General features: G+C 35.0%; 7 protein-coding genes, 1 non-coding gene and 1 pseudogene across 14 annotated transcripts; 5 read left to right on the top strand and 4 right to left on the bottom strand.

Annotated features, from left to right (window-relative positions):
* Positions 1-349: 349 nt before the first annotated feature.
* On the bottom strand, positions 350-15,444 carry LOC114419924 (probable inactive DNA (cytosine-5)-methyltransferase DRM3). 2 transcript variants are annotated; one of them, XM_028385742.1, is made up of 11 exons: positions 15,280-15,444; positions 13,620-13,732; positions 12,465-12,561; positions 12,289-12,335; positions 8,107-8,211; positions 7,284-7,382; positions 6,503-6,602; positions 4,665-4,780; positions 2,914-3,013; positions 2,605-2,684; positions 350-1,899 (listed from the first exon to the last, which is right to left on the bottom strand). In XM_028385742.1, exons 2-11 carry the CDS (start codon positions 13,725-13,727, stop codon positions 562-564), a joined length of 2,190 nt encoding a protein of 729 aa, XP_028241543.1. In that variant the 5' UTR covers positions 13,728-13,732; positions 15,280-15,444; the 3' UTR covers positions 350-561. The 2 variants fall into 2 exon arrangements, with proteins under 2 accessions (XP_028241543.1, XP_028241544.1); XM_028385743.1 differs by lacking the exon at positions 8,107-8,211.
* Positions 15,445-17,673: 2,229 nt separating this feature from the next.
* LOC114419923 (YTH domain-containing protein ECT4-like) lies at positions 17,674-22,755 on the bottom strand. 3 transcript variants are annotated; one of them, XM_028385741.1, is made up of 9 exons: positions 22,468-22,755; positions 21,858-22,347; positions 21,381-21,444; positions 21,123-21,267; positions 20,966-21,039; positions 20,427-20,885; positions 19,340-19,888; positions 18,991-19,203; positions 17,674-18,555 (listed from the first exon to the last, which is right to left on the bottom strand). In XM_028385741.1, the coding sequence occupies exons 3-9, from the start codon at positions 21,426-21,428 to the stop codon at positions 17,956-17,958; spliced, it is 2,088 nt and encodes a 695-aa protein (XP_028241542.1). In that variant the 5' UTR covers positions 21,429-21,444; positions 21,858-22,347; positions 22,468-22,755; the 3' UTR covers positions 17,674-17,955. The 3 variants fall into 3 exon arrangements, with proteins under 3 accessions (XP_028241542.1, XP_028241541.1, XP_028241540.1); XM_028385740.1 differs by lacking the exon at positions 21,858-22,347; XM_028385739.1 differs by lacking the exons at positions 21,858-22,347; positions 22,468-22,755 and adding an exon at positions 22,401-22,452.
* A 2,049-nt stretch (positions 22,756-24,804) lies between these two features.
* LOC114419922 (importin beta-like SAD2) lies at positions 24,805-35,218 on the bottom strand. Of its 2 annotated transcripts, XM_028385738.1 has the most exons (21): positions 34,975-35,215; positions 34,714-34,889; positions 34,400-34,567; positions 33,912-34,022; positions 33,754-33,831; positions 32,750-32,946; positions 32,598-32,658; positions 32,216-32,290; positions 32,052-32,129; positions 31,866-31,928; positions 31,707-31,790; positions 31,455-31,630; positions 30,753-30,792; positions 30,519-30,662; positions 30,258-30,377; positions 29,942-30,163; positions 28,127-28,303; positions 26,910-27,594; positions 26,274-26,482; positions 25,810-25,945; positions 24,805-25,330 (listed from the first exon to the last, which is right to left on the bottom strand). In XM_028385738.1, the coding sequence occupies exons 1-21, from the start codon at positions 35,117-35,119 to the stop codon at positions 25,173-25,175; spliced, it is 3,303 nt and encodes a 1,100-aa protein (XP_028241539.1). In that variant the 5' UTR covers positions 35,120-35,215; the 3' UTR covers positions 24,805-25,172. The 2 variants fall into 2 exon arrangements, 1 of the variants encoding a protein (XP_028241539.1); XR_003668323.1 differs by lacking the exon at positions 24,805-25,330 and having other exon boundaries at positions 25,912-25,945; positions 26,918-27,594; positions 34,975-35,218.
* Positions 35,219-35,289: 71 nt separating this feature from the next.
* TRNAA-UGC lies at positions 35,290-35,362 on the bottom strand. Its single transcript has one exon. It is a non-coding gene; the product is annotated as a tRNA-Ala (tRNA).
* Positions 35,363-36,293: 931 nt separating this feature from the next.
* Positions 36,294-37,723, top strand: LOC114419921 (annotated as a pseudogene).
* A 1,641-nt stretch (positions 37,724-39,364) lies between these two features.
* Positions 39,365-40,515, top strand: LOC114417702. The gene is made up of 2 exons (XM_028382792.1): positions 39,365-40,141; positions 40,249-40,515. Exons 1-2 carry the CDS (start codon positions 39,370-39,372, stop codon positions 40,281-40,283), a joined length of 807 nt encoding a protein of 268 aa, XP_028238593.1. The 5' UTR covers positions 39,365-39,369; the 3' UTR covers positions 40,284-40,515.
* Positions 40,516-48,033: 7,518 nt separating this feature from the next.
* LOC114419920 lies at positions 48,034-51,383 on the top strand. Of its 2 annotated transcripts, none has more exons than XM_028385735.1 (6): positions 48,034-48,099; positions 48,929-49,058; positions 49,195-49,364; positions 49,785-50,076; positions 50,474-50,640; positions 51,026-51,383. In XM_028385735.1, the coding sequence occupies exons 1-6, from the start codon at positions 48,084-48,086 to the stop codon at positions 51,181-51,183; spliced, it is 933 nt and encodes a 310-aa protein (XP_028241536.1). In that variant the 5' UTR covers positions 48,034-48,083; the 3' UTR covers positions 51,184-51,383. The 2 variants fall into 2 exon arrangements, with proteins under 2 accessions (XP_028241536.1, XP_028241537.1); XM_028385736.1 differs by having other exon boundaries at positions 48,045-48,099; positions 48,950-49,058.
* Positions 51,384-53,620: 2,237 nt separating this feature from the next.
* On the top strand, positions 53,621-60,342 carry LOC114419918 (S-adenosylmethionine synthase-like). Of its 2 annotated transcripts, XM_028385734.1 has the most exons (3): positions 53,621-53,768; positions 54,359-55,554; positions 60,299-60,342. In XM_028385734.1, exon 2 carries the CDS (start codon positions 54,375-54,377, stop codon positions 55,551-55,553), a length of 1,179 nt encoding a protein of 392 aa, XP_028241535.1. In that variant the 5' UTR covers positions 53,621-53,768; positions 54,359-54,374; the 3' UTR covers position 55,554; positions 60,299-60,342. The 2 variants fall into 2 exon arrangements, with proteins under 2 accessions (XP_028241535.1, XP_028241534.1); XM_028385733.1 differs by lacking the exon at positions 60,299-60,342 and having other exon boundaries at positions 54,359-55,743.
* LOC114419917 (S-adenosylmethionine synthase) lies at positions 58,406-60,546 on the top strand. The gene is made up of 2 exons (XM_028385732.1): positions 58,406-58,519; positions 59,103-60,546. The coding sequence occupies exon 2, from the start codon at positions 59,119-59,121 to the stop codon at positions 60,295-60,297; it is 1,179 nt and encodes a 392-aa protein (XP_028241533.1). The 5' UTR covers positions 58,406-58,519; positions 59,103-59,118; the 3' UTR covers positions 60,298-60,546.
* Positions 60,547-60,948: the final 402 nt, after the last annotated feature.

Here is a 60,948-nt window from a genome sequence, read left to right as displayed (position 1 = left end):
TATTCATTTGATCGCTATGGTATCACATAATCATAATAATTAATTGTGCAAACGTCAAAAACAAAATATCTAGTCTTGTTTAGGGATACAATGCAATGAAAGAGCCATAAAACGGAACGCAATGGATTCCAAACTCGTATTTTTATGGCAATGATTCTGAATCCACTCCTAGTTCGATCACCTACTTACTTGAGAGACATTAGTTTCATAAAATGACAAGAGAAAAGTACCAAAATCACCGATGTTTACTGATTTCATAGACTAACATAACATTCTTATAATTTTATAAATATGCACAATTTCATGGACTCTCATTTGGTGTATTATTCCAGAAATAATTCAGAATGTCTACCAATGCATAAACTTGCATATATGAACAATTCTTATTGACGATTAAGAAAGAAAGACAACTCTACATACAAATTCCCTGCACAGAAAAATTTATATATAGAAGTCACATATACAGCAGGAAAACGAAATGTTCAAGTAAGAACTGGAAATGTCACCATAAAGGCATCGAATGACATTATTTTGTACAACAAAAGATACGAGTCACTTCACTCACTTCCTTTGATACATACCTCTTACTCGTTGCAAGACTCGAACACATTCACAAAACACTGAAAAATCAAGAGCGGAGAGACCTACACCGGCTTGAAGCCTGGAACTTGAGTAAGAGCATGGATTCTGATAAATGACAAGGTCAAAACCACCAAATTTACTGATTAGACCCTCAAGTTTTTTACTAGTCAGCTTTTGAATGTCTTCAATCTGAACCAGAGTCCCTGTTTGTCCAGATTGACGCCACCATTTCTCAAGAATCTTTCTTTTTGTTTCAGAAGTCTCAACTGAGACAACAGCTTTTATTTTAATAGCAAGGCGGTGCAGGGCAATTTCTGCCCCACCAAGACCACTAAATAGTGATAACATTGTCAGTCCATGAGGGAAGATGGGCCTTAACACAGAAAGATGATACCCCAATGTGTCTGTCTGGAAGCAGTATTTTAGTGATTTAAGTCTTTCGGCAACATTGCCCTCGGCAGCACGAGTGTGATTCAAAGGGTAGCCTAAAATGAGCTCCAACTGTTCAGGCTCCACAGGACCAAGTTTGAATTTGCCAATCCACACAAGATTCAATCTGCGACAATAACGAAGAATGTCTTTCTGCTGTTCAGATGTGAGCACTCCACCAGAATCAGCTAGAAAATTTCCCAGTCGATCACAAGTTTGAGCAATTCCATTAGTTTCACAATAGATGCTGCTCAATAGCTTCCTTGAATCCCAAGGTGGCCACCATTTCTTTGTCTGCAGCATTGCATCTTCAATAGTCATAGGTGGCTTTGGGAGGATGTGGAATCTGTTTTCAACTGGAAGATTGTGTATGTAACCTTCTATTCTATCCATAGCCGAAAAGGACTGAGCATTCGCAAATTCAGGTTCAATACCATATAAAAACTGAGACATCTTTGTCCATGAGTCATAGGATATGTTTGAAACATTCCCAAATAAGAAAAATGGTGGCTTTGCTGCCACACTACTGAGACACCTGGATGGATTTGGTTTGGGATGTCTCGACATTTCGGCAACAACAGCATCAACCCTTTCTTCCACCCAAGAAGGTTCAAGACAATTGACTGGATCATCATCATGTTCATACTTGGGCCTTTTACCTCTACCATTCTCCACAGCATCCAAATATTGGTCAGAAACATTGCTGGGAAATGCATCAATACCCTCTTCTTCCTTCACCATATCATCATTATAAGTTTCCTCTAAGTTGACCTGGCTAGATTGTGGAGGTTCATGGCTAAAACCCTCAACTTTCACTTCTGCTGTACCATATAAATCCATTTCTGGTTCTTCTTTGATCCCCACAGAATAAGTAGAAGTGGTGGGAAACTAGACAAACAAGAAATTTCATCACTCGGTAAACACCTGACTGATTATTAGTACTAAAAAATGACTTGGCACAATAAAATTTTATCCAGATCAAGCCAAACACGACCTTAACTTTATTTAATAGGTTTCTTAGCACTTTTGTTGATTCCATGCATGTCATACAAGATTTAAATAATATAATATACAAAGAAAAGCAAATTCATTTATGAGAAGTTTTGACATTATATAGTTAAATTATAAATATTCTTTTCAGTATTTTTGTTTTTCTGGTACACTTCTTATTCTGTTCCACGCAGTAGACTAGTTGTAAAAGAACAGGAGTATGGAAAATGTTTAATTTTGGCCATGCATTATAGAAAATGTAAGCAAAGCTTCTCCATAGTTATCCTCTTTCAGTTTTTTTCCTTCAAGTTTCACTGCATCTTTTGCGTTACCAGTTAGTTAACTTTACACTATTTTGCTTCAGTTTTACAAGTTCCTAAACTCCCATAGCGGCCCATTTCAACATACAGACAGTGCATATACTTGTCACTTGCCACAACTTCATTTACATGCATAAAGTTTAAAATAAAAAAATGTAAGATGCTATGAAGCAATGCTCATTATTGTGAAAATCAAGTATATTATTATATATAAACACAAGAAGCTGAATTACAAAAAATGATAAAACATAAAATTTGAAATATAACAAGTAAAAAGTCTAACCTTATATTCCATCACATAATCGATCCCATTTTGTTCTGCAAAAATAAAGTTTGCAAGCTCTGAAATTGGAGCCTCTGAACCTGAAAAGCAGACGATTGGTAAGCTAAAACTCAAGTCCTGATAATTGTAAAGGATGTGAATGGAAAAGAATAGATATCATTTTCCAGATTTATAGAAGGCAATAGTATGATTTCTATTCCATTGATATCATCTCCTAATTCTAAAGATTAATACTTTTTAAATGCAAGACTGTAAACCTAATCTCACAGCTGCATAGTTCAAAAAAGATCAGCTTTTACAAAGACTTACCTAATTTATCAATTGCTGATGATACTTCATTCTCAGAGAAACCCATTTCAAACAACTGAAGAGTTTTTGCCATAATTCCAAAGAGTTTTTCATTGGTGACCTGTGATCCCACAAATAACAAAAATTAGATGCATAATATAGACATAATAAGATACATAAATTAACATAATAGGAGCGAAGATTTCTTGACAGGAAATAGAATACGAAGAAAGAGGATAAAACTAAGCTCAAGTAAATAAAACGTAAGAAAAAAGGAGGGGAAAGTCAATAATACAAATGCATAATAAATCTATCTGACTTATCCACGTATCTGCTAAGGAAACACCTGATAAAAATCACAAGTAGAATCCTCTAAAAATGTCATACATAAAATGTATAATAAAGCAATCTGAATCTTGTTCTCATTTGTTCTTGCATTGCCCATATGTTTCTTATCTCTGGAGTAACTAATTTCATGTTTTTGGTGAACACTGGATTTGTCCCTAGGACCTTCAGAAGTACTTAGGTGTTAATTAAGAGGAGTTAGTAGTAGCAAAGGTAACCAAAAGCTTTGGTGGTTTTCTCAATCTGCAGTTCTTCGGTGTAATTGGTTGGAAAGAAGTGTTAGAATCTTCTAGGGACAGCAGTTTTCTGTTGAGTTCACTCAAGATTGAGTAGTTTTTCTATCTTCTTTGTGATGTTCTGCTCATAGTCTTTTCAGGGGGTGCCTTTGTTAGATCTTCAGAGATTGGCATGCCATTTTGTATGCTTCTTGATTTTTTTCATTTATTTTGGTTGTATCGTCTTTAGTTCTTGAGAATTTTTATCCTCTTTTTGTGGCTTTCTTTTGTATCCTAATATCTTTTTTTACTTATTCAAAAAAGTCAATAGCTGAACATAAGAGAATCCCTAAAAACAACCTGCCCCACAATAAATGTGTGTAAAATCTTTTCCTTTATTTCACAAGCATTCTGCGTTGAGAAAATATACCAAACTACAACATACAGAGATACTACAAAACTTGGTACTCCACCCAAAATTCTCTGAAAATCCCAAATAATCTACTCCAAAAGGATAAAGCAATCAAGCTTCTACTCATTTCAAACTATTGCAATGCATAGTTCACATGACAGGAAAAGTATTCGCGAAAGAATATGTATTTTCCACTCAAGGTAAAACTATACAACATTAGAATCACATTGAAGCCTTAAGAAAAGCAAGTAAAGGCTATAGTTGTGTTCCCTTCATAATGTCTTGCTCATTTATTTGCATTGTCTTTTTTTCTCTCATGAATTAAGTATACAACATCGAGGAATGACATTATACGAGAGAGGATTGTTGTAGAACCCATTGAAAAAGAGATGAAAAAAAATCGGTTAAGGTGGTTTGGGCATGTACAAAGAAGGCCACAAGAGGCACCAGTTAGAAGAGTGGATTGCCTGATTTTTTGTCCAGTAAAAAGAGAAGAGGGAGACCGAAAAGGACATTGGAGGAAATGATCAAGAGAGATCTTAGACTTAATATTTCTGAAACTTTGATTTTTAACCGTGTCGAATGGTGTCATGTGATCTATGTAGCCGACCTTACTTAGTGGGATAAGGCTTTGTTGTTGTTGTTATTGAATAAAGTATACAACATGTAGCAGCATGGACCATATTATTTTGCCTAATGCATAATAAAGTTGAGGGTTAACTTAAAAACCTGACTAACAGAAACACAGTATTTATCTCCTTAAATAATATCATTATTGGGTCTAAATTCAATATCAAAACCTCATTTCCTCTGCCATAATAGGTGAAGGTGATATCATCTGGCTCCTTTTTCAGTTTTTTAGCAATCTGCAAAGCAAAGATGAAGTCCACCAGCTCAGGAATTGATGCTTCATCACCTATAATGAAACAAAAAAAAAATCCTTATTCTTGCCAGTAATCCATAAACATAGGCACGAACTTCTATCTGCATAAGTTTACATACTATGCCAATAAGTTAATTAGATTAGACCTCAGACAATCACTGAAAACACACACATACAAAATAAGTCTACAACCAGACAAATTCAAAAACTTGCTCAAATTATTCATAGTAACTTAGTATTGTTTTCATTTCTGACAAGAGACCAACATTGATCAGGCCACCTAAAAGTTAATCATCAAAGCACAAAAATTATATAGAATATTCCCCACACAAATCTAAACACTTCAATTCAGCACATGCTTAACGTCAGCTTTTTGTTCATGTACTTTGTCCTGGTATTACTAGCAAGTCCAAGCATGCAGCCACAAATTAATAATTCAAAAGGCTTTCAGCAGCTCACATCAAGGACAGCTTATTCAAAAGGGAATGAAGTGGAAGGTGGGTAGCGGAGATCAAATCAAATTTTGGGAGGACAAGTGGACCGGGGAGGAGGAATCATTGGCTGAGAAGTATCCTAGACTATACTTAATATCATCACAGCAGAATCAAACCATAAGATCGATGGGAATGCATAAAGACATAGGGTGGGAGTGGATTCTTACGTGGAGAAGGACATTGTTTGAGAATGAAATCGATTCAGCGGTTAATTTCCTAACAGATATTGCAGATAAGTCAATTCAGCAACAAGGCACAGATGCTTGGGTATGGATGGGCGATCCGGAGGGCCAATATTCAACACGAAGCGCATACAATATGCTAAGGGAAGAGGCAGCAGCTGGTAGACAGGAAGACTGTTATGTGAAACTATGGAGAATAAGGATTCCAGCTAGGTTCGCGGTATTTGCGTGGAGATTGTTGAGAGACAGATTGCCGACAAAGCAAAATTTGAGGAGGCGCCAAGTACAGATCACAGATATGCTGTGTTCGTTCTGCAAGTCTCAAGAGGAAGATGCATCCCATTTATTCCTACATTGCAGCAAGATACAACCCATTTGGTGGGACACTATGACATGGCTGCACATTAAAGGTGCTTTCCCATTAAGCCCAAAGCAGCATTTCCTACAACATATGGGTGTCCAACTCAATGGAGTAAGGATGAACAGATGGCAATACTGGTGGTTAGCCTTAACGTGGTCCATTTGGAAGCTTAAAAACAGCATAGTGTTCTCTAATGCCACTTTCAATGCTAATGCACTGTTTGAAGATGCGACTTTCCTACTGTGGTCTCGGCTAAGGGGTTTTGAGAAAGGTTTCACAGTCCATTTCAATCAATGGGCAAGCAGCTTTACACAAAGCTTTTTGTATCAGTAGTAGACTACATTGTTACGAGCCTATTTAATGTAAATTTCATAGTAAATCTATATCCATACACTGGCTCCCTTTCAGAATATGAATGTCTGATTGTGGAACCATTTGTATGATCCTTTATGTACTATTCAGTACCTCTGGTACTCCAATTAATATATAGCTTACCTTTGCTGATAAAAAAAAAAAAATTAATAATTCAAGCAAACATATATCTATTGATGTCCTGCACTACTTTCTTGGCAACTCAAAAAGACCTATACAACATATGTTTCTAGGTCAATTACAAAAAGAACTGAATGAAAATAATTATGGCAAATATGGCTTAAATAGAGTAATAAAGTATACACCAATTGCACAAAGCAACAGTTCAGGTAAAATATTCTCATACCAAGCTTGTGGATTGCAAATTCAACTTCCTCCACAGAGAAATTCATCATCAGTAAGGAACCTCTTGTATCATCAACGACTCCACTAAGTTCATCAGGCTCCTGCAAGAGAGATTTTGTCAAACAAGAATGAAATTGAATTAAGCAAAACATATGCTATATTAAGGGACATGTTGAAACTAGAAAGAAAATCTTACTACAAAGTACAATAAAGAGAATCAATTGTCAAGGTTAACAAGGGCAAGCAGAAATACATCACGATGCATATTTAATTGTCACCCTAGACAGAAAAAGCAAATGCATCACCTGCCAGTAGTGCATGTGACATACCAGTGACCACAAGTTTAGATTATGCACATGGTATATGCAACAAACTGGTGCCACGCCTTTTTAAAAATTATGCAAATGGTTTTAAAGGTTGACCATGAGATGCAAGAAAATCTGAAAAGCAATTATTTGAAAGATAATATCTATTTGGAATTAGGGATGACATGAGAGTACACCTGAACAAAAAGAGTAAACCAACACACAGTCGCAGAGTACATCTAGCACAAATATGTGACATTAATAAATCAAAAGAACTAGCTGGTAGCATATGATTATAGTGTACAATAAAGCAACAATAGCAACAAAAGCGTTAGCCCATTAGGTGAGGTCGGCTACATGAATCATATGATACCATTTGGGTCGATTCAAATACTCAACTCTTTCCTACCATGACGTGCTCTGACTAAATTGTGTAATAAATCAATTGATGTCTTCAGAGGAATAAGAAGCAAGTACCTCCTTGGCTTGATTGACATTGGAAATCTCTGGAGGATCCTTATCATCAAATAAGCTATCCAGAGAAACAGAAGACTGTGAATTTGATTTTTGAAGAGCCTAAATGATTACAAAGCAAATTGAAAAGGCAGTTAAAAGTTTTACATAAACCATTTACAGAATTAATTCTTTAAAAAGTGAACACATTTTGAAAGTTAATCCCACACATGCAAACATTTGCAGAAGTAAAATATGGCTTGGCAGCAGCACAATATAAAGAACGAAATTGCACAATTAGGAATTATCACGCACAATTCTTTGAGGATCCTTTGCTTAGAACATCAGGTTAAATTCATGTATTAGCAATCAGTGCTATTAACAAAATAATTTAAAGAGATGGTGAATAAATCTTGGAAAAGCATGGAAAAAAAGCCAGATATAAACTAAAACTACAAATAAATAAAGAATCAAGGGCATTGTAATCTCATCAGTCAATCGCTTGAAATATCTAATAGTTCTCTCTAACAAAATAATTCACATAATGCAAACAGGAATACGTTGCACTGAACACCTTCTCATCCCAAATTCTAACTCCAGGAGCGAAAAAAGACCACTAGCATTACTTAAAATAAGTCATATAGCAAGCTAAATCCTTAATTTTCCAGCAGTAGGAAAGGAAAGGATAGTCAACACTCAACACTTGAATAAATTAATCAACTAAAAAAAGGTCAAATTCTCATTATGCCTTTAAAATTTAACCCATACAGTCAGTAAATAGAGCTAAAATTTCTGGCCTAAAAGGTTTAAAATTGGGAAGGAGGGGTGATGGAAGGCACCAAGTTACCTCTTTTGAGTGACCATCAGGATAGAAATTTGGGGCACTTCTACCCCTGCTTGTATTGTGAGAACCACCCAAAGAATCAGATGAATCACAATTGGATTTATGACCCTAATCAATTGGAAATAATAGTCATCAATCAGAATAATAAGTCCAAAGTTTAGAAAGCATATTCGCAGCAGTATTAACATATGAAGGGAGCAAAGAGAGCTGCTGAGTATCATTACAAGTTTCTAATCATTCAAAAAAGTCATAGAATGAAGCAATATTTTATCCCTGTTCAAACTCCACGTAAAATATATATAGCTTATGAAGTATTTTACTATCTAGTTCTGCAAATTGACAAAAAAAAAAAAAAGAAGCTAATTTGTCCTCTATTCTTCAATATAAAATATAGTGAAGGGTGAGTCAAGAACACATCATATTAGAGTAAATGTTTATTTTGGTTCTCTAAAGATATACTCACTATTTACAATTTACAAATATCTACATTTATCCTATCCAAACTCCTAATCCTATTATGTAGAACTTCAATTTAAAACCCCTTTTGACTCTTTTAACACTCCCACTCAAGCTAGCTTGAAAATTCTTTCAGACAGTTTGCCGACTGATTCATTAATGTTCTTATTGGGCAGCCCATTGATGAGATCGTCTTCATAGTTTGTGCAGGTCTATCCAATTTCTATCTTTCTTTTTAACGAAGTGTTATTTACTTCCATGGGCCTGGTTTTGTCATAAAAACCAGGACATTTAGCTAGAGATTGCAGACTTGTCACAGTAAGCCTTCATAGGTGCAGAGTTGTCAACCTTTTTTTTTATCAGCAAAAATAATAGTATATTATATTAGAAAAGCAGTACAAGGGGTACTGTTCTATATACAAGTCAGCACTCTAGTATGCAGAACTATGGTTCCTTAATACAAGCTTTAAGAAACCATAAAATTGACTGTAGAGTTATCACAGATTAGCCCATCAACTATGAACTAATCCCCCCTTGTTTACAAAATCCCTCCCTGATATTACTTGACCAGTAGTGGAAAGGTATGTCAAATCCATTTTCAAGGTTTGTTAGCCAAGTCCAGCAGAAAAATAGAGCATCCTCCATCAATTTATTAATGTTGAAGCTGGTGTTTGAGAAAATGATCCTATTTCTATAGTTATTTAGTAGTATTTAAGTCCAAATAATCTCACAAATTCCATGACCATTGATATAAATTCCACATACACCTAGCCACCATATTTTGCTTCTTACTTTGCCACGCAGTAATGTTCGCTACAGGTTGTATCTCCGTATTAGATTCAATATCAATCAGAATTTCACATTCAACATAAGCACTTGGAACGTGAGCCAGAAAGAGAAAATTTCACATTCATCAGTTCAGCTGAATATACCAATGGATGAAACGACATGGTTTAGTGATGCATGGGTGGGTCGACTGAAGAACTTGGTGCTGTTTGATAGAGTTGAAGAAGAACTCTCGTGGGACGAAGGGGTAGTATCTCGCCAAAGTACCTAGGGGACGACATGGTACTGTTACTAGGACTCACCGACGCCAGAGCTGAACAGATGCGCAGGGAAGAAATCACAAATGGAACATCCTTGTTTAATTCGTTGGAGAAGTGGAACCCGAGGATGCGAACTGGATATAGGCAGATCTTATTCTACAATATGTTGATGATACAATATTTTTCGGCAAGGCATCTATGGAAAACGTCAAAGCAATCAAAGTCATTTTGAGGAGCTTCAAACTCATATTAGGGCTTAAAATTAATTTCGCAAAGAGTAGTTTTGGGGCAATTGGGAAGTCGGACCAATGGAAGAAGATTGCAGCAAATTACCTGAACTGCAGATTGTTGTCTATACCGTTCCTATACTTGGGTATCCCGATTGGGGCAAACCCTTGCATAGTGAGTTGTGGGATCCTATCATCAAGAAATGTGAGAGAAATTTAGCAAGATGAAAACAAAAACACATTTCGTTTGGGGGTAGAGTGACTCTTATAAAGTCAATCTTAACCTCTATTCCTATTTATTTCTTCTCTTTTTTCAAGGTTCCCAACACAATTATCGATAAGTTGGTGAGTTTACAACGCCTGTTTCTGTGGGGAGGAGGATTGGAGCAGAAGAAGATTGCATGGGTCAAATGGGATACAATGTGCCTACCAAAGGAAAAAAGGGGCTTAGGAATCAGGGACATCAAGAGTTTCAATTTAGCTCTGCTTGGAAAATGGAGATGGAATTTATTTCATCACCAAAGGGAACTTTGGGCTCAAGTGTTGGATTCAAAATACAGCGGATGTAGGAATTTGGATGGGAAAAGGAAAGGCAGCAATGAATCACTTTGGTGGCAGGACCTAAAGTCAATGTTTCGGCCCTCGCAGGAGGGTAACTGGTTTCAAAATGGGATATCTTGGAGGGTGGGCTGCGGAGATAGGGTGAGTTTTTGGGAGGATCGCTGGAAAGATGATGGCATATCGCTAATGCTAAAATATCCTAGGCTTTACCCCATTTCCTGTCAGCAACAACAGCTCATACAGCAAATGGGCAGGTTCACAGTTGCAGGCTGGGAGTGGAATTTTAAATGGAGGCGACCTCTATTTGACAATGAAATTGACATGGCTGCTAGATTTTTGGGGGATATAGAACGTAGCTCAATTCACTCTGATCGACAAGACTAGTGGGAGTGGAAGGGAGATCCAAGTGGCGAGTATTCAGTGGGGAGCGCATATAATCTGTTGTTGGGAGAATCCATAGATGAGAATCAAGATGGAGTTTTTAAGGAGCTATGGAATCTAAAGATCCCAAGCAAAGCATCTCTTCCTGTGCTGGTCATGGCTTAAGAATTTGGAAAAGGGTTTTGAAATGCACTTTAATCAATGGCCGAGTAATCTGAGAGAGGGATTTTGTAATCAGGGGAGGGAAGCATACATAGGACTTGGGTAGATTATAGCTTTTTTTTTTTGGAAGGCAAAAATATATATATTATTATAGACAGAAAACAGTACAAGGGGTACTGGATAAAGGAAATACAAGGCACCGCTGGTGCTGCCCTCCAAAAAAACCCAAGCTAACCCAACTAATAAGGTTATCCCATACAGATTAACCAAAGGATTACAATATGAGCAGTTTATGGTCATCTAATTCTACTTCTAAAGCATGTATTAGGAAACCATATGTCTGCTAAACTCAAAAATCAATTGTATTTTTCAGTACCCCTGGTACTGTTATATATATATATATATATATATATATATATACTATTTTATCTTTGCTGATAAAAAAAAATATCAATCAGAATTTGAAACTTCATGACCAAAATGGGCATTTACTTACTAACAAAACATTTAGCATCAGGACCATGGCATCATAACAAAAATTAAGAAAAGAAAAACTATCATTAGTGAATGTTTGGATTAGTTTATGCTGTGTTCAAAAGAACTTTTAACCAAGAGCTTCCTAAGAGATCTTTTGAGAAAATAACATATTTCCCCATAAATAATTGTTACCAAACAAGCATAAGATAAGAATTTTGATGGAGATTTTATCACTGTACTGCACTAACATTTGAGGGTCATCTTCCTCCAACAGCAGAACAGGCAGCCAGCAACCTAAAGTAGCTTTACTATATGCCAAAAGAAATAAATACCATAAATTAAAGTGTTCGTACCCAGTCAAGATCACACATGTAGTCCAATTAAAACTTATATGGGAAAGCAAATGGACATCTATTATATACTTAAATTTCTAGTATACTATTGCACTAGACACCTCATACTTGACAAAATGACATAATTAAAGAATAATGCTTTTAACTTTAAAAAAGATGTCTCAGTGCACAAGGTTTTTGAGTCTTTTGTTAGTTTGTAAGGAAATTTATACAGAGCAAAAGAACCTTTCAAATAAAAAACTAACCAGGTTTTTTTGTTTTAGCATTATTCTACTTTTTACAAGGAATAAGTAACTCAAGGACTATGCTTATAAAATGATAATTTGAATCCTTCATGTATATGCATATCTTCTCTCTGTACAAATTAACATTTCTCATCTCAATGAACATGCAGAACATTGTTCAGCTTTTAACATTATTTACAAAAGTTAAAATGTACATAAATAAAAACTTCCCAAAATCCCAATCCCAAGAGTACCGACAATAAAAAAAACACTATAACATATATTTTGGTCTACTTACTGAATATCTCAAGAGAGCCTCTAGTAAAATATCAGAATTCTCTTCACCTGTAAATTTCAATGAAAACCAATCAGAACCATAACACTTCAAATGGAAAAGTGAAATATCTCAGAAATTCGTCAAATGTTTCATGCATTTAGTGCATAACATAAGTATCCAGCTCCCACGTAATGTACCATTCTCCTCTATCACTTTATCAACAAGGCATGGTAGGAATCCCATTCCGATAAAGAACGCTCGTAGTTTGCCTCCAGATGAACTTGCAACGTTGTCCTGGTAATCATGAAGGAAGAAGTTAAACATAAGAAAACAAATAAAAATGAAAAATTAATGAAGACAATTATTTTTATATAATGTTATATGTATTATAATTTATACATAGTGAACAAGTAGAAATAATGTCTCGCCATGTTACAATGTATTGACAGATGTAAATGGAGAGAACTTATAACACCGGCACGATAGGGTTAAAGCAAGCAAACACAATCTGTAAAAGACTTTTGAATCATTGATAATCTCATACAAAAATTAGATTATTCCTTTCACACACAGGGCTAAGATGTATATACATTGATCATTGAATGGGTCTTTCTTATACATTTTATTTCAATCGGTATTTGGTTACCATAGTTTTGGTTCCCTCATCAGATTACCTAAGAATAAGATCTCCTGTAAGAAAATAGAAACTCATAACGTGCTCATTAACAGAGATTGGAAATCACAGCACAAACTGATACAGCATTAGCTTTATTCAATTCATAATTAATTTACATTTTGCACGGAAGTAATTAACACTGGAATCTCTCAGAGATATGAATCAAAATTATACATAGACCAACCGCCAACCCGCTACAGCATAAGCTTTTTGATTGACTAGCTCCTTGATATGGATTCTGTGCTTCTATAATCAGTGTTTCACTGTTTTGAACTTCCCCCAATCTTACAAATAAACTAAACTTTAGCACAAGGAAGTAATGCACCCACAAGTCAAACCAGAAGGACTATTCCATGAGAAAACTTGTTAAGAAATATTATTCAAAATTCATCTTAGGCTTGTACCAAATAGTTTAAGCATTTGCAGTGAATAGTTTCTTGAAAGAAAGAAAAAAACAGTTGAAGAAGGCATTGTATGATATTGCCCAAAGTTCATACAATTGTTCAAATGTATCATGCTTAAAACCATGAAGCTATAAGGTTCAGTGTAGCAGCTATTAGCAGAGAATGGTAAAGAACTATGGGCATAATGAGAGAACATGCATCCCAAGATATGATTGACTGCATCTAAAACTCAGTACTTGTATTGTGTATATATTGAGAGATGAGCAGCATACCCCAACATCCCCTGAAAATGAAGTATAAGGTGGTAACTCATAATCCAAATTCTCAGTTTTTGGAACCATAACAGTTTTTCCTTCTCTTCTATTTGGATTCCCAGCCATTTTACCTGTATTTTTTTTTATCAGCAAAAATACTAATATATTAGATATAAACAGCAGTACAAGAGGTACTGTACAAAATACACATCAGTACCAAGATATGCAGAAGTATGGTAACCTAATACAAGTTAATTAACAAGAATTAGGCTACCAAACATCGGACTGTAAACTTGGTATACAATTACCCAATACCTATAACATAATCCCCCCCCTCATTACAAAAACCATCCCTGATATTGCTGAACAAGTAATGGAAAAGGTAGGTCAAATCCTTTTTCCAGGTTTCTAAACCATGTATATTTAAAAAACAGTTTGTGATTGCATTAATACAATGGCTATTTCAACTTTCTAGTGGAATGACTTGCATAATTATACTGAAGTAGGAACATTAATAGGAAATCTAGAAGACCAGTCCCGCAAAACCTTGCATACGTTTAAACCTGAAGATAAATATAATATAAAATCAAACATCGAACGAAATAAAACATTTTCAACATGCACTAACAGCATAGCCCCAGCATACTGATTCTATAAACTATGGTTTCAAATGCATCATACTGAAATTGCATTATTTTTGTAAATCACGGGAAAACACAAAGCAACAACTGCTGCAACACAACAGGCGAAATGGCCACATTGGACTGCATCAGGCTGCAACGTGCTTTATAGTCCTCACACGATTAGTTTTTCATTCTTTCTCTTTCTTAGATAATATAGTAAAATGATAATGAGTAAGCAATGAGGAAGATGTGGAACTGGGAGCGAGAAACGAGTCATGATGAATTATATTTGGTGCAAACATAAAACAAATTCACACCGCAACAGCAGCATAAGCATCACAACAGCCGCAATGCCTGCCCACAATCACAGAGGCCACAACAGTGACTTCATTTGCCACGGCAATTTGAAACCATGCTATAAACTGTTCTTGTTTTTCAAGCTGAAATTTATTACATGTAAAGGCATGGTAATTACAGCAGTCGAAGTATAAAGAGGGAGCAACTATAATTAATGAAACCATGCTATAAACTAAGTATTTACTGTTATGTAATATCAGTGAGACATGGCGATTTTTTTAATAAATTTTAATTAATTATTCTGAGGTAACAAACGTAACATTAGAGTACTACCAAGGTACTACTGTATGGATTACAAAAGCTCCAAGGATTATCCAGGCAAATCAAGGTTCTAACAAGTAAATCCTAGTTAACCTGCTAAAACATACTAAGACCTATTTTTGTTCTTATTTTCAAAAACTCTTCTCTCTCTCTCTCTCTCTATTTTTTCTCAATCAAATAACAGTAAAAGGAAAACATGTCGAGAAAAAAACGGTTCTGTAAATTCACCAATTTCTTATACGCAGGTAGAATTGATTTCAGAATGCAATCACATGTCAAGGCCAAACCCAAGGGCAAGCGTGGTTGCTGAACCGGACCGGACCGAATAGAACCGGTTCAGGTTCATGCAGGAACTAAAAATTCAGCGAAAGCGTTAAACAGAAGAGGTTGTGAGTGTGAGAAACGGAAATGCAATAGAAGAGGCGAATGGAGAATACCCGATCGGAAGGGGTGGCGGAGCGTGGTGTACACTCGCTCCACACCCGAGTGAGAATCTAGACTGAGATTCCTCCTCACCAGACAGGAAGAGAAGAAACACAGCACACACAGAAAAGTAGTAATTCAGATTCCACGGTGACAGTAAAAGTAGATTGAACTGAACAGAACTTAAATACACAACACAACATATTCTAATTCTTAGGAGATTCGTGGGTCCCACGCCGTGCCATCTCAACTGACTCTGTCACACGTAGTATTTTGCTTTTGTGTCTTTGTGTCCGTCGCACCTATTTATTTTATTCTTCTACGTTTTTTAGGTCAAAACATATTTTGGAACACTCGCAAATTTTTAGAACAATTACTACATCTTACAGAATAGAACTATAGTAAATAGGAGTTACCCTCTCCATTACTTTTCTGCTATGATTATATGGTGATTTAGCATTATCTAATTTTATGTATTTTAAAATAATAACATTAAAATTTATGTTAAACTACAATAATGAGAATAGAATGAGTATTATGCTAGGATTAATGGATATCTCATTCTCCTTCATTCAAATATCTGCATGTTTAGAAAAGTCATCTGATATTAACTATCTGATTTCTTTTAGAGATAAGTAAGAGAAAAACCGTGGATTTAATTTTTTTAACTAAAAAAAATTAATAAATTAATAATTAATATTTACCGCTAAAAAAAGTGATAAAGTAAAAATTTGTTTTTCTCGTTATGTCTTAAAGTTGATCTGATAATCCAAAAACTTATTCATGTTAAGTACGAGAGGTAACCATGTCTTGTCTAAATTGAGGATAGAGTCTTCATTGCTCTAATAATTATGTGCTCCTTGGTAGTATGCTCTTATTGTTAAATTATTGGGGAAGTCAATATATTGGATTTAGATCATAAAAGATGTCTCTCCAAGCTTTATAAGATGCAGGCAAATTTTGAGATCATGAATGTTTATCGTGGTTATTTTATGATCAAATTTGATACCGAAGTAAATAGAGAAAAACTCATAATAGAAGACTCTTGGATGTTTTTTAACCATTATATTGCATAAAGACAATAACAATTATTGATTTCATTCGATGAAACTCAATCTCAAAATATTCTTCCCGTTGATCTCCCCTCATCCTCGATCTTCTTTCTTTTTATAGTATGCTTTTTACACTTTATTTTTTTTTCTTAACTAGTGCAAAAATGGGCACTCCAAGTTAATTGTATATGTTATTGAATATGACTTGTCTTAAAAAATTTAACTACACTTAAAAGTTAAAATGAAAGAATTTGCTAATGCACTCACACCCTTTTCTCAATATGAGTACTCAACATAAAAAATTATGACTAAATTATTCAGTCATCTATTCTTTTTTAGTTAATTCAGGATAGGGATCTAATAGCAATTTATTACTTATTAAAAAAATAAAAATAAAAGCATTTTCTCTCTCCTCCCCCATCTTCACTCCACGTAGCACCCACCCTCTCTCTCCGTGCGTTCAACTTTTATGGATGTTGAACAAGAACCCCAATTCATTTCTTTAACCTGGATTGAAACTTAATAACTCTAATCAAAAGTAATAAAAAGATGGGAGAATTCTACTTGGAAATTTTTTTAAAAAAAAAAAAGCAATCATTTTTTGAGCGGAATCAAATTTTCAAATGCGGATTGAACAAAAAAAATTACGAGCACCAGAACGGAGTTGAATAGACCAAGATCGAGTGACGATTAGATTCTTTAGAACTTCCATGGCTGGGTGGGTTGAGAGAGTGTAACGGGAAGTGAGGACTAGGAAGAGAGAGAAAATGTTTTTATTTTTATTTTTTTAATAAGTAATAAATTATTATAATATCCCTACTCTACATTAATTAAAATAGAAAAAATGGATAGATACCTTTGTCATAATTTTTTTGTGTTGGCTATTAATGCACTCAGTACCCAAAAAAGGACATGAGTGCAGTAGTAAATCGCTGAAATAAAATATATAATCTCTATAATAGTTGAGAATAAAAATATCTATAAAAAAATAAATACTAAATAAAATTATTCTTTTTATAATAATTATTATAAATATTCTCTTCCAATTAAGCAATATTCTATCTTCTTGAATAATATTATTGTATACTTGCAATTTTTGCATATCCTCCTCTTTATTTTAAATTCTCTTATGTTTAATAAAAAAAAAGTTTAACTCGATTAATCAAGACGTTAGCACTTGTCTTTTGAATCAAAAGAAATTTCCATCTTTTTTTAAAAGCCCAAAATATCTCAAGAAAACTTGACATAGCTTAAATCTATCCCAATGAAAATGGTTGAAGCTCAGGGACATTATGGAAGTGTTTGGGCATTGAAGTTTCAAGTCAAAACAGTTTATGGACATTAAAAGGAATGAAATTATTGTTTCACGAATTAAATTATATTTCTAAAAATACTGTTCCTGAAAATGCTATTCACACTAGAGAGGTTACACTTTCATTAAAAGCATTTTGAATCAACACCGCTCGAAAGATCCATGACATCAGTATGACCCTTTATATCAATCAGTAGCAAACAAAAAAGCAGTAAAAAAAAAAGATTGAATAGAAACCCAACTTCCCAACAGTGGCACAATCAGGCATGCATTGATCCATCTTTTCATAAAGATCCAAAACGTGCCTCGACATTTATAAGAAAACTTTAAGATCCATTTTTAACACGAGTACCTCCGTCCAGCTGTAGTGTTCTTGGATCAAGTGGGATACTCCCAATCTTCAAAAGACCCGAAGACTCGGCAAATCCATTAACTTTGACTTGCATTGAGCCTACTGTGATAACATCAAGCGGTTCCTTATTAGCAACACTAATGCCAGATGGTTTAGTCTCCACCTGTTTTGGGGTAATAGTAACTGAACCAATCTTAAGGACAGAAGCAATATCTTCTTTCTCAACTGAACCTTTCTCAGCCTTTTCATCCACAGATGCGGTGCTTGTGACCTCAGAACTACTAACAATATGTCCAGCACTTGAAGTCTGTTTTAGGCTATCAAACTCATCATCCATCTTTGCCTTCTTCTCAACACTGACTGGAGGGATGTCAACGACAAAATTCAACTTCCGAGGTGGTTCTAATGTGGGTAACATTAATGGATTTTCAAAACTTCTGATTAGCAACTTGGTCTTTTCTTCCAGCATGATCTTCTGACGATTTTCATAATATATAAAGTCATCAAGCAAAGATGTCTTCAAATGATGGTTTTTGAATATTTTAAGCATTTCCAAACCTTTACTATACATTATCTGCACAAGAGGAATGGGGTTTGATAGTCAAGATTACTTCAAATAATAGTAACAGATAAAAAATGCACACCCCCTTGAAAATCTACAAAAGGTAACAAAACCAAAATAACACAAATCAAACATAACAGCTCCTCAAAAAAAAAACACTTGGTAATACTTCAATCAAGACAATCAAGTTATAGAAGTGTCACAAAATGACAATCTGAAAGCCTCTACACATTCAAGCCCGCGAGGGCAGGGATACTTACTCAATAATCCCCTTTAATAACACATCATGTTTTCATAAATTTAAAGTTTTACATAGAGCACACAGGTTCAATGTACTTGATCAGGTAAAACTTACTCAAAAATTAATGTTAAGTGTTTATAGGTTGGGCAGACTTGTCAAATCTACATTGGTAAAGGAACTGCGGAACCGAAAAACAATATACATACCTCTTGTGTGTCTCTGCTATTAGTAACAGGTTTGTTCTCATTGTTCTCTAGTATAATGTGCCTAAAATTTGCATTTGGCACATCTTTTATGATGTACCATTTTACAGGGAAGCTCCCACTCCATTTATCTTGCTGCCAAAAGTCCATGTCCTTATTGAAGTCAACAGGTCCAATCATCTCAGCAACCCCACAAAATTGACCACTTGCATTAACCTACATTGAAAAAAAAGGGAAAAAATGTCAGCATGATCATAGAAGGGAAATTTCCAGATGCACATAATTTAGGTATGCAGATCAGCAAAATACAGAATCAAAACTCATTGAATGAATCATCATAATGTAAACTCACAGAAAAGAAAAGAAAGATTGGGCAGCTTCCAAATTTTCCAGAAGCTATTCTCTTAGCATCTTCATGAGCACTCTGCAGCTTCTTGTTTCCATGAGGTGTTGATGACCACACATTATATTTAATACTTTTGTGCACATCATCTTCACTGTATGATTTTATAACAAAAAACTTTGCATTTTCATAGTTGACAGGGAAATCCTCCCTGTTATATTGATCAGTAGAAATGATGATATTCTCTTGTGTATTGCCATCTCCTATGTTTGTATAGGCTTTGACAGCCAGCGGAAATTTTGACTTACAATTACTAATTCTCGGGCCCCGATTTTGCTCACCTAAAACATCAGAACTTCCATTTACATCACTCAGTCCTTTACCAATGTGAACCTTTGGTCGAAGTTTAGCAACCACAGACTGTCCATTAGCATTAGATCCATAATCAGAAAATCCACTACTCAGAGAGGAAGCTATTTTTAATTGATTATGATGGGACAAAACATTTCCATTGGAAATAGTATCTACAGGATGGGTTGAGGCATCAATGCTTCTGGCCTACAAAACCAACCAAAAATATTCAAGAAATTTTAAATTTTTTTAACAAACAATCCACTTTCAAGATGAAATAAGTCACCAAAAACGATAAGAATTTATAGAAGAAAATAAAATGAATTAAGGAGGTAAAATGAAACAAACTAATACCATGAGTTAAACTCGACTTACGTAAAAGTTAGAGGGAGGCAACTACTGAAAAAGTTGTGGTGCATAAATTGATTTTAACTTGGGATGAAAATTTGATTCATTTTACCTCTTTGATTCATTTTATTTTCTACTATAGCTACTTGTTTAAAAATTTATCCAAACTCGATATCACATTGAGTCTAGGAATTCTCTCCAAGTGTGTCCATTTCAGAGACATAGTAATGTCCAGGGAATGCAAATTATTAACTTGTTATAGTATTTTCAAGTATCAATATTTTTCTCGGTACATAGCTAACTTTATAGATATGATGATTCAAGTCAACAGCAGAAGTGGGAAGTGGGCTCAGCATACTCAAATTCAAATACAGCTTTAAAAGAGTAGGATTCGTACCTGATGGACAGGTGACGAAGCCATATTAAGAAAACCCCTGCCACTTGTCATATCTTTCTTCACCCCAGTATTATCTCTCGGACCTTCTGATATCCTGGGTAAGGAACTTGTGGGATTTGATAATGATTTTGAAGAGTTCCTAGTAAAGGAAACAGAAGCTGAATTGAACTTAGGTTTTAAACCTTTTCCATCAGGTCTGCTGACAGAAGCTCTGGTATCAAACAATGAGTCAACAGAACTATTAGGGAAATTGTCTGGTTGAACAAGAGGAATATAAGCATGTGAAGAAATAGGGTTTTGATAATTGGGGAGGGAGTAATATTGCTCTGCCCCTCCAAATGAACCATCAACTCCTATCATTGCACCAGGAATATAAGGATTGTATGGATTGTATGGAGACTGTGCAAATCCATAGCTAGGTGTATAATATATATATGGAAAACTTTCGTTTTGTGCACCCTGGCAAAGAACAAGCATTCAAATCAGCTTTCAACCCAGCATATGACACATATACACAAGTAGAGGAGAACTAGACTCACTGTGTACTGAATATCAGGACCATCTACACCAAAAATCCTATGGTGGTCCTCCCATTCTCCGGGTGATTCAAATCCTAACCATAATAAATAACTAGTCAATATGATTCATACCCAATATACCACGAACTCAAGCCAAGACATATAATTCTGATTTTACCTGTACAGTAATACCCATAATTGGTGGCAGCAGGATAATACAAGTTCTGATCAACAACAAATTCAGGGGCTCCATCATTAAACATGGCTTGAAATTGTTGAATATTTGGGCTTGTTAGATGTGAGTTTAAATCAGTGCCTTCAATCTGAAAATCCAATAGATAGTAATAAAACCTATTGTCATACTAACTCAAAAAGAAGACAATGCACAGAATATATTTAAAAACCAGAGGTTACAAAAATTCAATAAAATTATTACCAAATAAGCATCTGCATTTCTAGTTTGAGAAACATCATACATTTCCATACCAGAACTGCTACCACTGCAAACAGTCATAATATGAAGTATAAGCAAATAAAACAATCCAATAAATATTAAAGTGAGAAAATGGCATTCAAAAGAAACCAAACTAATTGACAATGAGCAGCAGATTCAATCATCTAAACTCTAAAGCAAGCAAAAATAATTGCAATGCACTTTTAAATCCAGGATTAATACCATTAACCACAGCAAACATGAAACACAGAACAAATGAACTACAAAGAAGTCATGACTAAAAAACTAAAACATAATCCACCACGTCATGAAAACACTAAGTAATAGATACAGACATCCTTGTGAAAAACAATTTCATTAATCCCCAACTTCTTGTTAGTGTTACTGTTCGGGCACTTCTTTTACACAAACATCATTGTAAAGAATCACATTGGGTTGAGTTATGAAAAGAAATCATACCACCAACTATATATATGGTATGCAAAGCTTCAAAGAGCCAATAGTTGAACCTTCCTTAACCCCAAATACACACTACAATATCGGCAAAGTGAGCTAAAATGCTATCAAATTTCCATTTCTCACAACACTCCCATAGTTGCTTACAAGGGTTAACTCACCAACACAAAGAGATTGGGAAGACCTAAATCTCACAGCTCAGCACGCTACAAAAGCTAAAACTCACGAATATCGCTCATCAATTATCTACCAACCTTTCAAATCCCTTTGAAAGGAAAGTATCAACGCGGTTTGACCTCGAAATAGTGAACCAGCTCAGTAACTTACCAATTAAGCAACCAATTTAACCCCAAAAGAAACCCCTTTTCTAATCCTAGAAAACAAAACAAAAAAAAAAAGAAAAAAAAAACTCCAGAATCGAGCACTCGCAAAACGAAAACCACAAAAAAACCTCGTCCCCACAACTTCACAAGAACACTATTCTCCACTCAACCTGGCACGAATTCGAGAAACACAACTTCAATCACCGAATATGAGAGAACTTACGAATCAATCGACACACACGAGTAAAAAGACAGAGAAAAATAACGCATGAAAAAAGAGTATGATTCACCTGAAGGAAAAAGAAGAAAAAGAAAACAATTCAATGCATGGTTGGCACGAAACGCCGTCGTATGACGGAATTGGAGAGGGCAAAGAGTGAAGGAAGGGTCTTCTGGAACATTCCGATAACACCCCTACGAAACCCTAACCATTAACTGAGAGGAAAGAAAGAGTGAGAGAAGAGAGAGCCCTTGGCCTTTGAAAAGGGGCGGTTTCGGTGCGTGCAAGAAAAATAAATAAAAAAATTAAACAGAGGAAAGAAAGGAAGAAAGTGTGTGAAATGAAAATGAAATAGACGTGGAAATAGAGGTTCCCACCTATTTAAGATACGAAAGTGTTTCACAATTTCAATTTCATTTTTTTATTATTATACCCCTCTTTAATGGGGGGGCTTCTTCATTTTACTTCAATGCCCCTTCTTTGATTCGGATACAACCAAAATGCCACTACTTTTATTCAATTTAACCAAAATGGGAAACGTTGCCCTTTGGGATGTTTGCTTGCTCGCTCTATATACGCGCGCTTAAGGTAGCAGTCCGTGACCTCACTGACATGTAGAAACTGCCCAACGCATGAACACTGAGTTTAGCTCACTCCTTTTCTTTTTTTTTTGGAAAGGCAAAGGTATAATATTACATATAAAGAGAAGGCAGATTAGTAAGAGCAATACATCTGCATAGTTACATCAAAAAAATGCCTAACTCATAGTAAGTGAGATGTTAGGTATTATGTACCAAAAGTGAGCCCTATACTTCTATTATGAATTGAGATAAAACAAAGGGTCGTTACCACCAAGTGGAGAAGAAAATCAGAGAGTTTTTCATTCTTTTGTACAAAAATCATTGACCAAAAATATTTTTAATGTTTTTCAGGATATGAGACCCTTTAAATTGACGGTCCCGAAAAATAATGTTGTTTGTGACATTTCACAAACACCAGCACGATGCATGGCACAACAATTGTTTTCATCTATGACTTCTCCTTCCTCAAACAAATTTATGCACAAATTTATTGTTGTGAATAATAAAAATGAGTTATAGTATTAAATTAAAAAGTGAGGTTTACACAATTATGTTTGTTTTTATAATTATGACATTCATACGAAATTATTCTTATAATTATGGCATTCATACAAAATAGTTCCCACAAAAATCAAGGATAAGTTAGGATTTGATCCCTAGATCATTTGAATAAAAAACACAGTTTTCATTAATGGTTATTGATGTAAGATTTACACATAGATTATTTTTAATAAATTTTGATGAATATAATAAAGAATTTAGTATTTGAAAGAATGTGTTAAAATATATGGTATGTGATCCAACATTTTTCATTAATAATAATAATTGATTCGTTACGCATAATGTCCTTCGTATTGTTCCACCGACAATGATGTCACTGGAGATAAAGGAGAGGCAAGGGATCAAAATAGTATTAAGTGTCCCCCTTATAGGGTTACTCATTGTATTTTAACATTTTTTTTTCCCTGGTGTATTTGGGCTAGGTCTAGTTCGTTAAGTTGCTTAGCATAGCGGCAATCTAACTTAAACAACATAAAAAATTTGGTCTTGCAAAACGCAAGTAGCCATTTTCATCTCATATATATTAAAATATGCAAACTCAACGGGTATTTGTTTAAGAAAGTAATTATTTAGCAAGAGAAAATTCTAGAAATTCTCTTTTACTATAACATGCTCCTTGTTCTTTTTAATATCACAACATGGTACTTGTTATTACATGTTACAGATGACCTCTTTTTTCTTGACACAACTTTGCTAGGATTTGATTATTAATAAAACCTCTGCTTAAAATCTATTTTTCAAAAACATATGATCACGAAGAATTCAAAATTTATTATTTTGCTTTTTATCATTTTTTTTTAATTTTTAGGCATTTTACCAATTCTTTAAATGTGTAACTAAATGCTTATATGTTCCTGACATTATTTTGTTATCGACATGATATAAAATGCACAAAATTTGAAAACAAGATAATAATATGAACACACAAAACATAAGTAAAATTCACAAAATAATGATAGTTAAGTGATAAAACATGCAATCTAAGAAATTATGGCCACCAGAAATGATTATTCTTACGTAGTAGTTTTTTTTTTTTGTCTAAAAAGAGCTTTCTACTATCCACCAGTTTCAGAAAAAATAAGGCAGACGCCGAGCGAATATAGACTTGCAAATTGCAACAAGGGTAGATTTTACATGCATGGATCAAGATTTTCTACACTAAGTTTTAAAAGCAAAGATCTAAACCCTTGAAAATATTCTTTTTTCCATTAAAATAAACATGATTTTATTTTGCAAAACCTAAGTACCTCGGATTATAATTGCAGTTTAATTTTAAACTCCAAAAGATCCAATTCCTTTCCTACACCGCCACAGCACAGAAACCATTAACGATACAAATCTGAAAAGTTGTTCAACAGTATATTTTCGCAGCTCCATGCATGCATGCTGCCTCAACTCATTTGAAATCTCGACGTTGTAAATAACGCCTTGCTTCGCTCCCCAATTAAAGAATAATTATACAAATCAACGAATAGCAACTAGATATTTCCAGAACACCCCTCCCCCCCCCAAAAAAATAATAATAATAATAATAATTTTTATCCTTTATACACACATATCAAAACCAAGACTTGAATAAATGAAAATTCTCATTTACACACAACCTTGACAATATAACACAAACAAACGATGGTTATCTGTATTGCAGGAAGTACGAACCGTACCCGGGGAAGGCATTCAGAAAATTCATGACGAGCTCCGATGGCAAAACTAGTCCTCGTATCAGCACATGGTGGTACTTGTCTATCAAGGACAACAATACATTTTGTTCATTAACGTCCACTAATTGACCTGTATTCGGATAATGCAACACTGGAAGGATTAGAAACTGTAAATTTTCCATCTATGATTAAATTGTGAATAACCAACCCTAAACTACGATCAGGAGAGATGGATGGCAAGTAATGCTGCGTCTGAAAATCCAAGCATGCTAAATCATTGTGATTTTTGAAGTTCATTAATATCTCAAAATGATTTTCAAGAATAAGTGTGTTTGGTTTACCATTGGAAAACTCTCAAACGGCCGTTGAATCAAAAACTTTGAATTCCTACTTCTCACAAATCGTGCATGGAATGTATCCTTCAATCTAACGTTAAACCAAACACTTGTTCTTGGTTGCTGTGATGCAACCACCTCCAAAATCAGGATTAATTATAAAGATGCAACAACTAACTCATTTTTTAAGGGTTTTTTTTTTGTATATTGACGATGCATGTACAAAATAAAAAGCAGATAAGTACGTATTTATGCATATAAATAAAAGGCTTACCTAATTCCAGCTCCAGTTCCAGATCTTCATCATCCCCCTCTTCAATAGCTGAACCATTTTCCAATGCCTCAGCAGCTTTAGCATACCTATTAAGAAATTCTTCTTCTGTTTCTTCGTATTCATCACTTCCAGAATCCTATTCAAACAAATAAACCAAAAAACTAAAAATGAGTAAGCAAGAGAACACTGTAGGCAAAGAGGTAGATATTGATTTGGTATTAACAGCAAAAATAATGAGATATATGTGAAGAAGAGAAGTGCTAGCAATACTCTCTCTAACACACTTTCTTCTATTAGTGAAAATTTATTAACAAGAACATAATCATAAGTGGGGTTCAATAAATATGGAGTGACACCCACACAATTTTATGATTTCCAACAAATTCCAGGTAATAATAGTGTTAAGAGTATGTTAGAGTGCGCGTTGCTAGCATTTCTTATGTGAAAACACTGCAACGGTCAACCTCATCATAATCATCATTGTCACTGTCCTCATCCTCGTCCTCATCATCTTCATTTTCATCATCATCAGATCCTTGTTCATCTTCTTTCCCATCATGTGCTTCTTTCAATTGAATGGATACCTCCAACAGTGAAGTAAAGCAGTTTTGAATTTCATTGCCTGAGTTCCCTTGTTTGAGAAGTTGCTCAATCAATCGGCCCAATGTCATCACTAAAATTCATCCACAAAGAAATAGACAAAGTTGTGAAAAACAGTTTCAACTGTTTGACGGTGTTTACTAATGACTTAGAACTTAAACTAGGATGAATAGCAGCATTCAAATAATATATAGTTGAATGTTCATCAATTATGAGCAGAAAAACAAAAAGTACAATGAAGAACCATATAGGGTACATTCTTAAAAGTGTTCCCAAGCAGGTTGTTCGTGATCAGAAAAGTTTTCCCTTTTCAACAATCAACATTTCAAGTTTCAGCACACACAACAAAATGGCGTGCTAAATTGCTTAAAACAAGGTAAATATGAATAGAGTATATAATAATTAAGACAATCGATAGATAGGGCATACTATTACTTAGAAAAATGGAAAAACAAATATTATGTAAATTTAGTAATGCTTGAAAAAAGCAAACTATTTACCAACTAACTTCATCTCAGCCTCTGCTGTCAGACCAGGCTCAAAAGATCTATTGGATACATGACACAAAGCAGATGCCCAAATTTTGATGCCTCCGTGTTCGCCCTTCTCCAGAATACCTTCTACAATATCAGGATAACACAAATAGCAGGAAGATATAGCAAGCAATAGAGGCTTCCAAAGTGCACTGGGTGTGCTTTGAACTTCTATAAATCGAGAGAAGGCTGCCTGACTAAAAACAATAGCCAATGACTGCTTTACACCTTCAGTTTCAGGTGAGTAGGTTGGACAATGTAATAATATATGGACACATGAGCAAGCTCTCAATGTTGCAGAAGGATATTGCTTAATTGCCTCACTGATGAAAGCACCAATGCCCTCTACAATTGAACGTTCAGGAACAGGCGGAGCTGGAGGAGGTGGCATCTCTTTTACAACAAAGTTTTTCAGCTTATATCTGCAATCTAAATTCACAATTTCCTTAATCACCTCAAAAATCGATAAATCCTCTGATTCCTCCCATGCATGCCACTCTGCAATCATTTCAGACCAAACTGACACCAGCTCTGATACTTTAAGCTCTTGAATCATGTGATTTCCATCAATAGATAGCAAGACAGACTGTAGCAAAGTTGACAAATCTTCTATGCATGATGAGGAGGAGGGAGCCTGCTGATCTTGCTGATCCTTATCAAATTCAGGAAAACATAATAAAACTTTAACATGAAAACATATTTTGGTAGGTTTAAATATGTTTTTTGCCCCAGTAAATAATGCAATATTCATTTTTAATCTCAAAAATAAATTGTCTCCATTTGATACCTCATTTATGAAAATGTTCAAATGTAATCCTTGTCCTTCAAAAAAAAAAAATCATCTTGTTTTGGTCATTCATTTATGGAAATAAGGATTACATGGCACACTTTCATTAATTAAAAAAAGGAGCCAAAAGAAAACAATTTATTTTCCAGGAACTAAAAACAAGGATGGCCCTAAATAGCAATAAAGAAATATAAATTAGAGAAAGTGTTACACATTATTATTGTGGTCACTAAAAATACTTGAGGAATTCAAATGAGAAAAAAAAATACAATGTGACAAGGTAGATCATCAAAAATCAAAGCTTCATTAAATCCTTTATATTCTCTTTTTTGCTTTCCCTTGGGAACAAAAAAGTAGAGAAAATCAAAGTTCAATTTAGAAAGGCACTCAAACTGACCAGTGTGCACAGAGGGGTAAGCCAAGCCTGCTGCAAGAGTGCAGCAAAAGTTCTAGCAATTGCCACTTTACCCGTAGCCCATTTTTCACGAGACTCATCTGACTCAGATTCTTCAGGCCTGGAGTCTTCCCAAGTCTGACCCATAACTGCCAGAGCAGCAATTGCGCGTTCAACCACCTATTATACATACATACACATATCAAAAGTAGACTGGTGTTGCCTCAAAACTCAATCAAAGCAAGATAGACACATCCCCGCAGACATGAAAAACAATATACTCAGCGTTATCATGGAGGCAAACATGGATATATAAATAAAGGAAAATGCAATGTTATTTGCATGCATGTGTGACTGTATACTTTGCTACAAAAACACTATACAGCAGACAAATAGGAGTAATATAGATAACATATAAAACAAAGTGTTGAATTTGGCAAACCCCTAGGTGAATAAGTCTTTAATTTCATCCAACCAAAATCATTAAAACTTCCAATCTCGAAAACCATTTGGATTCATATCAAGAAATTTCAATAAAACTTTGAAACAAAGTTATGTATATTCAGCAATGGCATACCCAGATTTAATGTTATTATGTGATAGGAATTGTGAAAATGTTCAGAGCAAAGTTAGAGTAAAAAAGGAGTGTTTCAAGGAATGGTCTAGGTGTAGAAATTCTGAAACTTGGGATAAGTATAAGATAGCTAGAAATGAAACCAAAAAGGCGGTGAGTGAGGCAAGAGCCCAAGCTTTTGACGGACTATACCAAGCTCTAGGAACCAGGGACGGAGAAAGATCTATATATAGGCTTGCTAAGGGTAGAGAGAGGAAGACTAGAGATTTGGATCAAGTAAAGTGTGTTAAGGATGAAGAAGGCAAAGTCTTAGTGCATGAAAAGGATATCAAGGAAAGGTGGGAGGCGTATTTCCATAACTTATTTAATGATGGATATGGATATGACTCTAGCAGTCGAGGGAGGAGTTGAATGAGAGGTTGGAAACTTGGAGACGAGCTCTAGAAACACATGGCTTTCGCCTAAGCAGAAGCAAATCGGAGTATATGGAATGTAAGTTCAACAAAAGAAGGAGGGTTTCTAACTCAGAGGTGAAAATAGGAGACCATATTATCCCTCAAGTCACACGGTTTAAATATCTTGGGTCTGTAATACAGGATGATGGGGAAATTGTAGGGGATGTGAATCATCGCATTCAAGCAGGATGGATGAAATGGAGAAAAGCATCGGGGGTGTTATGTGATGCAAAGGTACCGATCAAGCTAAAGGGAAAGTTTTATCGGACTGCGGTAAGACCGGCGATTTTGTACGGAACAGAATGTTGGGCGGTCAAGAGCCAACATGAGAATAAAGTAGGTGTAGCGGAGATGAGGATGTTGCGGTGGATGTGTGGTAAGACTCGACAGGATAAAATTAGAAACGAAGCTATTAGAGAGAGGGTTGGAGTAACGCCTATTGTAGAGAAGATGGTGGAAAATAGACTTAGGTGGTTTGGGCATGTAGAGAGAAGACCGGTAGACTCTGTAGTGAGGAGAGTAGACCAGATGGAGAGAAGACAAACAATTCGAGACAGAGGAAGACCCAAAAAGACTATAAGAGAGGTTATCAAAAAGGATCTCGAAATTAATGGTTTGGATAGAAGTATGGTACTTGATAGAACATTATGGCGGAAGTTGATCCATGTAGCCGACCCCACCTAGTGGGATAAGGCGTTGTTGTTGTTGTTGTTGATGTGATAGGAATTGTCTGGTGAAACCCATAGAAATGATTATTAACCAATAAATAAACAAGAAAGATCAACATACTTGAGGCCAAGGTTCCAGATTGGAAGTTAACCATTTTGAGACTGGACCCACTATTGATGAGACAATAAGTGGGATATGGACTGCAACTTTTTCATCTCCAGCTTCCATAATAGAACTGAGAAGCTGAAATAAGATGGAACTCTCGCTCTCATTCTCATCATTTCCAATGTTGCCAACTATTACTTGGAGAAGGGGTAGAAAATCAGGGGGCAAGTAGTCATTCTGAAAAAGAAAACAAAAGCTGAGTAGTGAAAACGAGAAAGAGAGAATAAGAACAACCCAGTACAAAACATATCAGGGAACTAAAAAAGCTCACATCAAGTAGTGTGGTAATTGCCCCAGCAGCAGAAATCCGCACAGGATAGCAAGAAGGACCCTGCCTATCTGGCATGACCAATGCCATGAGCAATTGAGAATATACATCAGTACTCATCTCCTGAAAAGACAGAAACCAACTTGGGATCAGCTAAAAATGTGTTGAAGGTATTTCATCACAAAAGTTACATGAAAGCATATTGAGAAGCAATTTGAATCTGAATTTCTTGAGTTATGATAGTTAGTTGACATTCTGCCTTACTTCTGGTAGACAGGAGCCTAGTTCTCCAAGTACCCAGTTTGCACTAGCAACTAGGTATGGTAGGGACACAGCTATTGCATACAGTGGCAAAATCCGGGTACGAACAAGGCTTGTTACAAATTCAGGCTCTTGCTCCCTCAAAAACTGTAAGAAATGGCAGAATTTAAAACTCCTTTTAGTAATTTAGCATTGAAACACTGATGGATTGTCAAACAAAAGGGGAAAAGTCCTCACATCTTGCAGGCCACCATATGCCATAAGAACGCCAAAGTAACTGCCATGGTTTATGATGGAACAAGAACATGCAGATAAAGTTAATAAAAAAAACAGAAACATTAATTAAAAATTAAGCATGTTCATGTAAAGGGAAGCAAAAAAATGAAAAGGAAATAAGCTAAACATAGAGTAAGGATATCTACATAAGAAACAACCTTGTCCCCTTCAATCAGAAGGAAGTTATTTTGGAAAAAAGAACAGAAAGTATAAGAGTAATGTATACTCTTATAAGAGTATACATTACTCTTATAGAAAGGAATTAAGAATTATCAACACAAAACATACAACAAAATGTGTAAGGCATCAAATGGGTATAAACTCATTACAGCCATAAACACAATTGATTAGCCTGCATGTTTGATTGAATTAACTTGACTTGTAAAAATAATCGATTTTTTTGGCAGCTTCTCTAGAGAGCTTTTGAAAGAAAACACAAACCAAATTCAGCTAGATAAATTCTGTTGAAGCTGATTCAAAAGAAAATGCATACGTACTGCTCATTTTTCCATATCTATACTGTTGCTTTGCCAATAGGCAGTTAAAAACATATACATTAACAAATGAACAAAGTATTTATCATCATAGATCATGTCATTGATCTTAAAAGCATAATTTGGATTTATTTAAGGCATGCAAATGTGAAGCATACATAAAACTCACTCATTCAAGATTTTCTTTTGAGACAAGTTGGAAGCGGAAGGAATGGGAAACTTGGACAAAAATGGAAGCACCAATAACTCCCCCATAGAGCGGCGTTGATTGCTTTTTTTGTTCTTTTGACCTTTTTTACGCTTGGATGAAGATAAACTGTCAGTGGCAGTCTCCATTGGTGGACCCTGTAGACATTAGTGACAAAATGAGCCATGGTAATAACTAAGGCGTAGATTAATAAGTTTTTATTCGTGTAGTAACCTTTGACAGTGAAATAACACCAAGTAAGTTTACTGCACTTTTTCTAGCTGTGAATAAATCCTCTCTCCATCCAGAAATTTCACCCTAAATATAAAATTCAGGTTAGATATATATCTAAAAATTAAGGTAACACAAATTACAAAAAGATCAATTTCATACTATATCTGAAGGAAGATTCTTTTGTATATACTCATCTGGGTCTTCTTCCCACTCTGACATGTCCTATGCATTAACATTTCCATAAGAAATTAACAAGAAAAAGTGTATGTTAAGCAACTAAATTTTACAAGTTTATTATTCTTAAGCAAAACAAATATCCATGTTATTTTTTAAATAAATTCTGACCTTGTCATTCATGACTAATGCTGGAAAGATTGCAGATTCCAATAGAGTCGTAAAATGTGGAGAAACTAATCGCCATCCCTGCATAAATTGAAATTGAACCTTATCAAGATGTTGAAATTTAATTTTAAAATAATTGAAACTAGAAAAAAAAATCAGAAACCTACCGGCCCAGTCTCCAGTATATTTGAAATTACATCAAAACCTAGGGACAATAGCCTCTCTGAAAGGAAAGGAAGTTTCTGCAAGAGGAACATGACAGTTCAAATTTTGGAACATCCAAAATATGAGGAAATAAAATAATAAATATCAAGGTAACAAGTCCAGAATCAAGTTACAGATAAATAAAGATCTGGATTTTGGAAGCAGTGTGGAAAATAAATACAGATGGTTAATAAATAAGATGCTGAGCAGACAACAGTTTAAGGAAGAGCATCAATGAGTAGTTCAGAATTTTAGAACAAAAAAATCAGAACAGCAAGCATAACCATTGTTCAGGCCAACTACTAAACCAGTTATTAAGTACAAGAATTAATGACAATATCTTACACTGGTATTTTTGGTAAGTTTGACCATGTTTAAAACACAATTTATAATTTCTGGCATCAACCTGAAAATGAAGGGCATATGTTTCAATATATGATATAAAAAAAAGTTTATATTCAAACAATAAAAAAGAAAAACTGTATGAACCATATTACTTATCAGAATGTTTCCTGTGCCGGGTTACAAGGGCAGAGAAGATAAGCAGACTTCTTTTTCCAGTCTTCAATCTTGTCAAATATTCATCTTCTTGATTGACAATACTATCAAAGCTCAGAGAGCTCAAAATGCTCATTAGGTCCCGACAGAATGAAGGCAGTAGAGGAGCCAAAGTTGATGGCATGTAGGACTTCACCTATATGTAGAAATTTCAAATAAAAAGAAAAAGATATAACCATTTTAAAGAGAATATCAAATAAATAGCAATGGCAAAAAGAAATTAGACCAGGGGGAAAAATTTAGCATAAAGTCTTGGACTAGATAGCAAAGAGTAACAGAGAACATAATATGTCACATTAGCTGAAAGCTTTCCTTTTCACAGTGAAGAACCAAATTCTCTTCAACAAGTTTAATAACAGGACGAGAATAATGAGTCTATCTCTCCCACACACTTTATTTTTCAGTATAAATAAGAGACAAGGAGTCTAATAACACTAAGTAATTTTCATACTTATTGTTCTAAAAAATCAGTGTAATGTGGCTGCAGATCACAAAAAAAGAGGTAGCACTTATGTTTCCATTGTAATACACTCGTCTGTTTTTAACAAACCACTATGCAATACTGACAATAGTCTGTGTGCAAATCACATTGGGAAAAATTAGCATCATGACTTCACAAATGCTAGTTAAAGCTGATGAGCCAAAAACTAATACCATCAAAGGCCAACTGAAACTTTTAGATGGATTTGGCTCATAGCATCCAAGGCCAACTTATAGATGTAGTGTAGACTTAATAGAATTTAATAACAAAACTACGCCAAAAGAGTATAGACATCACAAACAATACAACCAGAAGACAACAGAAGAATTCCATTTAGATAATAAGATCATTTAACTTCTAGGCTTCAGCTCCCCCATTATTGAATATATTCAAATCAATGCAGACAATAACAAATATATAGATTTTTTATGTCAAGTATACACGCATCAAACCAATACTTACTGCAAAATGTAGGCATTTGCATATAGTGAGGAGGACTTTCTCAGTTTCTTTTTCTGCTATGCCATGGGTTGCTAAAGCCTGATCCAAGCATCATACAATCACTCAGAAGTGAAGTTCATAAGAAAAGGTGAGCAAGGCAAATAAGAAAAACACAACACCTTTTCAACAAATTGATGGAAAACAGCAAGCAAAGGCACAAGAACTTCTTTGGATATAAGCTCCAATTGTGGTGGTACCGGCTCCTTAGCAACTTTAGGATTCAAAAAATACTGCAAAATGAAGGAATGATTTTGAACATAAGTCAAACCAACCAAAGCCATTCAGCACTCATCACATACAAAGTTTTCTAAAATAATACAGATAAAACATTACTATAGAAGCACATTATGGCAAACTGCATCGAGTAACAAAAACTTCAAAAATTCAGAAGCACATACTTATTAAAAAGCAACCAAAGCCCACCATTATCATCTTCACTAATAGTTTTAACAATTTGAACTCTCCAAAGCCATACAGCATCGAACACATACAGAGTTTCATAAAAACAATTAATAGAACTAAAAAAATATTTTAGAACCACACAGTAAGCCAAACTAACAAAAAATCCAAAATCTCACAAGCACAGGCTTATTAAAAATTTGAGTACCTGGAAAGGTCTGAGAAGAGCATGGAGAACAAGAAGTGCATTTACAGTACTCCATTTGGTATTCGAACCACTGGTAAGATGGCTATTCTGAATAGCAGACTGCAAATTAGGCACAAGCTCCGGCCACAAATTCTGCTTAACAAAATCAGCAGCAGCAATGGCACGGAACTGCAACCACAGAATCACTCACCAATCAGATTCATATATACTCATACATACTTAGCCACACACACACACACACATATAACACACGAGCAGAAATCAGAACAAAACACAGTTCATAAGAAACTAGAAAGCAGAATTTACATGCATACCACTTCGACTAAAATTTTGAGAACGGACAACTCGACTTGAAGCAACGCTTGCATCAGCTGCTCCTTGAACTCCTTGCTCACATTGGAAGGCTTGACGCCGGTACTATCGACAGTGCGACGAGTGAGGTTCTTGAGATAGGTAGCAGCAGCGATTTTCTGACCTTGATTTCCTCCACCTGTTCGCGAAACACGAAACGAGAATTATCGCGATTATAAGATTTCCGAAAGGAGGAGTTGAATAGGTGAATTAAATTAAATTACCGGTGGAAATGGAAAGGAGGTAGAAAGGGAAGTGCGGAGTGAGGGAGATGAGATCGAGTGCGGCGGTGGCAGTGCGGACGGCGGTAGCGTCGGGGCTGAGGGTTTGGTCGAGCAACTGAGCGATATGAGTAAGGTCCTCCGCCATGGTCAGAGCTGCTACTCAGTTCGGAAAGAGAAACAGAAACCCTAGTTTTGCGTCACCCGCTCTCTTGCATATTGGCGGGAATGTGTGTGCTTTTTATATGGCAGATTCCGCTTTTTCGAGATAAGAGAAAAATAAAAAGAATATTGCTTATTTTTCAAATTAATTGAAAATGGAGATGCGGGGGATCGAACCCCGTGCCTCTCGCATGCAAAGCGAGCGCTCTACCATTTGAGCTACATCCCCATGACAGTAATCTTTAAGAATTTTATTTTTCATTGATTTACTCTAATGGCAATTCAACGGTTGTTTTTAATCCTCCTAGATTTCGGGTATGAAATTGGTGTAATGCATTTTTGCAAAAGAAAATTAACTTGATGTGTTTTGACTGCTTATCTTTGAATTTGTTAACGACTTGAGTTGAAATTTGTTCATCTAAATTTTCATTTTTATGTTGTACAACTGTGTTAATAGTTGAAGAGATAGCATAATTAATCTGAATCATTAAACATAAAGGAAGAAAATTTGATTTTGAAAGTATAACCTATATTGGATTTGAAACCGTGTATGGTACGCTATTGGTCGCCAAACATGTCACGTTCTTTCCATGCCACGGCCTTTCCTTTATATTCTCACACGCGGTTTGATCCATGACAGAAAGAAAAACATGAGAGATTGAAAATCAGAAGCCTCTACATCATGATCATTTTCTAAACTTCTGCAGTTAATTCAAAGAGACAGTAAATAATTAGAATATGTTCCCCCAGTTTTTCAAGACAGCTCCTTTCAGAAAGCCTTGTTGGTTATCAATACAGTACCATTGATGATAACAGTATCATATTAAAGTCACTTTTAGTATTTGGGCCTTCTTTAGCAGCATTCACACTCTTGTTCGACTAAAACTAGATGAAAAAAGTCAAATTGAGCAGAGCAGCACTAAGGTCGATGCCCAGTGTAGTAGGCCTTTTCCTCCCAATTTCAGCATATCACAGTGTCCATAAAAAATTTCTCATTAGTGGCACAAGCTTTTGCAGTGCACACATACAATATAATAATTGAAACAGCCCCGCATTCCGATGGAGCTAGAGTACTATTCACAAATAACATAGCAAAACCACTTAACTTTAGTTCAATTTTTCAACATGTGTGGATCCCAGCACCAGCCTATGTCCAACGTTCAAAAAGCCATTCAAACTTGCACGAGTAAATTACGGCCATTTGTACACCTTTTTCTCTGTAAAAAAAATCAGTATCCTAAAATCCTTCCTCCAAACACTTGTATCATCTTCTAGCTTCTAATTTCTAACCATGCAAATGCAGCTATTCACCATCTTCAAACTCCTTATACTAACACTATTATTTCAGCTACAAGTCACTCCCACTCTCACACTCTCCCCTTGCAAAACCTCATGTGGCAACATTCCTATAAATTACCCCTTTGGCCTAGAAGATGGATGTGGTGCACCCCAGTTCAGACACATGCTAAACTGCAGCACCGACTTGTTCTTTCAAACCCCTTCAGGTTCTTACAAAGTCCAATCCATCGACTATGACAAAAAAACCATGGTAATCTATGACCCCTCAATGTCCACCTGCTCCATTCTCCAACCTCACCACGACTTCGAAATGACCCAAGTTCAATCCGCCATAATCCCCCCATCACAGGACACAGTTTTCGTGCTGCTAAACTGCTCCATAGACTCTCCCGTTCTAAACCACTACAAGTACCTCTGCTTCAACTTCGCCGGTCACACGTGTGACGAGCTTTATGGTTCGTGCAACGCCTTCAGGGTCTTTCATTTGCTGACAAACAGTTCTCCACCGTGTTGTTTCACCAGTTATAGCACCGTGAAGTTCATGAGCATGAACATATTGGACTGCACGCACTATACCAGTGTGTTTAACACGGATAATTTGAAGGGTGTTGGCCCTTTGGACTGGGTTTATGGGATCAAGCTTTCTTTCAGTGTGCCTGATACTGGATGTCAAAGTTGCAAAGAATCTGGTGGGACATGTGGCTTTGATACTGATACGGAAGGTTTGCTTTGTCTTTGCTCAAGTTTCGCTAATTCAACAAGGGAATGTGGTAAGCAACTTTGGAATTATAACCTTTGTCTTGCACAAAAAATGGTATACCAAGTTTTATTTGTATGCTAACTATAATGTCGTCGTTTCTGTTTTGCATCTCAGCTGCTGGAAGCATAATATCAAAAGGACAGAACAATGCTCCTTGGACACACTTCCTACTGGTTTTGCTTGTTGTAGCTAATTTTCTCACGAAAGTGAGGCTCGTTTGAGAGATTAATTTTAGTTGTCTGCCACTCTATTGTTATAGGGCAGCGAGAGTTTGTTTACCACTTCAGATTGGGGAAGTGTGTTTTGAAGTCGCAAGGTTGTTCACAACTCTCCAATGATGCAAAATGGCTTACAGAAAACAGAAGAGAAACGTCTTCTTCATTTCTGTATGTTGTTCACAGTGGGCATTACAAATGACTAATGTACGGTATGTTAGAGACCCACGTTATGTGCACGTTGCACATTCCTTTATATTTTATTATTTTGGAAAAATTTGTTACTTCTGAATCTGGTCCATTTTCCATCCACATTCATCCCATATCTTTGCAAAATATATTTGCAACCACCTTCAGTAACAAATCACGTACCCATCATCTCACGTACTGATAACTTCTTATCTCACGTCTGATAACTTCCTATCTCACGTTCTGATAACAAGTTGAGAGAGCTCTGTGATGGACAGACTCTATAAATAGGATGGGGTGCTCTCAGTTTTGAATCACCAAACCCACTTCTCTATTCAGAAAAAATACACCATCTATTCAGAGTGAGTAAGGGTCTGGAAGAACAAAACTGTCTTTCAGGTTCGTGTGTGAGCCGCTTCCCGTTCGATTTGCAATGACTGGAGGTATGCTTGTAATTCCTTTTAATTTCCGCTGTTTGATCTAAATATGCTATTTAAATTTATTTGCATGTTTAGATCAGTGTATGTATATTTCTTCATTTGGTATCAGAGCCTATTTGTACCTCTGTCTTGCTTATTGGGTCGTTCCTATGTGGAGTTTATTTTCTGAGTATATGGGTGTTATGTTTTAAGCCTCCTTAATTCAAAATAACATCAAAATTAGGAATGATGTGAGTTTTCTAATTTTTCTATGATTTAAAACGTATTTTTGGGTGTCTAAAATGTATATAATGTGTGGGTTTTTCGAAATTGAGGTAATAATATTTTTTTTTTTTTTTTTTTTTTTACCACTGCTGGAGGTTGAAGACGAAGTCTTGTGGGTTTTGTTTACTGTGTTGGAATTGTTAATATACATTTTAAATTAACAATATTAAACAAAGCACGACTTGGTCTAGTGGTAGATGTGATGTGTATTACCTCATTGTACTGGGTTCGAATCTCGTTGCTGCCCTTGTTGTTTGTTTTCGTTTTAATTAATTAAAAGGAAGTATAAATGAAACAAAAACGCCTTATGCTGGTTTCGAACCCTCACCCTACAAGCATGAAAGGACTCCCTTTGCCGCTAAGCTACTGCAACTTAATTGTTTATTAACTGCAGTTCACGTGTATTTATAACTTCTTAAGGATAAATCATTTATGCACAAACTATTTAAAAATTGTTTGTCTCTTAAGTTATGTTGAACATGCAATATTATGTTAAATACTGGTATGCATTGGATTTAATCCTTTAAAGTTTATTACATGTTGAATGAATATACGTGCAATGTTATTTTGAATTGGTATACATGTAATTTTTTTTATGATTCAATATTGAGCACATTTGCATTATTAAGTATGTTTATGCAAGGTTTATTTTTAAATGTTAAGTGATTAATATAATTTTATTAAATTAGAGAATAGCCACAGCATCTTTAATTGAGTAAAATTATATACTAAATTTATAATCACATTAGAAATATTAATTGTGATTAATCATATGTAATGTGATGAAATCTACCCACAGGAATTTTGTTATATTTGTATGATTAATTAGGATAAAATATTAAATTATATTTCTTAATTTACCCACAGGAATTAAGGAAAAGAACATGATTTAATAGTTTTATCATAAAGTTGCATGATGAATCTAATTGAGTAGGACTTTAGCCCACAGGCAAGTTTTGTGTCACTAGATTCATATATTGAGACATGATTTGCATTGGCAAAACATGACATTTGTTTAGTCTCAAATTTTCTTAATGAGCATGTGTGTTTGTTTGCAGTTTCACAATCTATGAATATTTCTTGTGACCTTCCCATTTTGAAAGGTGATAATTATAAGGTTTGGAAGGAAAGAGTTCTCCTTCATTTGGGCTGGATGGATATTGACTATGCTATAAGGAAGGATGAGCCACCGGCTATTACTGAAACTAGCGAACCTGATGCTGTTGATCTTTATGAAAAGTGGGAGAGATCTAATCGTCTCTCCGTTATGTTCATAAAAACCAACATATCCGCTAGTATCCGGGGTTCAGTTGACCAGTATGATAAGGTCAGAGATCTGTTGAAAGCCATTGATGAACAGTTTACAACCTCTGAGAAGTCACTTGCTAGCACACTCATTATGCAATTCTCTTCCATTAAGCTTACTGGAACGAGAGGTGTGCGTGAACATATCATGCGCTTAAGGGACATAGTGGCTCAGTTGAAAACCTTGGAAGTTACCATGTCTGAATCCTTCCTGGTACATTTCATTTTGTGCACCCTACCTCAACAGTATACACCCTTCAAAATCTCCTACAACACACATAAGGATAAATGGTCTATTAATGAATTGATGACCATGTGTGTTCAAGAAGAGGAGAGATTGATAATGGAAGAGGGTGAGAAGGTAAATTTGACTACTTCTAATTCTGGAAAGGATAGGAAGAAGTTTGTAGGCACCAATAAAGGAAAGATTCCGACTCAACCAACAATTAAAAAGGAGTCAAAGTGTTTCTTCTGTAAAAAGAAAGGACACATGAAGAAGGACTGCCCCAAATTTAAAAGTTGGTTTGAGAAGAAAGGTACACCATTTTCCTTTGTTTGTTATGAATCTAATATGATTAATGTGAATCATAATACATGGTGGATTGACTCTGGTTCTACAATCCATGTTTCTAATACCTTGCAGGGTATGGAAAGCCTAAGGAAGCCAGTGGGAAGTGAGCAGTGCATCTACTCAGGGAGTAGGATGAGCTCACATGTAGAGGCCATTGGAACGTGCGTCTTAGTCTTAAGTAGTGGCTTTAAATTACATTTGGAGAAAGTTTTTTATGTTCCTAGTTTCTGTAAAAACTTAATTTCTGTTTCTAAACTTGCACCTTTGGGATTTTATTTTAATTTTACAGACTTTGGTTTTAATTTACTAAATAAATCTGAAATTATTGGTTGTGGTCAATTGGTTGATGGTCTTTATTCGATTGAATTGCAAAATGACGCTACTTCTATGCACGTTTCTGTTGGGTTAAAACGATGTATTGTGAATGAAGAATCCTCTATGTTGTGGCACCGGAGATTAGGACATATCTCTATTGAAAGAATCAAGCGATTAGTAAATGAAGGAGTACTTAGTACTTTGGATTTCGCTGATTTTGAGACTTGTGTAGATTGCATTAAGGGTAAGCAAACTAACAAGTCTAAAAAGGGTGCAAAGAGGAGTTCTAATTTATTAGAAATCATACATACAGACATATGTTGTCCAGACATGGATGCAAATAGTCCGAAATACTTCATAACCTTTATAGATGATTATTCACGATATATGTATCTCTACTTACTTCATTCTAAGAATGAAGCTTTAGATGCCTTTAAAGTTTTTAAGGCTGAAGTTGAGAAACAATGTGGAAAACAAATTAAGATCGTGAGATCAGATAGAGGTGGGGAGTACTATGGTAGATACACAGAGGATGGACAAGCACCAGGTTCATTTGCGAAATTTCTTCAAGAACATGGGATTGTTGCCCAATACACTATGCCTGGTTCTCCGGATCAGAATGGTGTGGCAGAACGAAGAAATCGAACCTTATTAGACATGGTGAGAAGCATGAGGAGTAATGTAAAGCTTCCTCAATTTTTGTGGATTGATGCTCTTAAGACGGCTGCGTATATATTAAACCGAGTTCCAACCAAGGCTGTCTCAAAGACACCTTTTGAATTATTCAAGGGTTGGAAACCAAGTTTGCGACATATACGCGTTTGGGGATGCCCGTCTGAAGTAAGAATCTATAATCCACAAGAGAAGAAACTAGACCCTAAGACTATTACTGGGTATTTCATTGGATATGCTGAAAGGTCTAAAGGGTATAGGTTCTATTGTCCATCCCACAACACTAGGATTGTGGAATCAAGGAATGCAAAGTTTCTTGAAAATGACTTGATCAGTGGGAGTGATCAATTTCAGAACATTTCTTCTGAAAGGGATCACTGTGAAGCTGAACCTTCTGGGACAAGTAATAGGTTGGTAGTCATTCCCACCCCTCAAGTTAAAATGGGTGTTAGACAACCAGTGATTGAAGTTCCACAAGCTGTTGAAAGTGATCATGTAGATCGAGTTGTTTGTGAGGAACAACATGATGATATTGAACAAACTGATGAAGAACCAGTTGAACAAGTTCCTCAGCAAGATGACCAAACAACATTAAGAAGATCTACTAGAATAAAAAAGACAGCAATTCCTAGTGATTATGTAGTGTACCTACAAGAATCAGACTACAACATTGGAGCCGAAAATGATCCTGAGACGTTTTCACAAGCCATGAGTTCTAAGGAATCAAATTTGTGGTATAATGCTATGAGGGATGAGATGGATTCTATGGCATCTAACCAAGTTTGGGATCTCGTTGAGTTGCCTGTTGGTGTAAAAGCCATCGGATGTAGATGGGTCTTCAAAACAAAGAAAGACTCAGAAGGCAACATTGAGAGACATAAGGCAAGACTTGTTGCTAAAGGATTCACTCAAAGAGAAGGAATCGATTACAGAGAGACCTTTTCCCCTGTATCTAAGAAAGACTCTCTTCGAGTAATTCTGGCATTAGTAGCTCATTTTGATCTTGAGCTGCATCAAATGGATGTGAAAACGGCGTTCCTGAATGGTGATCTAGAAGAAGAGGTTTACATGAAACAACCTGAGGGATTCTTATCTAGTGTTGGTGAGCACTTAGTCTGCAAGCTTAATAAGTCCATCTATGGATTGAAACAAGCCTCCCGCCAATGGTATTTAAAATTTCATGAGGTCATTTCTTCATTTAGCTTTGAAGAGAATGTCATGGATCACTGTATATACCAGAAGGTCAGTGGGAGTAAGATTTGTTTCCTTGTATTATACGTAGATGACATTCTGCTTGCGACTAATGATAAGGGTATGCTATATGAGGTGAAACAATTTCTCTCAAAGAACTTTGATATGAAGGATATGGGAGAGGCATCTTATGTCATAGGCATAAAGATCCATAGAGAAAGATCTCGAGGCATTTTAGGCTTGTCTCAAGAAACCTATATCAACAAAGTTTTAGAGAGATTTAATATGAAAGATTGTTCACCAAGTGTAGCTCCCATTGTGAAGGGTGACAAACTTGCTTTGAGTCAATGCCCCAAAAATGATTTTGAGCGGGAACACATGAAAAATATTCCATATGCTTCAGCAGTCGGAAGCCTTATGTATGCTCAGGTTTGCACTAGACCTGATATTGCATTCGCTGTTGGAGTTTTGGGAAGATATCAAAGTAATCCAGGTATTGACCACTGGAAAGCTGCAAAGAAAGTGATGAGATATCTTCAAGGAACAAAAGATTACATGCTCATGTACAGACAAACTGATTGTCTGGAAGTGATTGGCTACTCCGACTCAGACTTTGCTGGTTGCGTTGATTCACGAAGATCAACATCTGGTTATATTTTTATGTTAGCCAGTGGAGCTGTATCTTGGAGAAGTGCCAAACAAACCTTGACTGCTACTTCCACTATGGAGGCTGAGTTCGTTTCTTGTTTTGAGGCTACCTCGCATGGTGTATGGTTGAAGAGTTTCATATCTGGCCTTAGAGTTGTGGACTCTATTTCTAGGCCATTAAAGTTGTATTGTGACAACTTTGCTGCGGTGTTTATGGCTAAAAATAACAAAAGTGGAAGTCGAAGTAAGCACATCGACATCAAGTACTTAGCCATAAGAGAACGTGTTAAAGAAAAGAAAGTGGTCATTGAACACGTCAACACTGAGTTAATGATTGCTGATCCTTTAACTAAAGGCATGCCACCAAAGAATTTTAAGGATCATGTAGTACGAATGGGACTTGGTTCCATGATGTAATTTCATTGTACGTACATTTGTTATTTTCAATGAAACTCTTATTCAGTTAGATATTTTCTCATATCGTTTTGTGCACATATTTATTTATTTCGAGAAAAATCATTCGGTTTAGATATAGAATAAACATATGGTTTATTCATTAAGTTGAGAGCTAGTGTTGAGAGACTTGATATATTGTGGTACATGGAAGATACTACTCATCATCAGAGGACCTATCGCCATGACTCATATATTATGTTTCTTGTTATGGTTGATGTTGAGTTAAATGGACCAAGTGGGAGAATGTTAGAGACCCACGTTATGTGCACGTTGCACATTCCTTTATATTTTATTATTTTGGAAAAATTTGTTACTTCTGAATCTGGTCCATTTTCCATCCACATTCATCCCATATCTTTGCAAAATATATTTGCAACCACCTTCAGTAACAAATCACGTACCCATCATCTCACGTACTGATAACTTCTTATCTCACGTCTGATAACTTCCTATCCCACGTTCTGATAACAAGTTGAGAGAGCTCTGTGATGGACAGACTCTATAAATAGGATGGGGTGCTCTCAGTTTTGAATCACCAAACCCACTTCTCTATTCAGAAAAAATACACCATCTATTCAGAGTGAGTAAGGGTCTGGAAGAACAAAACTGTCTTTCAGGTTCGTGTGTGAGCCGCTTCCCGTTCGATTTGCAATGACTGGAGGTATGCTTGTAATTCCTTTTAATTTCCGCTGTTTGATCTAAATATGCTATTTAAATTTATTTGCATGTTTAGATCAGTGTATGTATATTTCTTCACGGTACATTTTAATTTTAGCAGAACATGCTTTTTTCTTGTTTTGTTTTTGCTACATAATTTTAGCAGAACATGCTCTGACAAACATAATTAATCCTCCGCAGTTATTAAAAAAATAAGCAACCTGTCCTCTTAGTTGTAGCTCAAAATAATGCTTCAAGTTTAGAGACTACTACTATCTAATCTTTAGGAAATAATTTTTTTTACAAAAATAAATAAATAATATAAGGTTGTTTCTTTAAAATAAAATAATTCAGACATGTAATATTAATATTGAGATTCTACGTAAAAGTTCAAGAGCATGGTTCACTAACAGGAAACTCAAACGAGTTTTTTAATTTATTTTATAGAAATAATATTTTTTCAGTTTCTTGAAATAAAGTTTGAGAAAAATAGAGTACTTTCTATGAATAATCGCTGGTCAAAGAAGAACTATATAGCTATAATGGAAGGAAAATTGTAAATGTCTACCTCGGTAACCACCTTATCTTTCCCCGCACACTCCACAATCTCTTTATAGAATCTTTCTTGAATCTACTGATCCATCACCAAATGAAGCAATGTTTGTTCCGCTGTGGTTCTTGCCAAAGTCAAGGAGTACACGAGGGTTATATATTGACCAAACGTTGTCACGTAAATCACCTCTAACAGGGTTGCCTGAAAAGGATTGAGGAATTGGAGAAGGATGAATGCTCTGATGGAAAGGGTTTATGATAAAAAGGGCACCTTAGGTTAATGTAGGGGTTGATAATTGTGGTGCATGGTTGACCACCCTAGCCTTTGTTAGGCATCTCTTGTCTTGATAATATGAGGAATATATAATTTACTCGAAAAATTTTGTATAAAAAATCTAAACAAGTTGCTCTAACTTTTAAAACAATTGTTCTATTTTTATTAGGCCGAAATTATTTAACCTCATTTTTTCTTTGGGTTAGGCGGACAAACCCAAAAATTCATTGATGTACATACCACGTCAATAGCTATGTAAAATACTCATTTTATTTTATTGATACATTAAGGGTAAGTTTATTTTGAAGGAGGAAAATAATGTACAAGAGAAATTTTGTACTTTATTTTATGGAATTCACATTTTTTATTTTACTTTAATTTAAAAATTCATCTTTTATTTTTTTTTTTTCTCTAAACCAAATGCACTCTAAATTAGTCGGTGGGGGTATGAATAAATGATACTTGCTTGAATAAAGGAAAATGAACTAAAAATTACTAATGATAAAAAAAGTCATCATATTTATCTTTTTGTTTTCCACCATTTACATTTTTTTTTTTTTTTTTGAGATTATAATGCTAAATGTGCTTGGCAAAGTAATCCAAACATACCTTTGCAAAAGCACGATTGGCTCCCTCCATCCCTCATCATGTTATAACTTATAAGTTCAAATGGGCAACTGGTATTCAATTTGCATAGAAAAATTCACAAAGAAATATGAATTTTTAATCATGAAACAACCAAGAATGGCATATAAAAGCTATCAACGAAAATAGATTAAGAAAATGTATGACGTTTTTAAATAGTCTAATGGCCACTAATCATATAACATCGATTCTTCATTTTTGTGATCATATGACGAGATTTTCTTTCTGTATTAGTCATTTTTCTTCTATATCTAAAGAGAGAAAAATCAAAAATACCCTTATGATACGGATTGATAATCCATAAGGCTTATACGGATTTTTAAAAATATATTTTATGAAATAATTTAAAATTAATGGTTTATGCAGGTCTCAAACATGTGACTTTTACATTATTTGCATAACACTCTAACCAATTAAACTAATATGTCAATTATATTATAAAATAATTAATGTTGTTATATATAATATTAAAATTTCTAATGTATATTTAATACACATATAAGTTTACATAATAAATTTTGTAATAATTAATTTTGATCTAATAATTAATTTTCTTACATGTATAAATTTTTATTAAACTTATGAGTTTTATTTAAAATTTATATATGTAAAGAATACATTATTAGATCAAAATTAATTAATACAAAATTTATTATGTAAACTTATATGTATATTAAATATATATTAAAATTTTTAGTGTTATATATATGATATTAATTATTTCATAATATAATTGATTTATTAATTCAGTTGGTAATTATTAATTCATTTGGGTCCATATGGATTCACAATCCCTGTGGGTATATATAAGAACAATGTTGGAATTATAAAAAATATGATGGGTGTAAAAAAAAATGGTTGATGCAAAAAGCCTCATATGACCTTATAGATCTTTAGGCCCATTTACTAAATCACCATCTACCAACCCCAAAAGAACAATTTGCAAGCCCAGTTGGTTGAAAGGGTTCGGCTACTAGAATCTAGTATTATTGGTAGACAATTGCTTCCTGCACTTCCTTTATTTCTTCCTGCACCCCCATAGAAAACATTAATGGACAAATATGTCCTTCCCTTTCCTCCTCCCAGCCAACATCTTCCATAGCCGCCGGCACCACCTAACTGCAACACCACCAGATCTGCCACCCACGCGTCCAACATTGTGTCGCCACCCATAAAACACACATGGGGTAAGGGAAGTGTAAAACACAACAACATTCTGGAAAGCCCTTTACAAAATGTTCAATTTTTTTTTACCATTCCGAAAAGGGGCTTTTTGAATTGGAATTTTAACATTCTCAAAAGAGATTTATGAAATTATGGCATTTTACACTTCCTGTGTCTCAACGCTATGCATGTCTTGAATTTAGTTTGATTTTCAAGGTTTAATTAAACTTAATTGACTTGGATTGAATTCACCTTTATTTAAATAACCCAACACAACCTCAAGTTAGGTTGAATTATCGGATTGAATAATTAAAAAAAAAACATTGTCATTTGTTTAACTTTTTTAGTAAAAAAAATCCCTCAAAATTAGTATTGTTTCTTAATTCTTATAAACTTGCAATAATACTTATAACCCAAAAACAATAATTTGAGGATCTCATTATCCTTCTCAATCCTAATAATAAACTTAATCCTCCTCATAAGTGCTTACTCATAGAGGAAATAAAAGAAACCCTTAACATGCAAGAGTTCCTCAAGTACTGAGTTCAAAAGCTTACTTATCATTTTAGTTATCTATTGAGTGCTTTTTGCCAAACTTTTTTTGCAGCTAATGCATTTCTATGAGTACCATTACACCATAGTCATGTGGTCGTAATTAACATGATATTTTATGGAATATAATGTTAACCTAACCTCTAGCAATGGTATGTTTGGGATGCCAGTGTGATTACACGAAATCGAGGTTGAAATCACGATATCTTTAAAATAATTCTTTGTTGTTTCTGAAAAATCATTTATTTTACGTGAATTTATTAGATCCACCATGATTTTGGTGGTATCCAAAACATACTAAGTGCAAGACCCTTTTATATAAAATGTTTTTGAAAGAAAAAAAAAATGGTTCTCCATTCAAGTGGAAACAAGAGCGACAATGTGAAGAAGCTTTGTTCATTATACTTGGCATTGGAATGAATGATTAAAAAGCGTCACTTTTCGGTCCTTTTGCTGGATAAAAAATAAGAAATTGTAAAGTTCTTCAAGATATAATTCCTTCATATACAATTTGAAGCAAAGAATATTCCTGTGCTTGAAATCAATCCTTTCTAACGAATATAGTTGATAAAACCTTAAAAAGTTCATAGAGAACCTTTTTGCTTTTTGGTCATGCTAAAAGTAGAGAATATATGCCTACTTCCTTGAACTAATTATAACAGCTTTCTTCAAGGAAAGGATATTGAAACACAATGATATAAATAACATTGACATTCTCAAAGTGGTGACGTGAAATAGTTGTCGGCCTTTCTGATCTCATTGCCATAGCTTATATCTAATTATGGGTAGTCAAGATGGTTTGTCTCCTTTCCTTCTTTTATGTGTAATGTCTTTTAAAATGTCTGTTTCCATGTGTGTCTGCATAATTATTTTGGCATGTATGCATCTATGCGACATGCAAATGCAAAATTGACAAACTTTGTTAACAATGAGATTTTTGGCACGGACGAATTTTGGATTTGACTTTCTAACTGCATAATAATACATTTTGCTTCTCCTTGTCACAAAAAAGCTAAATAATCATAATAATACATTTTTCTTGTCACCTATCCTTGATTTTTTTAATCTGCAATTGTTATTGAAAGGCCCTTTCATTATGCCCACAACTGCTTGAATAACTAAACCAACATAATTTTACCAGGATGCAAATTGAAAGGTGAAATGTTGATTAAATAGATTGTTTAATTTCACTTTTTATCCTCTAACAAATTAATTTGATGTATTTTTATCTTAATTTTAAGAAACTTATGAATTTTATCTTTCATCAATTTACTCATAATATAATTAAACTTTTTATTCCAAATCTTTTATTTTTTTACAAATTTTGCATCTAACTTTTTTTATTTTTTGACGAATTTTACTCTTAACTTTTTATCTTTTATTTTTATAAATTTTATCATTCAATTTTTGAGTTTATTAATGAATAAATGATGGAAGGTAAAATTTATAAGTTTTTTAAAAATTGGGGATAAAATATGCTAAATTAATTTGTTAGTGGTAAAATTTGTTAAATTTTTTTAAAAAATAAGGTATAAATACAAATTAAGCCTAAATACAAATTGAATAATAATTTCATTTTTCAAGTAAATTTCACTTTATGTCATTCACCAATAAATAATATTGCAGCCATTCCACGATCTACTGTAGATGCTCCACCAGCTCATTACGTAATGAAAATTCAGTCATTTTCACTCCTTGCGAAGAATTCTATAGAGAGATACGAATCAGGGAAATTTGAAGCTGGAGGCTACAAATGGTACACATTTTTATATGTTATATTTGAAAATAATCTAAAATGATGAATCCAGCTTACACCACGGTTCAATGGATGATATAACTTGAGTCCAATGACTATATTATGTAAGTGCTTACAAATTACAATTATCTCGTAGGAAGTTAGTTCTGTACCCTAGTGGAAACAAGAGCAAGAATATAAGGGAACATATATCACTCTACTTGGCGTTGGATGACACAAGTTCACTTCATCATGGATGGGAAATCTATGTCAATTTTCGATTCTTTTTGCATGATCAGACCAACGACAACTACCTAGTTGGCCCGGGTATCTATTTTTTTTTTACCGTTTCTTTGAATACATTTTCTTACCAATTACTTTTCCACCGAAAATTATTGAGTAAATTTAGGTTCAATTTGGATAAATTTTTTCGTAAACGAAAATAAGAAAGAAAAATAAAGTTTTTTCCCTTGCAATTTTTTATAAAAGTTCTCTCAACTAACTTTTACAAGAGTTGAGGAAAATAAGTTAATTTTAATTTATAAGAAAAATTTAATTTATTTTATCTTCTTATCTTCATCTCCTATAAGTATTTAGGAAGAAGTTTATCTAAATAATTTTTTTAACACAAATTGTTTGCTTTCTCCATGTTTGAAAAAAATATTGTGCTGCTAGGACTAAGATAGTTCAGTTTTTTACCTGCATAGCAAGGGTTTCTTACCCTTTTTGGTACGCTGCATTTAATAGATACTGTGAGAAAGGAAAGGAGATTTCACAAAATGAAGGCTGAATGGGGAATTGATCAATTTATTCCTCTGAGAGACTTCAACCTTGCCTCTAAAGGTTATCTGGTGGACGACACGTGTGCTTTTGGAGCAGAAGTCTTTGTTTGCAAAGAAAGAAGCACAGGCAAAGGAGAATGTTTGGTAATGATGAAGGAAGCCATTCTATACAAGCACCTCTACGAGTTTGACAACCTCTCTAAGTTGGATTTAGAGTGTTATGATTCTAAACCATTCAATGCTGGAAACTTTAAGTGGTACAAATGATTAACCCTGCGTTGTTTCCAAACTTGATGGATGTGTTTTTTTTTTTTAATCGAAAAATATTAGTTGTTAGTATTTGTTAGAAGAAAATTTAAATCTACAAACTCTTTTTTCTTTTTTTCTATTTTCATCTTTAAATCAATCTTATATCTCCTCCTACTTCAATTTTTTCTGAATTTGTTAGTTAATTTTTGCAAAAATGAAGAATCCATACCAAAAATAAATAAATATAAACTGATATATTCTGTTGAAGAAAACTTTAATAAGATTAATTCACACAAAGGAATTTTGCTTCCCAAGTGCATTTACTTGAAGTTTTGCTTCAAACTACAGCAAGAGGCAAACATTTTTAACAATTTCCTAATTTCTCATTATGTTGTCTTTTGGCAGGAAGATAAAACTATATCCCAAAGGAAAAGGTGCTGAATTGGGCAATTATCTTTCTCTGTATCTAGCCTTAGCTGACCCATCAGCCCTTTCTCCTTGTTCCAAAATATATGCGCAGATAACATTACGCATACTTGACCAAAAGCAAGCCAAACATCACTTTGGAAAAGGTATAGTTTGATCACTTTCATGAGCTGCGGTTCCTCAGGAGAAGCACTAGTGATACAAAAATGATACTTCAACGAATAATTAAGTCTGTGTTTAGATTGGTGGTGACAAAATTAATTTTACAGAATTAATTTTGATAGAAATAGAAACTATTCTTACTTGCTTTAATTCTATAATGATTTTTTTGCATCATAATACCTAAATTTTGAAAACAATTCAAACATACAAAATTTAGTCAAAATCAAGATTAACTCACCTCATCATAGTCTATCGTGATTTTGAAGGTTATCCATACACACACTAACATTATTGATAGCATTCTTCACAAGTCTAAGCAAACAATAGCATATATTCGGTCCAATAACTAACAATCTCCTCTTCTTGCAGCTAACTACTGGTTTAGTGCCTCAAGCCATGAAAATGGTGCAGCCATATTTATGCCTATCAATAATTTCACCAATCAAAACTTTGGTTATGTGGTGAAGGACAGTTGCTTCGTAGAGGCAGAGGTTATAATTCTTGGAGTGGTTGATGCATTGTCCTAAGATTCTTTAAGGTATGCTATTGATGAGTGCAGTGATTTGGCCAAGACTCAGGTTGATCCAAGAATTAATGAAAATGAGTGGCAGTAATAGTTTTCACTTTTCAATTTATGTAATATATGGATATTCTAAATGGACACTGGCACCACATGCAAGTCTTCTACTTCCAACATGGAAAAAAAAAAGTGACTCCCTAACTTTAATTTTGACATTTTTATTTAAAGCACAACACATCATTCTTTACATGAGAGAGTAGATATATGCTTATGAAATGGAGAAAGTAGAAAATAAAATAGTCAACACTGAAAAGAATGGTTTATCTTCAGAAGATTAAAAAATTGACCATTGAACTATACATTAAAAGCATTACATAATAACCAACATCATTCACCTAACAACATATAATCAGGATGTTAATGCAAATTAGAGTTTTTGGCAGAACATGTGCAGCCTTTAGGAAATGTAAAGTGAACCATAACCATGTAGTTAATATCAACTTCTTCTTGTCCAATTCAGTCAGGTCTGACCTTGAATATTTCTCATGATGACGTGAAACACACATAATTCATGAAAATTCTCAATAGTTCCTTGTAAAAGTTGTATATGCATTAGTTCCATTCAAACATTCAACATAAGAGAGTTGAAAAGTCATGCATTTGTGAGCTCTCACTGTCCAAATGGAATTAAAATTAAAATAGAAATCTAAACCAAAAAGTCTTAGGGGTACTAAAATTTAATTGGGTATTTGACTACGATGTATTCTAACTCATTTCGTTGTTCATCTGCTCCAAATCAAAATCGACCAACAACCATGTGATGCCGATGTAATATAATAATATAAATATTATATGTTTGACAATGGAAAGAAATTTGTGCAATTTAAACTTTATATATAAAAACGAATGAGAATTCTTGTTTGAAGGACTTATTACAAGCTCCAATGGAAATGGAAAGGGACCAAAATCTTTTAACTATTGCGCTGCTTCCACTGTTAACCTTGCATAATTTTTCAAGTCTAGGTCAATCGATAGAGACATGTTATTCACAAACCATAAAATGATGGCTAAAATTGGTTTGATTGGAACGATATCTGTTTATTATGATTTCAGGGCGCAAAAATGCGAGTACTTAATAAAATTTTACATTTAAATTAGAATTTTTTTTATCAATAAATATTAATTTATTAGTTTTATTAGAAATATTAATTAGAAATTTTTGAATCCCCGATTTCTCCTCCTTTTCTTCGCTATTCATCATTTTCTAACCAAACCAATCTTATATGTTCTTCAAATTAGAACTTGAAATTATTAATTATAATTAAACTGAAAACAATTTGGTATCAATTCATATACATGCTTAGTAATAAAATGCGATAATTAATTGATAAATCTGCAAAAGATTTTACAAATATCTTTCAGAAAAAATTAATAACAAATTTTGTCGTTTTCATGGTGTTGGTCTGAGGAGGATTTGGCACTATAGAACTCTCCTACGGACCATTCTTTGCACTTCAACTAAACGATGGTCAGAATTGGTGGGGATTTTATATTCAAGCATATCCCTTTCAAAACTTCCTACTTACTTCGTGCGTTCGGTAATCGGTAACATTAGACTTTCAAAATCATTTTTAACCCCTAAACAGTAAATTTGAAGGACAAAAATAATATTTTTCAAATTTGATAGACTATTTTTTTTTTTTTTGTAATTTGACGAACCAAAACCAGATTTATCCTGAATTTTAGGAACCACAGATGTAACTAAACCAATATTTATTTATTTTCTAAAACAAAAGTTTCATGGCAGCATGCCTCAGCCCATGAAAAAAACGCTTATAAAAATATCTACACATTGACCATTGAAGAGGTTCGTTCTCCCATGGGTAACCAGATTCAAACTCACATCCAAACATAACATGGATATCTTCCTTACCAATCATACTAATTATTTTGGGTTAAATATTAATCATTATTTTTAAGATATTAATTAAGAAATTAAAAGATTTTTTAAAAAAATGTATAAAATTATATTATTCATGATTTTTCATACATTTGATTTTGATAATAAATATATATTTTTTTAATTTCTTAAAAAATGTTGCAAGACACTTATTAGACATAGTCTTGTTCTGTTTACAAAAGCATTCATCATTTAATACATTAAAAAATATTTAATACTAACAGTAGAATCTTCTTGTGAGTGGTGTGGGAGTAGGCAACCTGGCATTGAAACGAGAGAAAGAGAGTCAGAACCAGAAGACAAATAAAAAGTATGCAACAAACAAATCAAAATCAAAGGGCAAAGGCTGGGGTTGGCTCAATTGGTTGCTACATTCAATTTTCAACTCAGTCAACGGTTGAGATTCACTCTGACTTCCCCAATCTAAGCCGCGGATGCAAACGGTTGAATCTAACCCACAATCCAATCTCGTTACTTAGGGGCTTTTCCGTCATTAACTCACCCCTGCCACCCGGTTTCCCTATAAATTGGAACTCAATGCTCCCCTCTAAACTCGTATCGCTTCAGAGTTGAGACCAAGACACACTCGTTCATATATCTCTCTGCTCTTCTCTTCTCTTCTACCTCTCAAGGTACTTTTCTTCTCCCTCTACCAAATCCTAGATTCCGTGGTTCAATTTCGGATCTTGCACTTCTGGGTTGCTTTGCCTTGCTTTTTCCTCAACTGGGTCCATCTAGGATCCATGTGAAACTCTACTCTTTCTTTAATATCTGCGGAATACGCGTTTGACTTTCAGATCTAGTCGAAATCATTTCATAATTGCCTTTCTTTCTTTTAGCTTATGAGAAATAAAATCACTTTTTTTTATTTCAAAATAAACCTTGGGCCTTGTGCTGACTGAGATGGGGTTTGGTGATTACAGAATTTTAGCGAATTTTGTAATTGTACTTGTTTGTCTGTAGTTTTGTTTTGTTTTCTTGTTTCTCATACATTCCTTAGGCTTCAATTTTATTCGAGTATAGGTCACAATAGGAATTCAAACTTTGAGCAGGGGAATTAATCCCTTCCTTCAAATCCAGTTTGTTTGTATATATGTTTAAAAAATGAAACTTTTGCTTTAAATTCTATTATAACTTTTTTTATGGCTGAAATTTTTGCATGTGTCTTTGCTCTCTGTTGTAAATTTACTGTTTAGGTACTAACTCTAGGCTTGTTGTGCAGTTTTTGAAGTATAAAGATGGCAGAGACATTCCTATTCACCTCGGAGTCAGTGAACGAGGGACACCCTGATAAGCTCTGCGACCAAATCTCCGATGCTGTCCTCGACGCTTGCCTCGAACAGGACCCAGACAGCAAGGTTGCCTGCGAAACATGCACCAAGACCAACTTGGTCATGGTCTTCGGAGAGATCACCACCAAGGCCAACGTTGACTACGAGAAGATCGTGCGTGACACCTGCAGGAGCATCGGCTTCATCTCAAACGATGTGGGACTTGATGCTGACAACTGCAAGGTCCTTGTAAACATTGAGCAGCAGAGCCCTGATATTGCCCAGGGCGTGCACGGCCACCTTACCAAAAGACCTGAAGAAATTGGCGCTGGTGACCAGGGTCACATGTTTGGCTATGCCACTGATGAAACCCCAGAATTGATGCCATTGAGTCATGTTCTTGCAACCAAGCTCGGTGCTCGTCTCACCGAGGTTCGCAAGAACGGAACCTGCCCATGGCTGAGGCCTGATGGGAAGACCCAAGTGACTGTGGAGTATTACAATGATAATGGTGCCAGGGTTCCAGTTCGTGTTCACACCGTGCTAATCTCCACCCAGCATGATGAGACTGTCACCAACGACGAAATTGCGGCTGACCTCAAGGAGCATGTGATCAAGCCTGTGATCCCGGAGAAGTACCTTGACGAGAAGACCATTTTCCACTTGAACCCCTCTGGCCGTTTTGTCATTGGAGGTCCTCACGGTGATGCTGGTCTCACCGGCCGCAAGATCATCATCGATACTTATGGAGGATGGGGTGCTCATGGTGGTGGTGCCTTCTCCGGGAAGGATCCCACCAAGGTTGATAGGAGTGGTGCTTACATTGTGAGACAGGCTGCTAAGAGCATTGTGGCAAGTGGACTAGCCAGAAGGTGCATTGTGCAAGTGTCTTATGCCATTGGTGTGCCCGAGCCTTTGTCTGTCTTTGTTGACACCTATGGCACCGGGAAGATCCATGATAAGGAGATTCTCAACATTGTGAAGGAGAACTTTGATTTCAGGCCCGGTATGATCTCCATCAACCTTGATCTCAAGAGGGGTGGGAATAACAGGTTCTTGAAGACTGCTGCTTATGGACACTTTGGCAGAGAGGACCCTGACTTCACATGGGAAGTGGTCAAGCCCCTCAAGTGGGAGAAGGCCTAAGGCCATTCATTCCACCGTTCTTTGCTGGTAGTTTTTTGAGCGTTGCCATTACGATATCTATTATTTGTTTCATGTCACTTACTTACTCCGTGTGTGCTTCTCCTCCTCCCCTCCTTCTATTTTGTTTCTTCTATGTTCATTTGTAATTTTTTACATGATCAATTCAACGTGATACAAAAATTATTCTTAATTAGCACGTGTCCTTTTTTCGAGTCCCTTTACTTTTGAATGTCTATGTCTAGACATACATACAGTACCTTTTACTTTTATGAGTGTCTGCTTGGTTGGAATTGTGTGGTATCCGTTTATCAGTTAGTTCTGGTGCACGCAAATGCTACTATTAGTTGGTAAAACTGCAAGAGATTTTACAAATATCTTACAAAAAAATAATAATAGTTTGTCGTTTTCATGCTGCTGGTTTGATCTTCGCACTGATCAAACTAATTAAACAACGGTATTTGGTAATATTCAACCTTCTCTCTTTCAAACCTTACTACTTACCTCGTGCGTTAGGTAACATTAGGCTTCCAACTTACAGTATCTGTTTTCTTTTTACGTATACTACTTCCTATTTATCATTTAATCACTTTATTGTAAGGTCCACGAAATCAGAAAATGGATATACAAGAGGAAATAAACAAATGCATATAATAAGAGCAAATGTTTCTTCATAATTCATACTATTGTCGAGAAAAATCCTTAGCAACTAAATATTGTATCACTCAATTTATCTCTACCAAACTTGGTTAGGATCATATGCACCCAAGGAGAGCTGATTGCACCTTTCCCCAGCGAAAGAGTGATCATAAACATTTGTCTTTTGTGAAGCAAAGAGTTTCTTTGTGATAACTTGTTACCATAGAGTGTTGGAGTAACCTCTTCATAGGAAAATGGCTCAAGACAAGTTGTGAATAGAGGTCAGAAAATAAGCAAATGAAGTAGAGTAAGTGGAATAAACAAAGTCTAATAGTTTAGTGAACGTATAATCATTTGAGGATGAAGAGGAGGATCCACAATCAGAAAAGGCTATTACCTAATAGTAGGGATTGAAGAATTATCAATACGTGGGACATTAGGATTGACAAACTATTAGCATAAAAATGTAAAACTTAATATCAAAATTATTTAGATAATGAGTCATTTGAAAGGGTGATCTCATGAGATATTTGCACCTATATGGCTATATGAACAGAATCAGTACATATGAGATCAAACTTTTCTAAGACTGGGACAACAAGAAGGAATGGAGTAAAATAATATGTGATGTACTCGGGAAATATAAGATAATGTGATTTTGATTGTGAAATAAATAACATTTAAGATTTAGGTTAAACTATTCCTTTGTTCATATAGTTTCACAATTCATATCTTTTACAATTTTCTTATAGTTTATATTTTAATTCTCTTTTAATCCATATAGTTTAAAAGTGATCTTTTTAGTCCTTATAATTTTTATTTTAATTACCTTTTACTCTTTATTGCAAAAAAATATATAAAATTAATTAATTTCAAATTAGTTATAAATTATGAACTATTTTTTTATTATAAATTATCTTATGATAAATTAGTTACTAATTACTTGTTAATATTTTTGTAATTAATTGTAATTGATAATATTATTCATATTTTGATGGTAAGGACTACAAGAGAATTAAAATATAAAGTATATAAATTAAAAAGACCACTTTTAAACTATAAGGACTAAAATAAAATTAAAATATAAATTATAAGGACTAAAAAAATCACTTTCAAACTACGGGGACTAAAAAAGAATTAAAATATAAATTATATGGACTAAAAAAATCACTTTAAAACTATAAGGACTAAAAGATACAAATGATGAAACTATAAGGATCAAATGAGTAATTAAATCTAAGGTTTATTTATCTCTTTTGCTAAATTTTTTTATTACTTTTAATAGTTTTTATGATGAAGATAATTAATATTTTTTTACAAATATTATATTTTCGTTTTACCACCTTTGAAGATAATTGTTTTTTTTTCTATTTATACAAAATATTTGAGTATCAGTGATGTTCCTTTTTTAGTCCATTATTGCAATTTAAAAGACTATAAATGATTACATTTACAATCAAATGTTTTTTTATTTTTGCATAAATGAAAATAATAAAAATTGTAATAAAAAATATACATTAATATATTATTTCATAATAGTATCACGTTATTTTTTTAAAAAAATGATGTGTGATTGTGTGTATAAAACAATTAAAAAAATTAAGATGTACAACATCAAAAATAAATATATTTAGTTTTTATAAACAAAAAAATAAATTGAATTAAGTTTTACGAACTCATTTAGGCAAGCATGCCTCAAGGCATGAAACAAGCTTATAGAAAAAAAATATATCTATACATTGACCATTGAAGAAGTTCTTTTCTTCACCAACCAGAGTACTAATTGTTTTGTTTACAAAAGCATTGATTTTTTTGTTTAATAATATATGCAATTAAAAATATTTAATACTATTAGTAGTATGTGGGAGGGAGGCACTGGATTGAGTGGAGAGTCATAAGCAGGTGGCCAAGAGATGGCATGCAAGTAATGCAATATTTGCAATCAAGTCAAAATCAGAGTTGGCCAACCCCAAAGGCTATAATAGTAGGTAAGCATAATGACCCTTTTTAGTTTTTACAATTTATCTCTCATTTTCAACTCAACCACTCCTGCCTCCTTCCACATCCACTCAACGGCTCAGATTCACTCTGACTCCCCAATCTCAGCCGTGGATTTAAATGCCACCTCAGGCACATGCAATAGCAAATGGATGAACCTAACCCACAATCTAATCTTGTTACTTAGGGGCTTTTCCGTCATTAAATTACACCACCCACCCCCTTTTCCCTATAAATGGCAACTCAATGCACACATTTGCACTCGCAGCGCTTGAGACCAAGCCCCACTCAACCACCACACCACTCTCTCTGCTCTTCTTCTACCTTTCAAGGTACTCTTCTTTCCCTGCCTCAATTTCGGATCTTGCACTTCTGGGTTGCTTTGCTTTGCTTTTTCCTCTACTGGGTCGATCTCTATTTCCCCAAACCGGTTTAGACGAATGTGAACTCTACTTTTTTTTGTTTTGTTTAATTTCTGTGGATTATGCGTTAGCCTTTTAGATCTAGTCGAAATCGTATACTAATGCGCTTTCTTTCAGATAGCTTATGGAAAAAAAGTTCACTTTTTTGGGGGGATTTTGGATCTCTAATAAAACCTTGATCTTGTGCAGAGATATGGTTAGGTGATTAGAGGATTTCCGTAAATTTTGAAGTTGTGCATGCTTGTATGTGTTTATTTTTGTTTCTCACATGTATTATGTTTGAGTCTGTCTGATACTAAATATAGACACCTCAATAGGAATTCTAAGACTGGTTTATCATGTGCTGCTTCTGCTGCTGCTTGTGTGTATGGTTAAAAAATGGCAATTGTGTTTTAATTTTCTGTAAGCTTTCGTCTGCTGAATTCTATGCATGGGTTTTGCTCCCTTTTGTGAACTTCCTATTTGGTACTAATTCCATTTTCGGTGTCTGCAGTTTTTAAAGTATTAAGATGGCAGAGACATTCCTATTTACCTCAGAGTCAGTGAACGAGGGACACCCTGACAAGCTCTGCGACCAAATCTCCGATGCTGTCCTCGACGCTTGCCTCGAACAGGACCCAGACAGCAAGGTTGCCTGCGAAACATGCACCAAGACCAACTTGGTCATGGTCTTCGGAGAGATCACCACCAAGGCCAACGTTGACTACGAGAAGATCGTGCGTGACACCTGCAGGAACATCGGCTTCGTCTCAAACGATGTGGGACTTGATGCTGACAACTGCAAGGTCCTTGTAAACATTGAGCAGCAGAGCCCTGATATTGCCCAGGGTGTGCACGGCCACCTTACCAAAAGACCCGAGGAAATCGGTGCTGGAGACCAGGGTCACATGTTTGGCTATGCCACGGACGAGACCCCAGAATTGATGCCATTGAGTCATGTTCTTGCAACTAAACTCGGTGCTCGTCTCACCGAGGTTCGCAAGAACGGAACCTGCCCATGGTTGAGGCCTGATGGGAAGACCCAAGTGACTGTTGAGTATTACAATGACAACGGTGCCATGGTTCCAGTTCGTGTCCACACTGTGCTTATCTCCACCCAACATGATGAGACTGTGACCAACGACGAAATTGCAGCTGACCTCAAGGAGCATGTGATCAAGCCGGTGATCCCGGAGAAGTACCTTGATGAGAAGACCATTTTCCACTTGAACCCCTCTGGCCGTTTTGTCATTGGAGGTCCTCACGGTGATGCTGGTCTCACCGGCCGCAAGATCATCATCGATACTTACGGAGGATGGGGTGCTCATGGTGGTGGTGCCTTCTCCGGGAAGGATCCCACCAAGGTTGATAGGAGTGGTGCTTACATTGTGAGACAGGCTGCTAAGAGCATTGTGGCAAGTGGACTAGCCAGAAGGTGCATTGTGCAAGTGTCTTATGCCATAGGTGTGCCCGAGCCTTTGTCTGTCTTTGTTGACACCTATGGCACCGGGAAGATCCATGATAAGGAGATTCTCAACATTGTGAAGGAGAACTTTGATTTCAGGCCCGGTATGATCTCCATCAACCTTGATCTCAAGAGGGGTGGGAATAACAGGTTCTTGAAGACTGCTGCATATGGACACTTCGGCAGAGAGGACCCTGACTTCACATGGGAAGTGGTCAAGCCCCTCAAGTGGGAGAAGGCCTAAGGCCATTCATTCCACTGCAATGTGCTGGGAGTTTTTTAGCGTTGCCCTTATAATGTCTATTATCCATAACTTTCCACGTCTCTTGCTCTCTGTGTTTTTCTCTCGTCGTCCTCCTCCTATTTTGTTTCTCCTGCCTTTCATTTGTAATTTTTTACATGATCAACTAAAAAATGTACTCTCTGTTTTCCGACCATTGTGTCTCTTAATATCAGTATCAAAAAGAATGTTCCAAGTTAATGTTTTGGATTCCACTGCTTCTCTGGATGAACTCGCGTGCATTTTAAATACTTGGTTCTCCCAATTTCGAAAAGTTCGATCTGCAAATTTGGACAGATGATATATGGTAGGCAAGTGTGTTGTTGCAACTGCCGAAGCAAAGCAGGCTATTGTGGGAGAGTCCATTAAGTCTCTCGCTACGGGTAAAACATGTTAGCTGTAGGATGTGTTTTTTTTTTTTTTTTCTTGAGATTAGTGTGGGTGTACTATAAGAATGGTTACACTGGATTATTTTTTAAACAAAATATTGACCCCTCTTCTACCAGGTTGCTTGCTTTGCTTCTGGATTCCGACCCTCACTTCTCCATTATAGTATTCATTTCATCCGTTTTGAATAAGCCACAATTTATTCACCAAATCCAAAATTAAATTACA

This window comes from Glycine soja, chromosome 7 (genome assembly GCF_004193775.1).
Source record: "Glycine soja cultivar W05 chromosome 7, ASM419377v2, whole genome shotgun sequence".
In the NCBI taxonomy this organism is placed as follows: domain Eukaryota; kingdom Viridiplantae; phylum Streptophyta; class Magnoliopsida; order Fabales; family Fabaceae; genus Glycine; species Glycine soja.
The sequence above is the reverse complement of the archived record's forward strand: the minus strand, read 5'-3'. Positions and strand labels throughout refer to the sequence as shown.

Excerpts from the sequence above, each read along its gene's own strand:
- LOC114419924 (XM_028385742.1), bottom strand. The coding sequence starts at position 13,727 with ATGGCTGGGAATCCAAATAGAAGAGAAGGAAAAACTGTTATGGTTCCA. Across the intron at positions 12,336-12,464 it reads TAAAGTGATAGAGGAGAATG|GTGAAGAGAATTCTGATATT; the intron begins GTACATTACGTG and ends TGAAATTTACAG. Across the intron at positions 2,685-2,913 it reads ATCAGCAATTGATAAATTAG|GTTCAGAGGCTCCAATTTCA; the intron begins GTAAGTCTTTGT and ends TCTGCTTTTCAG.
- LOC114419923 (XM_028385739.1), bottom strand. The coding sequence starts at position 22,447 with ATGCGTTATTTTTCTCTGTCTTTTTACTCGTGTGTGTCGATTGATTC. Across the intron at positions 21,445-22,400 it reads TCGTGTGTGTCGATTGATTC|TGGTAGCAGTTCTGGTATGG; the intron begins GTAAGTTCTCTC and ends GACTGTTTGCAG. Across the intron at positions 19,204-19,339 it reads CAATCTTTCTTTTCTTTTCT|GTTAATGCAAGTGGTCAATT; the intron begins GTGAGTTTACAT and ends TTTTCAATGTAG.
- LOC114419922 (XM_028385738.1), bottom strand. The coding sequence starts at position 35,119 with ATGGCGGAGGACCTTACTCATATCGCTCAGTTGCTCGACCAAACCCTC. Across the intron at positions 32,659-32,749 it reads CACAGGAAACATTCTGATAA|GTTGATGCCAGAAATTATAA; the intron begins GTAATATGGTTC and ends CTTCATTTTCAG. Across the intron at positions 27,595-28,126 it reads TTACCCCTCTGTGCACACTG|GATCAGCAAGATCAGCAGGC; the intron begins GTCAGTTTGAGT and ends GAATTTGATAAG.
- LOC114417702 (XM_028382792.1), top strand. The coding sequence starts at position 39,370 with ATGAATATTTCTTGTGACCTTCCCATTTTGAAAGGTGATAATTATAAG. Across the intron at positions 40,142-40,248 it reads AAGTTGGTTTGAGAAGAAAG|GGTATGGAAAGCCTAAGGAA; the intron begins GTACACCATTTT and ends AATACCTTGCAG.
- LOC114419920 (XM_028385735.1), top strand. Across the intron at positions 49,059-49,194 it reads GAAGCTGGAGGCTACAAATG|GAAGTTAGTTCTGTACCCTA; the intron begins GTACACATTTTT and ends ATTATCTCGTAG. Across the intron at positions 49,365-49,784 it reads CAACTACCTAGTTGGCCCGG|ATACTGTGAGAAAGGAAAGG; the intron begins GTATCTATTTTT and ends TGCATTTAATAG.
- LOC114419918 (XM_028385734.1), top strand. The coding sequence starts at position 54,375 with ATGGCAGAGACATTCCTATTCACCTCGGAGTCAGTGAACGAGGGACAC.
- LOC114419917 (XM_028385732.1), top strand. The coding sequence starts at position 59,119 with ATGGCAGAGACATTCCTATTTACCTCAGAGTCAGTGAACGAGGGACAC.